This window comes from Rhipicephalus sanguineus, unplaced genomic scaffold, assembly GCF_013339695.2.
Source record: "Rhipicephalus sanguineus isolate Rsan-2018 unplaced genomic scaffold, BIME_Rsan_1.4 Seq1934, whole genome shotgun sequence".
Classification (NCBI taxonomy): domain Eukaryota; kingdom Metazoa; phylum Arthropoda; class Arachnida; order Ixodida; family Ixodidae; genus Rhipicephalus; species Rhipicephalus sanguineus.
The window spans coordinates 1-72089 of NW_023614732.1; the positions used below are offsets into that span (position 1 = coordinate 1).

The 72089-nt window shown below is 45.7% G+C and overlaps 1 non-coding gene and 1 pseudogene across 1 annotated transcript; one reads left to right on the forward strand and one right to left on the reverse strand.

Moving 5' to 3' along the window:
• Positions 1–664: 664 nt before the first annotated feature.
• On the forward strand, positions 665–19254 carry LOC119376687 (proteasome activator complex subunit 4-like; annotated as a pseudogene).
• Positions 19255–31869: 12615 nt separating this feature from the next.
• Positions 31870–31974, reverse strand: LOC119376688 (U6 spliceosomal RNA). Its single transcript, XR_005180633.1, has one exon. It is a non-coding gene; the product is annotated as a U6 spliceosomal RNA (small nuclear RNA).
• Between the last annotated feature and the right edge of the window lie 40115 nt (positions 31975–72089).

Genomic DNA, 72089 nt, shown 5'->3' on the forward strand with positions numbered 1-72089 from the left:
AGCCTATAACTTCCACCCTATACTATTCAACTCCTGTCACTATTGGATGTGCTTTCACTTTGAAACAAGAAAGTGACATTCGCACACACCTAGTTACAATTAATAAAAATTTTGTGCAAGTTAGTTCGGTCATGACAAAAATGCTCATTTTTTTAAAATATGGACATATACTATTCGCACTATTCAAATCGAAATTATTCGACAAGGTCATATTTGCTTCGAATTCGCTTCGAACCTTAAATTTACTATTTGCCCAGCCCTAGAATGACTAATAAATTGAAGCCCGTAAATGTTAAGGTTTGAGATTAGGCTTTTTTTTATGAGAAAGGACATCACTGAACTTGCTGTGGGCAAGGGTGCCATGTACTGTGCAAACAGTATTTTGTCCCCTGTGCATGAACCCAGGCCCGTAGCGAGGAATTTTTTTTTTGGGGGGGGGGGGGGGGGGGGGGGGGGGGGGCACCGGCCTGAAAACCTTGACTTTTGAGGAAAACACCTATTTTTATTATTTATTTTTGGTAAAACAGATACTTAACCCCCCCCCCTGGCTACGGGCCTGCATGAACCAATAGAATTGCTTTGCGTTACTGCAGCAGCTGTTGGAAGAAGCTCAAGACAGTTTGTGGCAGAGTTCTTAACAAGTTGCAACTGCGGTCCTTTGCAGGTGACATTCCAGTTTTATCTCGACGTTTGCCACCCTCGTTCCACTGTGGACTGCTCTACTAAGTGTGTGAACATTCGCACGGACCTCACTGAAATCGAACAGGAGGTTTGCCTGGCCACTGCTGGCTTTGAAGACTTTGTGTTACAGCTGATGGAAAGGTGCTTTTCGCTGATTGAGAACAGCAGCCTGGAGAATCCGACGAGGCTGGACCGGGACACAGACAAGATGAACACCGAGGAGAACATTCTGGAAGTGGGCCTGTCCTCCACCTTCACAGCATCCTCACCCAGTGCTCGCCCGACATATTCAAGGTTGAGGCTGGAAACTCGCGTGGCTTGGTTGCATCTCGGCTGCAACTAGTAAGGGGGACGTGGGTCTTGAAATTTTTTTTAAAGTCTTTATCAATTGAGATGAAGCTTGCCGAGTTTATGTATATTTGTACAAAGATTTCAAATACGCAATTATTTTTCATGTATAATATGTAGTTTTTAAAATATAAACCATTTTATATGCTTTTCTGGAGCAAGGGTTTACCTAAACTAAGAGAGTTACAAAAATAAGCAGATCAGAGTGACCTGGTATGAGTACTGAATACAAGAAAACAAGAATGGATGCTCTAAACCCATTTGAACAAAAGTTACGATATGTTGAACATTCGCGAGTGAGTCTACATCAAGCTGGGATTTTAGTGACGAATGTTCAGCATACCATAACTGTTGTTATGGTATGTTGAAAAAGCACTTCGGAGGAAAGTGGAGACTTGAAGTGATCGCTGTAGTCAAATTAGAAAAACCGCAGCCTGGGGCAAGCATACGAAAGGGAACTTGCCTAATGCACCTAAAGAGTTCTCTTTGTCGAATTCTTAGCTCCTGATTCAGATTTGTTTATATGTTCACAAATGCCATTTAAGCTGCGCTAATTGGAATGCGAATGATGCCGTGATGTGTTCTTTTGCAGGCTGCCCTGCAGAAACTGCATTCCTTCGTCTCCAACCGAATCCTCGAGACTCGTGTGTCTGGCCGCTACGTTGCCAACTTGTGCCGTTGCATGGCTCGGGTGAGCTTTTCTTGCTGTGACTATGGCTGTGGATTGTTTCGGCCCTCAGCATGTCTGTAGGTCTATCCATAAGTTGCCTAAACATTTCCGCGACACTCTTAACAACTGTAAGTCAGAAATTTGAAAAGTTCTAGCATAAGGGAATAAGGTAATATCCTGCAGACAAGGCCTTAGCAATCTTGTAAGCAATTTCATTGCAAAAGTTGTTCTTAACAAGCATTAGTGGGCAACACTACTCTCTAAATGTGACAAAGGAGCAAGAAGCTACATCAGCGTGTGTCATGACCTCGAGCAATTTTTCTTTTTTTCTTTGAACATGCCGGCTCTCTTTCACTGTGATTACGAGTGCACTACGGAAATTCTATTGTGTGTAATTCTAGCACTATAGAGCGTGGCGCCAGTACATGGCAAGCACCCTGTGGCGGCCACAGTAACTATGCAGTGCACGAATGCTACGACGTAGTCGGGCCCATCTATCATGGAATTTGTTGTAAGAAGAATGAATGATTTATAGCTGTCTTCGAAATGTAATTGTAAACTCCTTGCCAGTGCACTTACTACAGTATTGGCTCGCATGTTCACAGGAGCCTCGGACTACTGATTGGCAGCGTTTTTTGACCGTGTTCGAAAAGTGTACAGGTCCCCTTTAGTATCAAGCACTGTTTCCTCATGAGCTGCATGTTTTTTTCTGCTGCGCTTGATTCAGGTCAATCCCAACCTGGCACTGGGCACATTCGTGCCACACTTTCACCAAGCTGGTCATGGCGCTGACTGGATCTGATGAAGTGGCCACAGAGGACTGCTTGACGACGAGTTCTCTTTGACCTGCTATTGCTTTCCGAGGTAAGGTTGATGGAACATGTTAACCATTGCAAATGTTTAACTTCACGGTAAAAAAAAAAGAGAGTGTCAGAAAAGGAAAGAAAGGAAAAATCCATAGTGTGTTTTAACAATCCATGCCTGAGTGCACTTCTTTGCAATCAGTACTGCTCATCATGTGGGGGCTTACATATCTATCAGAGTGAACAGCTAAATGTTTAAACTCCAAAATTGTGTGCAGTCTCGCATAGTACTCCTCTGTCATTGACAGTCATGAGTAGTCATGTGCCTCATGAGAAGCCTCTGCTGTAAGAAACAGTTCTTTGCAGCAGTGTCCTTTTCTAAAACAGTTGTACGCAGTCAAGAGTAATCATGAGCAATCCTCCGCATTCGTGTATAAAAATCTGCCTGATTTATTAATACAAAGCCACCATTGCTGCCCAGCCTTTCTAATGCCTTTGTGAAGATTTTTGTAAGCGATTAATAGTTATGAACTTGTTAGCATTCACGTTTTTGCCCAAGAATATCCACACCCAGTCCCAGAACATAACACATTCCTGTAACCTTGATACCTTTCTATCCGGTCCGGCGCAGATGGTGCGCTGTAATGGAAAGGAGCTGATTCCACACCTGCCCTCACTGCGAGATGTGCTCCGTCGCACGCTGCACTTGTCATCTCGGCGGGGCTACCTGCTGGCCAGCAGCCTGCTCCGAAACGTCCTGCGGGCTTGCAGCTTGGTCTTCCCCCTCGACTACCGCATGACAGCAGTGCCGTGGGAGCAGTGCCTCAACTTCGCAGAGTACCTGCCTATCAGGGTGCGTGCTGCTTCTCTTCTTTTGTTTCTGTGCTGCTTGTGGATGATTCAGCTACTAAGCAATGCGGGGTACAGGTTTGTCGGGCATCGGCAGCTGACAGTTTGACCACTAAAGAGATTGCAGTACGCTGACTTGAACCAGCAATAAATGAAATTTCACTGATGTAAAAGAAAAATAAAAAATTCACTTTGTGAGCACAACCACAGGGTGCGTTGCTTTTGATGCAATAATTGAGGAGTAAGGCTAGCCAAATATTTGGGATACTTGGTTCAGATTATCTTTTCTCAACCCTAGATAAATGGAAGCTATGCAACCTTAATAATATAATAATATCTGGGGATTAACGTCCCAAAACCACAATATTATTATGAGAGACGCCGTAGTGGAGGGCTCCGGAAATTTCGACCACCTGGGGTTCTTTAACGTGCACCTAAATCTAAGTACACGGGCCTCAAACATTTTTGCCTCCATCGAAAATGCAGCCGCCGCTGCCGGGATTCGATCCTGCGAAGCTATGCAACCTGAAACTGGACCCATCAAATGTTAATAGACAGGTTCCCTCTTTTGTCAACAGGGCATCGGTTTCCTTGTTGAACTAGCCCACCTGGAAACACTTGTGTAGGCAGATGTGAATACTAATACTGGCCTACAGCACTAGTTCAAGCATATTGTGTAACCTTATCAGTAGGCTTGTGCGAATAGTAAATTTTAGGTTCGAAGCGAATGCTTCAGCTACATCGGCCAGACTGGTAGGTGTCTGAACACAAGAGGAAGGTGGGGAACTATCGTGATGGCAATCTTTCGGTGCATTGTCATGAGTGTGGGGTTGAAGAATGGAAGGCCTTGTAAACCATTGTATGATATGTGTAGGGTGGTAGCTAGAAATTAGGGGTGTGCGAATAGTGAAATTTCACCTCGAATCGAATTCGAATCGAATAGTGCCGAATAGTGGCCAGAAATATCGAATATCGAATCGAATATCGAATAGTGTAATTACACGAAATGTGTACCTCAAGTTACGGCAAGACAACGAACAAATCAGGGACGCTACGGCGTGCCGATAGTTTTATTACGCACATGTTCAAGAGTGGCTTTTGTTTCAGTTTTTATGGGCGCGCAAGCATGTTGATAGAAGAGCCGCCATTCCAGTCAGCAGCGCCACTCCTAACCTCCTCACAGAGGGGGGTACGGTGGCTAGTTTTCTTTACCCATGGTCGCACAATACAGCTCATCTGACAACGGTAATGTTGTGCTTCATTGCTACGAGTGCTCCGGGCCCAAAAATCTTCGGGCGCCCGTTCACAGCAGCGTTTTACCTGCGTCTCGAAACGATGGAACTTTCTGAACAAGTGTTTCGGTGCGGCAGTGGCGACTGCCCAGCGCGAACAAATCTTTACATGCAAAGCCAATGACCGAGGGTTTCGCAGGCCAACGTCAGGACGTTTTACGGCGCTTGCGGCATACGCGACCGAACTACGCAAGAAGACCGTGCCTTCGTTTCGCGAACGAAGTTGTGAAGGGCTTTACAGTTTTCTCATATGTTTTTCTACGTGCGGAAATGTCATAAGCTCCTTTAAGATCAGCATGAGCTCGCTTTTGAACCAGGATGTCAGTGAAAGTTTTAACGAAAGGCCTACTGTAACGACGTTAGCGTGAGTTTTTGCCACCCCACCCTCACCAAGTTGCACCGTTGGCATTTGTCACGTTTTAGATATTCGTAGTGTCGAATTATTCGAAACTTCGAATACTAGCTATTCGAAAGTCGAATCGAATTATTCGATTAGGTACTATTCGATTCGAATTCGAAACTCGAATATTCGCACACCCCTACTAGAAATAGAAGCCAAGATGTGAGGGAGATAATAGGGGCGGATTTGATTGCAAAGGTGGGTCAGTCATGCGTAAGCCCACCTTCCATTATCTTGTTGTCTAAAGAAACAGTTTCTCAGCATGTTCATACGATTTTGTGACGTCATGGAAAAAAGAAGTTTATATTATGCATTTTCGTAAATAAATGTCAGTTGGAAGTAAGCGCTTGTGTTGTCGTCACCTCCCTTTGGCCTTGTTTGCGCGCGCTTAAGTGATCAATGAAGGTAATATGTTCATTTAACCTGAAATGGGGCTTCACGGCAGTGCAAGATTCCCCTGGCTAGGGTATTCACGGTAATATCACCCCTGCACTGCAGTGAAACAACCTTTACAGGGGGTTACATGTGGTGTAGTATATGTTTATTGGTTCATTTCGAATACTTCGAAATTTAGAATAATTTAAATTCGTTTCGAAGCGAACTTGAATACTGTAATATTCGTTCGAATATTCGCACATGCCTACTTATCAGCATAAATGTCCTAGCATAAATGTTTTGCTATTTTATTATGGTGAAAAAGCAATCACAGAGACAGTGTTGAGCAGAAAACATAAGGCGATTGTATTAAATTCATCCGTAACAGTGTGATGCGTGAAAAACATCGAGATAAGAGCATTTCGGGGAGGTTTGCTTTCAGGAGTGGGGCCGAGCAGGAGACCTAGACCATCTGGACATCAAGTGGCACGTTCCATCCAGTGAAGAGCTGGCATGCGTGCAAGACCTGCTTGAAACCTTTCTGCAGCCAGAACTGCAGGCATTGCTCCTTTGGAGTAGGGGAGAACGCACCCTGTCCAGGTTGGTATAGAAGCACCTTTATGCTCTTCGGCAACAGTGTGGAAAGGAAACAATGTGTTATATTCATGAATCACTGTCAGGGTTTATCGGGGTTGCATTTCTTAGTCGCCATCAACAATGGTCGCTGCTTCCAGACTAATCTGGATTGAGTTTGATGCTGATGTCAGCCAAATCGTGATCTGGGTACCAGATCGTGATGTGCAGATTATGACCTTGATCCAAATTGATTATAAGTGGCTGTGTAGCAGCAACTGATTTGGTGAGCCTAATCCAGATCAACCCTGATCGCGATCAAAAGAGCCCATGCAACAGCAGTACATATTGCGGTTTTGATTGGTTTGATCTTTTTTTCCCATGATGGGCCAGTGCAAACAGACAATTGACAAATGTTTTCTTTTTTCATTTGACTGGTTGTTTTCAACTTCTTTCAGTTTTCTTGTGGGGTTAAAATGACTCGGGGAACAAATGAAGTGACAGCACATTAGTAAAAGCATGCAAAAATGGCATCTATTGTGCCTTTTATTCTAGCAAATTTCTCAACAGAGATGGTCCAAATAATCAAAGTTCATCTCACCGAACAGTGATAGTTAGTGAATGTTTATCCGTGCCCAATCTAGCAGGCAGAGCCGCCTTGCCCAGCATTGGTGAAGTGAATGATAATAACATTGATGCATTGGGCCTGGCTTTAGTTTCATAGGCTCTAAACCTATTCACTAGTGACAACCTCTTTGTGTTCTTGACTTGTACAGAAGCGTTCTTAAAGGGATACTAAAGGTAAATAACAACTTACGTCATAGTTAAAGGTCAGTGCTTGAGAACGTCTGAAATGGCAATATTACACACAGCAGCACTTTAGTAATCGAGAAATTAAGGTAAACGTAGACATGATTTGCACCACCAGTGGGACATTCTGGGACCGCAAGCCCGATGATGTAGTTGGGCCTGAGTACTATAATCACAAGTACTCAAACTACCCGTGACAGAAAAGAACATTTGGATGAATTACAAGATGGAATAAAATTCAGCTACCGTGTTTCAGTCCGATGCATACAAAAAATGAACTTCTTGACAACCCTTAAGTACAAATGGAAGTTCCGTTTCGTGTGGCTGTGCTGGGCTAAATCCCCTTGCTCTGTTGCCCCAAGCGCCGGCTGTCACGCAGTAAAGCGAGTAAAAGGGGGCATGGTTACGTCAGAAGGCCGTTCTCGGAGACGTGTGGTTTGAATTGTGCTAATGGATCGGGCAACTAAACACTTGATTTCCTTGACACACATTTCCTTGGCACGAAACAAGCACTACGAGGTTTCTGGAACCCTATTTCAACAATACATCTAGACTTATTATTTGCCTTTAGTGTTCCTTTATGTCCTCTACATTTGCTTTCAGCTGAAATTCCTTGAATTATTTTATTTTTTTACAGGGAAGAGGTTCAGCGTAGCCTCAACCTGGTCCTAGACTGCATTCTGGGAGCGGGCCCTGGCACTACCCCTGTGGCCTGGGGAGCCCATCAACTTGTGAGCCTTTCGTTGTCCTTTTGTGATGTATGCATGTGTGCGGTATGTGTGTGTGTCTAGGGGGTGGGGGCAGAGCTATGCCAGTGGCGTTGACTTCACTAAATTATGTTGCACATCTTCAGCTGCATGGAATTTGCTGAGGGTAATTCCTATGGCCCTAAAATAACCGTCAGGGCCTAACTTCACACCTGTAGGCCTCTAGTGAAGCAAACGTAACCACTGTGCCACCACGGCAGGATGGTCCATTGGGTTACAGTGCGTGGGTGCAATAGAAAGGGTGATCAAAATCACCCGGTCCCAGATGTGGTATCCGCGCCCAAAACCGTCGAAATCCCGGGTGGTTTTTCGTCCACTTTAGGTTAATTTTCAATTTGTTTCATAATTGACCATACTACAGTTAAAGGACACCAATAAGGTCCCCTATGCTTTACATGGCCTGATGTCCTGTTGCTTTCATTTGGTTGTGTCCAACGACGACCCGAGCCCCTCGAAAAAAATTTCCCTTTTTACGAGCACTTGAGTGACGAGAGCATGCTCTCCTCACCCAAGTGCTCTGCAAGCTATTTCACTGCAAAGCTTAGCTCATATATTTATTCCAAACAAGTGAAGCAAATACTAGATGACAAGACAGTATGAGCAAGCCCGTACGGTGTATACCGCCAAAGCAAGCCAACAGCAGCAAACATAGCTTTGTCTACAATGCACGCCTAGCAGCATCTTCTCTCCATGCAGCAAACTTGGCCAGAAGGCTTTAAGCATTAAAAATGAAGTATGAAGGACACTGGTAACTTATTTTATGCTAAATATTGAATATCTGTGTGCCTTCTTCCATCCCGGCAGGCTTGGCTCAAAAGTTCCTGCCCACTTTGAGTACAAGGTCTTCCTAGGAGTACCATGTAAGTTCTTAATCTATTTTCTTGAGTCCTCGTTTTAGCCATTCTTTGCCTATCGTAGAGTTCAGTGGCATAGAGCAACTGCTTTTAAGTGGAAATGTAGCAATGTTGCATTCATGTTATGAATATGCTTTATTATTTTTGTATTGGATCAGTGGCCTTTTGTCACTAAGAAATCGGACACCTAGGCAGCTACCTATGTGCTTTTTTTATGATACTTTTTCCTTTGTGTGATGGCCATGCACCCCAAATAGCCTTAAACCTTTGTTTCTGTAAATTGCTTACTAGGGAATTTGAATTTTCTGTCTATTTAACAATTTTCACACACAACAATTTCAGATAATAAAGTACTGTTTTCAGATGCAAAGAAGCTCTGCATAAATTGTGCATGTCTTTTTACAGTTTCCATTGAATGTAGCCTTGTATGAATCTAGCATTATGCTACTATAATTTTGACTGTTGAGTGTGTTTTTTTACACTGCTGATGTACTTATTTTTCTCATGTATTAGGCCTCATGCACACTCAAGCTGTACATTGTTCATTTTAGTTTGTGCCGGTCTTTCCTAATTTGGTTGTATGTCAAAAGATAAAGGCAATTCTCTGTTCTTACAGCACATTTTCTCAAAGTGCAACAGGTAGTGATCTTGAAACACATTGCAGTTCCTTTGAAAGTTTTTACTGTATTCATTTTACTAGATATGCATTAGCAATGGTGCTCATCTAGAAATTGAACAGAAGATTGTTGTGAATTAATAATTTCAGTAACTGCAATTTCCAAAAATATTTTCACAGCTAGAAATTGTAAAGAAAAAAAATTGGAGGCAGTGTTGTAAGAATGCTGCTTGCAGTCGCATGGTAATTTAACAAACATATCGATGTGTTCTCGCATCGCCTGGGGCTTCATTCAAATGAGGTCTGATTGTGCTGTAAAGAAGACATTGCTGCACAATAGGGCGCATGAAAATTTTTCAACGCTTGGGTTGTCTTTTTTTACTCGTATTTGATTACTGACTTGGACATGTCACGTGTGCTCGTTTTCGAAGCATTTCATTATTTCCGCTTTGCAGCTGTGAACTTCAAGTCCGGAGGAAAATGTGCGACAAAGTCATAGCCACCATATGCGGAAGGTTTTAGGTACGTGGTGTTGTTACCTCTAGCAATTCACAGAAATGTTGACTTTACAGGGACATCTCTAGAGGACTCACGAAGACGACATCAAGTCTCTTTGCCTGATCATCAAGGTAAAGCGTAGCTAAGCGTCACGTGTTATGCATTTAAGCTGCAGCGTCTTCGCTCTCATTGCAGATCTACCATGAGCTCATGTTCTTTTGGGGAATCCCCAAGGATGACTTTGATACTCGATGGAAAGGGTTCAACATTGTCAAAAAAGGCTTGGAGAACCGGGTATGTTTGAAGTCCTTGTTCGATGTAGCTCGTTTTATTGTGGGGAACCATCAGGTTGATAGCTCATCTTTCATTGCACCAGAAGTGTATTGTGGGGGTGGGGGGGGGGGGCGTAGCAAAGCCAGACAACTGTGCATTGAGTGAGGTGGACAAAAATAAATCTATCATTGTTTTGTTATCATAATTTGGAAGTTTGTTTATGCAAGGTCCATTCCTTCCAACAGTATACTACTTGTCTCAAACAATGCTAAGGTATGTTGCCTGTGGGGTACAACACCCCATCCTCTCCAGTAAGCAAGATTTGGGGGGGGGGGGCCTCACCCTTAACTGATGTCTCTATATTGCATTATCACAAATGTGATTGTACTGCCAATTTAAAATTTAGTGAAGTTCTGTACAGACAGCAACAAAGTGCATCTTGCAATAGAGGCTTGTCACATCGGTTATCCCAGTATAACAAGCTGGTCTTTGTTAAGAATTGTTACGCCTGAAACCATAATAAGGGACTCGGATAAGGGCTTATTTTTTTTTGCTTCTTTTTTCTCTCTTTGCTGTAGTGCTACCTTTTAGTTGTCAGTCACTGTCTACATTATTGTTTTTGTTCTTGTGTACATGCATTTTATGCCTGCATTTTCAAACTATGAATGGAGGTTGCCAGTAGAATGTGGTAGTCCACAGAAAGGAGAGACGTGCTATCAAATTCGTGCTACTAAACACAAATTTATGAAAGGCTGCGCATCTCTTCATTAATGAGGCTGTGTATCTCTTTATTAATGGAGCAAGTGCATACAAATCATCATGGTTTTGCCATCTTTCTCATTGCAGCTAGCCAAACACAAGCAACACATTCGGGCTCTGCTTGTGGACAGGGCACAGCTGCAACAAGAGGCGAGTTCACCAGTCATATTTACTTGCTCTATTTCAGCATCACAATACTAATGCTGAGGCCCACGATGCTCTTATCTTTACGCGATCTATCATGGCATGGGTCATGAGTACGGGTGAGGATGGGTCATGACACTGTCAGCTCCTTCATGAATTACTTGAGAACAGCGATAGCTTCTGCAGTCATGCACTGCTTCTGCAAATACGTTTTCACTGCTCTGGCTGGATCCTGTGGCTTTAGAAAGGATTACAAAATAATGTGTACTGGATTTCCTCATGAATCAGTGGCAGTGTCCTGCCTTACAAGGAGTGCATGTGTTCTGCAGGCCGTGTTTACTTATGGTAAGATATAGGCAAGCGTCGTACTGTTTTACCTGATTTCTCGTGAATAAATCTAGATACTAAATATAGTGCTAGCTTAATACAATGTACCTAGCTTTAAGATTACCAAGGACTTGATGAAGGCACATCGAAATGAGCCTTTGTCATTAAGCCCAGAGCCTGACGTTCAGCCTATGAGCCACAGCAGCCAGTTGTGACCAATTTTAGCATGTGTAATAATAACTGATTCAATTGCTTTGGGGGGAGACTACAATACGTTTGATGCACATTTCTGATACACAGTTTCATGCAGCTGTTACTTCGGTACTTTTATGTGCTGCTGTATAAGTTCTGATGAATATTAGAGGTGTTTAACGTATTTGCGTATTTGTTTGTTTTAATGATTTTCTACCAAACACAAAAAGTTGAATATCACCCATTGTTCATTTTGTGCCGCTGTTAGATTGACCCATTACTTGCGTAACAGAAGTGGTGAAGTCTTGTTGGGAGATTTTTCTCCAAGCTTATTTGCACTCCCGCTTTGTGACATCCCACTATCTTCATGCAGATGCGCATTCTGAGCCGCCACCTGAGCTATTTCACGGAGTTACATCGGGACCTGATGCTCGACCTGTCGCGCCTCGCCACCAGCCACTACAGTGAGGTTAGTCACTTGAATGAAATGTCCAAGTTTTGGTTTTTGTACAATGTGTGCTCCACCTTTTTGTGTCGCAGGTGCGAATTCAAGCGCAGGAGGTGCTGGGCAACTGTGTGCACAGTTACCCAGGCTCGCACACCCTCCTTCTGGGAGGACTGATGGAGCTGCTGACGCCAGAGCGGCCCGAAGTGACGCACGAACAGTTCAAGGGCGCTCTGTACACCCTGCTCGGCAAGAAGCAGCGAACGATGCTTGTCCTGTGCGACTGGCCCTTCCTGGATTCCCTGTGGCCCGCACTGGTCGGTGCACGACACTCCGAGAAGCCGTCCATCATCTGGCTCCTGGAGCACATCCTCGAGACGCTGCAGAAACACCTCGAGACCATCCAGATTGCAATTAAGGTACGCCACAAGTTGAATTGAACTGTATTGAATTTATTTTGTTCTTTTTTTACACGAAGTTTGCAAGCACTGCATGGACCCATAGCCATAGGTTAGTTTTGTTCAAAAAACTTTTTTCATAATGGCATTTCAGACAAGTAAAACTAAACAGAGTTATATAATGTTGAATATTTAATACATTTTAATCATTCAACAAGCAACGGAGCGCATGAAATAACCACACAAAAAAAACCATTATTGCACAGGAAAGAACAAAAACGCCGATATGTGTACTAAAGAGGCCAATTAGTTGTAAGACTAAACATGACATTACATTCAGAGGTCCATTAATTCTTCTAAATAGTGTTTTTTTAGTGCTTTAGTAAAATTGGATGACATTTCTGTTTCGAAAAAAATAACATTTCGGATCTTAATACCAGTGTGATGACACGCTGCCAATAAGGCCATTAGATTTTTATGACACTTGTGCCATAAGATTTTTATTTAGACCTAGAGTTACCATTTGAAACTGACCGTGTGTGCTGGCAATGTAATCCTTGTTCGAAGAAAGCTATCCCACCCTTCACATGTGCACACACTAAACTTGTAGAAAAGGGGTAATGCAGTCTCCTGCCTAAAAGCAGCTCTGACCTACTTGTGCCACCACCAGGTAACTGGTAGCTCCAAGCACCAGTAGCAATGGCTCACCCAGGCTGGTTACCCACCACAGTGGTCTTCCGGTTACGGTGCTCGACTTCCGACCAGAAGGTCACGGGATCAAATCCCAGCTGCAGCGGCCGCATTTCTATGGAGGCGAAATGCCGGAGGCCCGGGTACTTAGATTAAGGTGCACGTTAAAGAACACCCGACGGTCAATATTTCTGGATCCCTCCACTACGGTGTCCCTCATAATCAAATTGCAGTTTTGAGATGTAAAAGCCAGTTATACCCAGGCTGGTTATCCCCGGCCCTTGCTCGTGTCTGTTTCTGAAAGACTCCTGGTGACCTTGGCGAGAGGAGGGCCGGTACACCACAAAGACCACAAAAGGCCTCATTTAAGTACAGCCATTATATTTCAATGTCCACGATGTTTCGCACAGATTAGAAAAGGTTGCTAGAAGGATTGGAGTATGCATTTTGTTCAGTGCAAGAAACAGGCTCTCAGCGCTCTGCCGCAAGGTGAACAAGGAGGGCAACAAGACAGAACAATCTGAGAAAAAAAAAACACAGAAAGCACTTTGTTGACTGCACTCATGCTAAAGTATATAAGATTCCTTTCGTGTATGGCCGCTGCTGCATCAGCCAAACAGGCCAATGCTTGAATGGTGGGCTAAGAGAGCACACGGACTTGCTTAAAAGTTCTGTGGCCAGTCACTTAGCCCAGCACTGCAAAACATGTGGTTGTTAGCCAATCCTTAAGCAGTGCACCGTTTTGGAAACATGCAGAGAACAAAGAGCATGCGAGATAAGCAAAGCTCACCATATTCGTACGCACGGGAACGCTTGCATCAGTGCGTCCTTGGTTTCCCTGCATATCTGTGAAATCGGTTAGTTAGTTGTTGAAAATGTGACAACCTGTTTTTGCCGACGCTTGTGACAGGATGACTTCTTCTCTATCTCTGCACGGATACTGTGTTTTTGGTGGTCTTCTGCCCAAAGCTTCTGTGTATATCGCACTTCCCAGCAATAAACCAGTGGTTGCTAGTTCAGTGCCTTGTCGGTCATTCTGTCACCATCCCGTGTCTAGCGCTGTGTGTTCCCATCTTAAAGTACGTTGAGGATCGACTGCATTTTCAAACTTCTAAGCAAAGGTAAACACAAAGTGTCTGTAATAAGTGTTCAGTATACACAAGCTATCATTTTATGCATGTGACGACATTGTCAAATGGGCAGCATGCCGAGTGAACATATTGTAAACATGGAACAACTAAAGGGTGATGATGTTGAGGTGATACTGATACGGTGATTATGATGTAATCTCAGTATGGCTTTCTCAGCGTTGACTTTGTTCACTGCATGTCGTTCCTTCCATCAGGTGCCAGCACCCTGTTTGGAGCGTGCCCAACAACTGGCGCTTGCCGCATCTGCCGAAGAAATGTCTGCAGCAGTGGAAGCTGAGGAGCAGTGTAACAACCGTGCAAAAAAGTAATTATTGCGCTAGGTTTGGTTGAAGGCCAACCTCAACATAATTACACTTGGCTAAATTCATTACGAGTTGATAGTATGTAGTACTAGTACCACTGAAGCAAACTTGGCAGGGCTGGCAGTGACATCGTTTTCTTGAGAAGCCTTCACATCTGCCTGGTGGTTGTCTATATCACTTGGGTCCAGGCGAGTTTCAGCGCCGCCTATCTTGGAGGCCGTGTCGAGGATGCATGCATTCTAGGTCATATGTCCTTGTCATATGCCATTACCCGCGAGCTGTAATGACAGTATCCTCTTCAGTTTTGGTGTTAAAACGCCCATTTTGTTAGGGTTTTCATGACACTTCTGCTCATACTTCAGATGCAAGATTTTTGCATGGAGACTCTTCTGTTTGTACTTTATTTGAAACTAAGATTTTTTAGTCGAAAAATTAGTTGTAGTTTAACATTAAGGGAGTATGATGAGAGTGTATTTCAGTGCAAATGTTCCAACTGTGTGCTTTCCCATAATCGTTAGGAGTCAGCTGTGCTTTCTTGCTTCCAACTGATGTCTGCATTGTTGTTTTCTGCGTAATGGAATTTTTTGTTTTCTTTGAACTTTGCTTACCAGCGGAGGGAACTTTGAACTTTGCTCTTTGAACTTTGCTTACCAGATTGAGAGATGAGAGCCCATATCTGTGGCCACTGCACTTGAGGGACGTTTAGTATGTTTTTGTGGTAAAATAAGTGTGATTAAAAGACAGGTGGAAGAATACTGACATTGCACCCTTGTCAGCATGTGCCTTTTTTCACCTTTGTTAGCCATGCAGGTTTTTTAACAACCCATACCAACTGGCTTAGTCTGCCGTACTTTGAAATTAAATTTTTTTCAATCAACTACGACTGCTACTAGAATGGGTTTACCTGGGGCTATTTTGCTGTGGGGCTTACATTTATTGTTAACCAACTTTATTATTAAAGCCAGTTACAAGTTAGCTTTTAAGATATTACAGAGATTTCAGGCAAGATATTTTGGAGACTCAAACACACACTCGTGGGCTTTCTTGACTGGTTTAGACATTCTTGTTGAGTTTTATGAACCATCAAATTTTTGCACCCTTTCCACAGGGAGTACGAAGACCTCGTCTGCAAGCTGGTTTCTCAGGTGGAGAGTGGTAGCCTGTGAGTATCCACTTATGGCCTTCTGCGTAATATGTTTGCCAGAGAGATTCAGCATTAGTGGAGACGCACTAGCATAGACATCTAACCAAACGCTTGGTGTGTGAACAGCAGTGCTGGTAGTGATGCTGTTGCCAATTAGTAGCAACCTAGTTTGTCCAAGGAAAGCATGGGGTCAATTGTGTCGTACTAGTAATAAGAAATAAAGTAAGGCACTGCTGCAGCTTTTTGCGAAGTTGTGCTGCTCGAAATTTTCAGCGTCACGTTACCAAGACCGTTGAGTAAAAGGGTTGATGCAAACTCTTCATGTACATTTTTTTGGTAGCTAGTAAACTGGTTTTGGTAAATTAATGAATGGTTGCTTCAGTTTTGTTTTAAGCCATTCTAAACAAGCACGAGTAACTTTTCCACTTTAATGTCGTTTTTGCAAAATGGTGCAAGACACACCTGGTGTTCTAAGCAGCAGAGTAGAGAAAAAATGTAGCATTCTAAGCAATCATGCAGTGCTGTTTCAGAGTCACATAAATGCGCAGTAAGAACGGGCTTTTTTGTTGTTGTTTTTTTCAGTGCATTAAGCTTACTGTGCATTGTTTCTCTTGTAATTACAACGGTTGATGTATGTTAATTTCTTTCAGCTGGTATGTAAGTAAGGAATTCTAGCCTCAGTGGCTAGTAATGGCATTATTATAATGAGATACAGGTAATGATTTTCAGTTTGATACGTTGCCTTATATTTATTCAGTTATCCTATTTATTTGGTTTCCTTACTTTTGCGTGCTCATTTCAAGCCATATTTGAATAGACGAGCAGGAGTGGCCATTGAAACTGAGAAACATTATTTCCTTCAGTCTTACATTTTTTGTGGAATTGCAGTTTACATCAGCTTTTTGTCTATTCCAAGACTTCCCCCTAGAACTAGTACACATGTGAGACATATCATGAATTTCTAATGCTTGAAAGAAAGTAGGGTGAAAAAAACGAGAGAAAAAAACACTAAAAAATAGGTAGCGCTCGCTTTTTTTTTTGCAAGCATTGGAAGTGCATAAAATGTTGAAATGCCAACTATCCCAGCTGTCACCTATAGGTACAATTGTTAGAGCTTGTCGGCAAAAAGAAGTTTGCATTTTGCAATAATGAACGCAATAATCAATGAACTGTGAAAATTGTATAGCAGGTTCAGCATTCACATGCATAACTAACCAAATCGGAGGCATTTATTCAATTTAAGCGCCAATTTCATGTAAGCAACTTTTTCTTTACCAAGACCTTACTGTACAAGTACCAGTACTACTACTGGTAGTAATGATACTAGTGGTACCAGTACCACTGCTGTAACTGGCACTGGTGCTCCAACACTTATACTGCAGTACTCTTAACCAGTGGTGCTGGTAATAGCAATACTAGCAGTACTGGTACTAGTAGTGCTAATACTAGTGGCACAAGTACCACTAGCGTTTCTCCTGTATCCAGTACAAACATGACGACTCGTATTGCTAGTACTAACACTGGCACTAATGCACAGTAGCATTGGTGCTAGTAGTTGCAGTGCCTAACATACATAATCATGATTGTGCAATGGCAATGTTATGCGTAGCCACTGGCGTCACTACCACATGGCCCTGGTGATGGTGAAACTGCTCATCAGGAATGATGTGCCCCTGCCCACGCCCGCTGTTAGCATGCTGGTCCATCACCTGGTGCACGACACGCTCAACGTGCGCAAGGTTGGTGTATACACTTTGCACCGTATGGTCTTTTCGGTCTGTACGGACGAAGCCTCAAAGAAATTCATACAAATTTGTCAGAAAGGGAAGCTTCTAGTGGGAGAAAAATTCATCCTGGTCCAGGGATCAAACCCGAAACCAACACCCTTCTGGGGCGGTCGCTCTACCAATTGAGCTAAGTAGGATGCTAGTGATTAGAAGTGCAAGGGCGAATTAGTCAACTCATTTGCAATATTCTTTGTACATGTTTCAAGTTGTCCATTAATTTGTGCTTGCACTGCCACTCGCTAGCATTCTGGCTAGCTCAATTGGTAGAGTGGCTACCCCAGAAGGGCGTTGGTCCCAGGCTCGATCCCCGAATCGGAGTGAATTTCTCAACTAGAAGTTTTTCTTTCTGAGAAATCCGTATGGATTTCTTTGACGCTTCAGCTACAGTGAGGTGGTTGTCAATTATGCCTTTCATAAAATAAATATTTTGCATGACAAGTGAGTGCAGTGGACACGTCAAGTGTCGCATGTGTTAACATATGCAGGATGTTTTTTTAGACAATACAGATTTTTTAATAAAAAATCTATGACAGTTAGGCTCCTGTCGTTTCCTCACATGAACTCTGTCAAGGCGGAAATACTTTCCCGCAGCTAAAATGACGTTGATGCAGCTAATTAACAAAAACTCATAAATTAACCTTTTAATTATTGATCTGAGGGCAGTTGTTTATATTAGAAAGTTGTAGTGCATGATAATTCATGGCATTCCCATTTTCAGAAATCACAAAAGTTGCACATAGTCCAAGATATTCAGCATCGAATTTCAGCTATTCAGCTAAAGATATTCAGCTTGAAATTTTGGGTGGTAGGCAAGGCTAAAGCTGAATTTCACCTGCGGAGCGAGATGAATTAAAGCATAAAATTAAATCAAAGTCTTTGTTATTAAATCAAGTTCATTTTTAAATTTATATGCTAAAGTGTTGCTGGGGTGGGCCCAGAGGTGGCAGGGTATCTTTTGTAGACAGAATAACAGGAATGAATGCATCCAGGCAGCATTTCCAAGAAAAGCTGTGCTGAGTACAACTTTTTCTTGGCTTAAATGATGCACAGGTGGCCATACTGGGAGTTGGCACAGTACTCAAGCAGCTCAAAAAGAAACACGTCAAGCAGGAGCTTGCCGAGATCGACCAACAGTCGATTGAGCTTAGTCCGACATTGGCCACCCTGGTGGACCGAGCAGGCAAGCGGCCCGCCAACCTGTGGCTTCAGTACAACAGTGCTCTGCGTCCCGACACTAAGGAGCGGTGGCAGAAGCACCACTTTGTGCACAAGACTCACATTGGCTTCTACCGGCTACCCAAGCCTTTCCTTGTCTACGCGCCTGACGAGCAGCAGCCCTCGCTGGATCGCACCATTGAGGAGATGTCGCCAGTGAGTACTGCTCCAGATGGAACACACTCTTAACTGTTCCTCTATTGCGAACAGGCATAGCCGTCACTTGAATCTGTATGGGCATAGCCAATGATGAACATAGTGGTCATAGAGGTACCACCACCTGTTACATGTGGAGGACAGAGCTTAGATTCGAGTAACTATGGTATTCAGACAGTCCGATTTGTCTGCATTATTCTTTATGTGATTTGCTTATGTTTCTGCCAATTTAAGCAGTGTGCTTGATTGGGCTGGTTGGCGCATAGTAGTTAATAGTAGTAGTTAAGAATGAAAGAGCGCCTAAGACAGGATGAGATCCTATCGCCAACAAGACAGCACCATGTCTGTGTCTTCATCTCATCCCATCTCAAGCGCTGGTTTATTCTTCATGTATTATGCCAATTGTTCTTGAACATACTGCAAGGACAGACTGTTGAGCTAGTGAGTGTATATATTACGTTCCAAAGGCAATCACTGACACTTGTGGTTGTGCGTTTGATTTATTTTACTTCTTTATAGTCTGAAGCAGCCATCTTTGAAGCCTTCACTTCCGAATCATTTGTGGAGCAACTCTCAAAGTACCTGTCACTGGAAGAGCGCAAGGGCCACGACCGATTCGATGCCAAGAGGTTCTACATGTTCAAGGCAAGTCGTCTATCCTGGGAATGCTTGATGCGTGTTGTGCCTGTCGAACACTGTAGAAGACAAGTGGCAGTATAACTTGGTTGCAGCATGTGAAGCAGGCTAGAAAATAAGTGCAGTTCCTGTGTAAAAAAATAACATTCTGTAGAAATATCCAGCACAATAAAGCACTCTTCCTTTCTTAAAGGTCATGAGGCATTGTTGAACAGGGAATGCCGCTGGAGCCAATGTTTCGACATGACGACTTGTCTTTGTTTGAGAGCAACTGCTTTCCTTAGCGGCGTCTTTATGTGCGCCTTGTTCACTCTCGCTCAACCTCAAAGATGGAGGAGGTTGTGTGCACAGGAGAAAAAAATAGGACCAGGGGCTATTGTTGGAGATACAAAGGTTGGCGTGTAGGTGTGTGCAAATTTTCTCTCTTGGTTCAAAGCGGTGAAGCAAATGGTAATTAGTAGGGGTGTGCGAATATTCGAAATTTCGAATATTTTTCGAATAGTGTTTGCTATTCGATTCGATTCGCACTGAAATTTTACTATTCGAACTATTCGAACTTCCCAAAGACAAATGCAGTCAACGTCCGGTTAAAAGTGACCCCTTCAGATTTTTAATATGCTTCACCTCATTACACTCTCGTATTGCGGCAAAGCTGCCTTTCAAGCTCCGTTACGGTCGAACTTAGCCAAGAGACAAAGTCCAGTTGGAAATGGTCCCTAGATTTTTAATATGCTTCACCTCATCACACTCCCATATTGCGGCAAAGCTGCCTTTCAAGCTCCGTTACGGTCGAACTTAGGCAAGAGACAGTCAACGTCCGATTCGAAGTGGTCCCTAGATTTTCAATATGCTTCACCTCCTCACACCCCCGTATTGCGGCAAAGCTGCCTTTCAAGGTCCGTTACGGTCGAACTTAGCCAAAAGACAATCAACGTCGGTTTGGAAGTGGTCCCTAGATTTTCAATATGCTTCACCTCATCACACCCCCGTATTGCGGCAAAGCTACCTTTAGAGACCTTTAGAGCTCCGCTACGGTCGCAAATGTATTAACTCAAGAAAACGCTGCTTCCAACATGGAGATGAAAGATGTGGCAGAGTTGGGGGCTCAATTAATGCTGTTTTGGACCTGAAATTTGGGCAGGAAGTCCGAAAAATCGGACGCCGAAGTCTTTTAGCATCCAAAATTTCAGATGTTCTTATATATCGACGTCTACAAGGCAGATTTGGAACTCCGGACTTGAAGGGAGCACACCCTTGTCCACCACATCAGTTGGACTTCCACAGCAGTTGAAAGAGGAGGAGAGGCTGAGGAAACGGCATCTCTGCCTATCACGTGTGAAGTGTTGTCGGCAACACTTTGGTTGCACCAAATCATGTACATAGATACAATTCGGCCTCTACATTGCCTCACTCTTGATAAGAACGACAACTATGAAGTATGATCCCACCACCACTTCATCAACCTAGCGAAAAGAAACACTTTCATGTTGCGATCTCACAAGAACATGCTTAGAGATTCTCTGCAACTTTTTCTGTAATTTCACTTCGAATTATTCGAAAAATGTTTGAGAAATATTCGAAAATTATTCGAAATTATTCGATTCGATTCACACTCAATCTTAATTATTCGAATTCGCTTCGCACCCAAAATTTTGCTATTCGCACAGCTCTAGTAATTAGTATTGAATAATTTTGAAGAAAATTCTTATAGTAGCAGGATTTCAGTAGTATAGGTGCAAGTTACAAGTGGCAAAATACGTTAAGTTTAGAATTTGTGGTACTTAGCCTGTCTGAGCACGTAAACCACGATTTTAAGCTTTAAAGGGGCCCTGCAACACTTTTTCAGCATGGTCAGAAAACAATGCCAATCGGTAGCCTAAACTCCTGAGAACACGCGAGCCAAACATTATAACGTAGCACGTGGCCTGGGATTTACAGTAAATTCTCGGTCAGCTAAAAAGCGCTTCCTCTTCTCTCGACAAAAGTGACGCTTACGGCGTCACTGCCACTGGCCACGCCATTGGCTGATTTGAACATGGCACACTCAGTAGTTACTGTGGCTGCCGTGGCAGGGCGTCACTTGCCCGCACGCACACGCGATTGCACTGAAAGTACGTCGCGCTTTCTAAGGGAAAAAAAAAAAGAAAAAGTGCTCAAGTTCACGAGGTGCGCGTGACATACGTTTTTCTCCCGTGCCACCCCTCCCTTCTTAGCTTCCAGCGCTTTCGTCTGGACGAGAGAAGAAAGCAAGCAATTAAAGCAAGCGACAAATCTTTGTAACTCTGCTCGTACTGGATGGATTCTAAAAATTTTTGCGGTGGTAGATTCATGAGGAAACAAGCTCCTTTAATGAAGCTATTTCATGGCTAGCTGGAAAAGTGTTGCAGGACCCCTTTAAAAATTATCTGGGTGCAGGTATAATATGTGCGCATAACCTCAGTGTCTCTCTTTGCTGCAGTGTGTATTTGACCTGTGTAGGCGATTTCACAGCATAACAGTCCCACTCTGCTGTGACACCACCTTTTCAGGCTGGTTACATGCTATGAAATACGTTGTAAGGTGTCGGGTTCGGCGGGTCTCGTTACGGTAGCTGGCTCCCGCCGTCCGTCCCCATAGCCGAAGGTTCCCAGTGAGGAGGCGCGTTCTTTCAAGAAGGAACGTAGATTTATTTACATGGTTAAGAGATTGGAGTGAAAAGAGAGCAGAGAAATAACGTCAAAAGTCTTCGGCTTTTATAGCCCCGAGACCGTCACTGCAGAAGCACAGGCAAACCGGTGTCAACATCTCCCGCCAATCCGGTGACCTGTCGTCCTGGCGTCCGGCCTCCCGTAAGGAGGCAAAGAGTCACACAATACACTCGCCACGCCCCGAAGACTCGTAGGTGAGAAGGTCGGCGAGGAGTTTCAGTCCAAAGGGGAAAGGGCCGATGACCTCCGCTTCCACTGCCGGGAATACTCGGAAGAAACGATGAATGAAGGCTGCCTCGGGTGAAGGCCCCACCTGGGTTCCGCTCCCTCTGGCACAGGTTAACTCTCCCTGCTGCGGTAGGGTAGAGTGCAGGTGTGGCCAGGTGAGAAGCTCTCCCGCGATGCTATCTCCCGCAGAGAACAACAAGGCAAAAAGGGGTCTCCGAATTCCGACGTCCTTTTTCTGGGAAATCCGTTGACAGCGACTTGCTCGTTCGCTCGACATAGGCTCCTCCTGGAAGAATCGGCATTCCTGCCTCCGTCTAAGCGCCGATACGGGGGAGAAGACAGCATTTCGGTAGACAGCTGTACGCTCAATGGCGTCGGCCTCGATGAATTGTTAGGCCAAACGTAACAGCTCCTCCGCCGCCCGGAAAATCTCGGCTGGCCAGCGCTCACAACCGCTGGGCACGAAGAGAATGGTTGGTGACGAGGCCGACGTCCTGTCTTGGAACCGCAACTGCGAACTCGCAACAAACTCCCAAACCACCTCACAATGATCGACAGCAGCAAAGCGAACCACACAACACAATGCCACGCCGCGATCAAGCGCCTTGGACTCGCTAAAAACTCTCCAGGCTTCTCAAGACACACAAAGAAATGAAAAACCCGCTACTCTAAAATTTTGGCAAAATTTCGTGCCGCCAAAGCTACAACACTCATGGATGAGGAGATGCCTACAAGATGGATCATTTTGGCCGTCCAAGCAAAACAACACCAAAAGCAGGTATAATCTGGCTCTAGATCCCTGAAACAACCAATTTTAAAACAAGTCTGCTCCTACCATCCGCACTGCTATGTAGCGTTACCTTCTCATATCTAACTACACGAAAAACAACCAACAACACAGCTTTCACAAGAAGGCTGCCTAAAACCTACACAAGATATCTGTGCGTATTCTCTACGCTCACTCAAAACAAACTCAAAACGTAGCCGCTATTACCTACTTGAGACACAACCTGACGTACTCGCACTCTTTCACAGCAGATTCAGCTGCGTCATACAACTGTCTGAAACGTGTCCCTATCCCTAATGTTCGGTAAAGCGTAACGCTCAGCTTACGTGATCACACGACGTGTAAGCCGTCAATGAAAGTAAACAAAATAGAGGGAATAAAAATATCGCGTACTAACATGCACTTGTGGTCAATGCTACCCGTCCCTGAGAGCCGCTCTGATAAAGAACGCACTGCGCTCTGCTGTGCTCTTTAGCTCTACACTGCTCGTATTCATAGAGCGCTGAAACATTAAACCACCCAATTAGCCATACGCCACATCCCTAGAAACTCAACTTCTCTTAACGCGCGACAGAACCTAAATGTCAACGAAAAACAACACGCAAAGAAAATAACTCTTGATGCCGTACACCTCGGGAGCACCTGACGTAATCTGCGTTGGATTCGTGCTGAATATCCGGCCCCAAATGCTTGTCAATACTGACAGTGGTCCACTAAAATAGCCACATTCAGCGCCAAACCTGAGCATTTCAAAAACCGCTTTGGTTTTACTCTTAAAACATTCCTCAAAATTGCTCATTTGCTCCCTTAAAATGGGTGACAGTATACTACTTCGCGCTATACATAAAAAACACAAAGTGAAATTCGGTTCCGCTCGACAAACGCTACGACTGCCTCACAATTAGCGGTCGTACCAATTTTCACACATGACTACCGTGACTCATCTTACGCGGTCAGCTCACTTCCGTGCGGGTCACTGCTTCCGCACAAGTTACTCATAATATTGCGCCCACAACTATTTCGCACAATGCTTATAGGCTCAATAAAAGAAACACATACATCGCTTAAAAATACAAAAAGTAAGAAACTGCTTAGCTAAACAAACTAGCCGCGGAGATAACAAAAGAACACTACATCAAACTAAAATAACCTTACAAAAAAATCCTTTCAACCAACTGTTACATTCTCCGACAAGCTGACAGCTTTCTTCCCCTTTTTAGTCGTACTCGTGGCGGTCGCGGTCTTGGCGGCATTTCATTTCGCCAGAGACTACTATGAGCGCGCGCCATTAGCTGTACTTCTCCGTCACGCCTCATTCGGGAATTCCGACGGTTTCCTTCACAAAGGCGAAGGGGATACGAGAAACGTGGGGGAAAGAGTGGCAATCCTCTCCTATTGTTTGCTCTCGCCCGGCGCTCTACTCCTCCTGCCTTGCGCCTAGGAACACCTTGACATGGTTGTCCCCGCAAACTTGTAGCTGTCGAAGGCGCCCTCCGTCGTGGGGATGCGCATTGTTCTCCCCCGCTTCCCCTCTTTCGCCGCTTGCACCTTACTGCGCGCCCCGAAGGACGTTTCCCTGAACTGCCCGATGACCTGTCCTTTTTCTTTCTGCGCTGCGGCGGTCGCTTGCACCCGACTGTCCGCCTCAAAGGACGTTTCCCTGAACTGCCCGCTCGCCTGTCCTGTGTTTCGCTCTGCCCTGTGCCACCTGTCTCAACACTTCGCGGTGCCGCACGAGTCCGCTTTTTTCTTTTGCGGCGACGTTTGCGAACATTTCCCCGATTACGGTGGACTTCACTCTGGGTTGCGACATCGGCGTTTTCACAGCTCATGGGTGCTTGTGCGCCACTTTCTCTCTTGCGTAAGTCATTCGACTTCTCCGCTCCGTTGCACTGTCGGGCGAATTGATCTGTGCTCTCATTTGCAAAAACTACAGCTGGGCCCTTCTCGACAGTATGGCTCTCTACCCTCTCACACTCTGGGGTATTTCCTCCGCTATCAAAAGAAACCTTTTTTGAGAGGCCCTCTCCGATAGTGCTGTCTATCTGGAGCGTTGCGTCACCGCTACGTTTAGGACTAGCGTTGTCCTCTTCTCCTTCAATTTCCGGAAGGCCATTCACGTGTTGGGGTGCGAGGGAAGTCTCCAACTCCTCGATGACCCTATTAGGGCGGCTGGAACCAGCCTCGGTCCCACACGGAATGCCTTTCGGAATCCTTTCCGTCTCCCTACCAGCCGCGGTCTCGTCTTCTATTTGCTCGGCCTTCGCACAATCAGAGAAACGCGTACATTTATCAGGCGCGATTTCACTATCCGCGACCTGTCTCTCGGTTTTCTCCGCAGAAGGCTCCGTGCGCATGTCGCACTCGTAGAGACGCGTACCTTTCATTTGTGGTACCTCACAAAAAGCGGCTTTCTCTGTGGCTTTAAAGTGCATCGCACTCGCCACTTCTTCGCACCGTTCGTGCGCAACCTCTGCGGACGTCTGAGTTCTCCGCCGCATTGCCTCGACTTTGCGCTCCAACCTTTCAATCTCTTCGCGTTCTCTTTCTAGCCTCTCCTTCCGTTCCTGTCTTCTTTTTCGCTCTTCAAACCTTTTGAAAGCTATTAACGCGCAGTTAATGTCCTCCTCACTGGATTCCCTAATAATCAGCTTCCACATATTTGTCCTTGCCATCTTATTATCTACCCTGATGCCGAGATGCTCGCACACAAACAAAAGCTCATCTTTCAGCATCGTCCTCAAATCCATGACTGCCGCTTTGCTTTGGTCCTGCTCACACATAATTAGGTGATCCCTCAAACTCACTCGTTACGCATAACTAGGTGATCTACCTAACCCACAAAAACACAATCCAGCTTCTACACTACTCAAGTGTAAACGCAAAATGAAGCCTGGAAAGTCATAGCAAAAACCAAGCACTCACCACAAACGCAGCACCATGTCGCAAGGTCCATCTCACCGCTGCCAACCAGTTGTAAGGTGTCGGGTTCGGCGGGTCTCGTTACGGTAGCTGGCTCCCGCCGTCCGTCCCCATAGCCGAAGGTTCCCAGTGAGGAGGCGCGTTCTTTCAAGAAGGAACGTAGATTTATTTACATGGTTAAGAGATTGGAGTGAAAAGAGAGCAGAGAAATAACGTCAAAAGTCTTCGGCTTTTATAGCCCCGAGACCGTCACTGCAGAAGCACAGGCAAACCGGTGTCAACATCTCCCGCCAATCCGGTGACCTGTCGTCCTGGCGTCCGGCCTCCCGTAAGGAGGCAAAGAGTCACACAATACACTCGCCACGCCCCGAAGACTCGTAGGTGAGAAGGTCGGCGAGGAGTTTCAGTCCAAAGGGGAAAGGGCCGATGACCTCCGCTTCCACTGCCGGGAATACTCGGAAGAAACGATGAATGAAGGCTGCCTCGGGTGAAGGCCCCACCTGGGTTCCGCTCCCTCTGGCACAGGTTAACTCTCCCTGCTGCGGTAGGGTAGAGTGCAGGTGTGGCCAGGTGAGAAGCTCTCCCGCGATGCTATCTCCCGCAGAGAACAACAAGGCAAAAAGGGGTCTCCGAATTCCGACGTCCTTTTTCTGGGAAATCCGTTGACAGCGACTTGCTCGTTCGCTCGACATAGGCTCCTCCTGGAAGAATCGGCATTCCTGCCTCCGTCTAAGCGCCGATACGGGGGGAGAAGACAGCATTTCGGTAGACAGCTGTACGCTCAATGGCGTCGGCCTCGATGAATTGTTAGGCCAAACGTAACAAAAGGCTCTGCGCGCGTGCGTAATCAAGCGTATTGTTGCGTTCATAATGCTATGTTTCCTCGAACAATATCAGTTCGCTAAGTCATAAGTTCGTTTGAAGCCGGAAAGACAAAGTCCAGACGAATCCACAGAATGACTGAATATCCATCCACTGATGACCGAGTCGCTATCTCTGCAGCTCCCATAGACACTAGCACCAGCGTCTCCTCTACATCTACCTGGAGTAGCATGTCAGGCGAATAGCGAGGCAAACATCTCCAGCTTCTCATTAAGACATTTCTCTCTATTTCTTTTTCTCTCTCTCCTTTACAGTGCCTTCATTTTCTAGGAAATTTAACGGCACACATACGAACTAGACATGCGTGCAACAGCGGAAAATGGTGTACAAGAGTAACTGTTTGTTACAGCGAACAAATAGTGGCGCACCGCGAGTGTCTATTGCGAGACCTCTTGTTTACCATTCATGACATGAACGGCACTCGACTTGGAGGTGAATCACAAGTAAAAGCGAGTGCGATGGGGACGGAGAAACGATGTGCTTAACGGCCACTTCGTATCACGAAACCATCTAGCCAAATTGCGCGTGACAGGACACATGGCGTGGCTGAGACTATTCGTCGAACGCACTACAGGGACACATACACAGTATTATTAGCGTTCCCTGCGTGTTGTTTCGCTCCACAGATGTGTTTCGTGAAACGCTCGACGCTTGTGGCCGTAGGTGTGCTCGAAGTTCAAAAGAAACGAAAGTAGGAAAGCAGTATGCATAGATTTGTCGAAACGTACCAGGTTACGTCTGTCCAGAAATTGCAATTGGCGTTTGTCGCTCGTGGTTTCCCTTCTTCATTTCTAGTGAACCAGTGGCGAGTGGTGGGGCTTGCCCGATTTTTGTGTCACATACGCGCTAGGAGCTTTTGCTCACACAGGACGGACGAATTTTGGTTTCGTCTAGCCATATGCAGATTCGCTATAAAAATCTTAGGCGAAAAGCAGCGCAAGCCGTTACAATACTACCGACGCCGTTCAAACTCGAAGGTACGATGTACTTTTAAATACTCGGGTATGGCTTCAGACCCCTTATGCCTGTCCTCTCTTGAGAGTTGCAGATTGCATAATTGGATGTGTCAGCGATAAATTAACTCCACTCATGGCGCCGAAGAAGCAGCTAGCCACCGCGCATCTGCTGATCCTAAGTGGATCAATTAGCGCTCGAAACTGAGAGTAACGCCTCCCCGAACTAATGATAAACAAATTAGGGCACTCGCTAAGCGCGTAGCTCCGTGTTCAGATTAGCGACGATTCGAGAACATTCGTGAGTAGGGGTCTTGGCAATATGAGGCCCTCTCTTGGTCATGATTAAAATTGATTTCAATTAGAACTGGCCTGAAGTGAAAAAAAAAAACACCATTTGATTGTCGCTTGTATGTTTGATGTCGCGTAATCAATGCCCAGTTGAAGGCTGGAAATGTGCCTCATATACTGTCAAGTGGCCAAAGGTAAGGATGCATGCACGTAGGAGTTACGCTCCGGCGTCTCAGAATAGAATCAATCAATCAATCAATCAATCAATCAATCAATCAATCAATCAATCAATCAATCAATCAATCAATCAATCAATCAATCAATCAATCAATCAATCAATCAATCAATCAATCAATCAATCTGATAGGAAAGATATTGAGATTTTGATAGGAGAGACATATATAGAGATTAACTTTGCAAAAGGTTCTCTGTTCGAGGCTTTGCCGCTAGTAAAGCACGATGTTCCCTCCCTCCCTTTTTTTCTGCTTCTTGCCTTCCCCACTCGTAGCTGAGCTGCACCACTTCGCTGTAACTCATCCACCCTTTTATTCTGGCGACTTCCCATGAGTCACGTCATAGGAGTACACATTCAGGAAGTCGCCGAGCCTCAAGGGACGTTGAAAAGAGATAAAAACGCTATGCATCCACGATTAGTTCCCTCAGGATACATGGAAAGCCAATCTCCCGCTTTGTTATCAAAAACCCAACATATTCCTGCATGCCACACTTTACCATTGTCCCACGCCCTCCTTCGCTGTGGGCCAGTCTTCTCGCGTTCTGTATTATATGCGCAGGTAACTTGTCCGCCAACAGACGCGGCTCTGGAAGGAAGGAGCTTCTTCGGCCTCCTTGCGAAAGAGAACGAGATTGAGGCGCGCTTTGTTTCCGTCCGTCGCTGCGACTGCATCTGTCCCTCGAACGGCACAGCGCGGAGACGAAATCTGTCCACGCGATCCAGTGTGCGTGCGCGGGACGCCGCACGCACACTGCGTCGTATCTGGGCTCGCCCCTTTCTGACAGCCGGTGACAGCCTCTCGGCAGACGGGCCAATATCGTGGGAGTGGATGATAAGGGGAAAGCGGGGATGGAAGGGCGGTGAGGCTTTTGCTCGTGTGCGCCCTGTCCGGACTCCAGACGGCGGCGGCACCCTTTCGCGTGTCTGGCCGCCGCCGCGTCAGCTGGCCTCTCGGCTGGACGCGGCCGTGGGCCTCTCCGTATATTAATGCGCGCGATGAAAAGCGGCCCGAGACCGACGGTATGCGCCGACAAGAAGCCTTTCAATGGCACCGCGACGCGCTCCTCGAAAGCAGAGATACGAGGGAGGCTTTTATGTGGCCGCGCTTTGGCTTATATTATTTATTCCTTGTCCGTCATAAGGAGATGTAGCGCTAACATCTTCGAGGCCCTCGACGTTTGCACGCAGATCTAGAGTGGGATGGGCAGTTCACTTTCGTTGTGCAGAGGGTCGGCGTTTCTGATACGATAATAAGCTACGCATGCGCTTTCTTTCTGTCGAATTAGTCAGCTTCCGGAACACGGAACTACAGGTGCAGTGGCGGCATCAACTTCGGTGACGCACACGAATAACGCAGGCGTGCTTGAGGCATGTAGTTATGGCTTGGAGATAGTATAATAACTTAGCTGATGAAGTGTATTCAAGGAGGAAGACAAAAGCACGGAGAAATACATGGTCGTCCAACAGAGCGGTTTGCTGGATCCCTGCATGCACTCTGGAACGGAAAACTCAAAAGTAGAGAAAGAGAGAGATGGCGAGAACACGGTCGCAGTTCGCCACGATCATCGCCACAAACTCTACGTGGGATCAAATGCAACGCAATGAATATCAGCCCAAAGCACTGATTCAAACCAAATGTAGTTATACAGGCCTCTTGTGTTTAAACACTGTATAGCGAGAGTAACGGCACAGCGAGCAATCTACAGGTTAAAGAACGCGCCATAGTGGCAGTATTCGTAATAATTACGACCACATGGGACTACACTACCTTGTTTTCGCGATAATCATAAACATTCGAATACGATGCTGTCTTTTCATCTTGTGCTGCATGGCAGTGTCACTGTACACAAAGCTATGAAATTACTTGTATAAAATACTACATCAAGGTATGGCAGAATGCTATGGACTGTAGTAGAAACATATCCAATGTAACTCAATTAACTCGCAGAGGAAGAACCCGCCACTGTGGTCTAGTAGTTATGGTGCGCGACTGCTGAGCCGCAGGTCGCGGGATCGAATCCCGGTGCGGCGGCTGTATTTTCGATGGAGGCGAAACTGCTTGAGTCCCGTGTGCTTAGATTTAGGTGCACGTTAAAGAACCCCAAGTGGTAGAAATTTCCGGAGCCCTCCACTACGGCGTTTCTCATAATCATAACGTGGTTTTGGGACGTAAAACTCGAACAATTATTATTATCACAGAGGAAGAAGAGAGAGGAGACGTGCTGCCTCAGTTAAAATGACGAAACGGCTAATTAGATGCGCTTCATTTTCTGTAAAACGACGAAGTTTGCTTGTCGGGGCTTTTCTTTATTCAGCCAAGGGGCGTGCTGATAGTGTTTCGCGACAAAAGAAAATGCGAAAAAGAAAGTCTTGTAAGCCTATCTTCGATCTGCGTCGGTCAACAATGGCCCCCCACCTTCAGGAGTAGAAACCAGCAGCGTGTATCGACTGTAACTCGCTGGTTCAATAACGCCCCGCGGCGCTTCATACGATAAGGGGCTAGCTAGAGAGAACTCATCTGCTCACAAGTGCCTTCGAATCGACTTTTGCAGATGTGTGCTCCGTGAACTTATGTTTCAGAAAGAGTTACCGAAGCAAAGTGACAACTGCGTCATTCGAGAGGTCGTTCCACCGTTGACCTAGCTGAGACGAAGAACGGCTTCTACTTGAAACGCGTTCGTTTGTGTACGCGCAGCTTAGACACAACAGAAGCCCGTGTTGGGAAGAGCGAATTATAAGGTACAGTGGATGAAGAAACAAAAACCGGGCAACGACACACGGCGTAAGAAATGGCGCATGTTAGGAGGCACGCCAGCCGTATATGGGATGCAAGAGGGTTGGTGAACGAGGCAGGAAAGGAGGGTAGCTCGTAATTACGGCCATGTTGCAAACAACGTTGGCCGCGCTCATCCACGGCGTAGTACATCGACCGGGGGGTCCTCAGCGCGCACTCGTCTCCTCCGCCGAGATGCGCACGGACACCACCCGGCGCTGCCACCGTTAATCAAGGGTTGTAGGCATGGCAGAGGGGGGGGGGTGAGGGGGGAGTAAAATATGGATCTCAAGAACGCCCTACCAACGGGCAAACCATTGAGCGAGGCATGGTCACAAACGTCCAGCGCGCAGATAGGGAGACCGCTTCACGACGAACTCAGGCATCACAGGCAAGGGAACGGAAAAAGCAAATAAGGAAGGGTAAGGGCAGGGGCGACCCGGCAAAGGCGGTATGGGACGCCTCCCATTAGCGAGACGATGGCCGCCAGAACGCGTGGTGGCAGTGTCCTATCCGGGGCGGTCCTCAGAGCGGGCCTCCCATTAGCCGCTAGGCCCCAGTCGCTCGGGGAAACGATCCTCATCGAGCGGACAGACAAGCCCGAGGCGTGCGAAAGAAACTGTGCGTCTGACGTACTGGTACGAAGGACGTAGAGAGTGCGAGATGGAGCTTCCCGACTGTCGAAGACATCATCAAATGAACCAGTTCGGAATTCGAGAGAGACGTTGGAGTTTCAGTGATCTTTTTTTTTATCTTATCTGCGCAGGAAACACCGCGCATGACTACGTGTCGCCATCGATGTCCAGTCAAAATCTGACGAAGCATTCGTTCCCGCTGTCGAGGTACCTTGATTTCGTCAGGGCAGTGATAATACGCACGTATGCGGAGGCGGCCGGCCAATGGATGGCAGTACCTACGAACAAAAATGTTTGAGAATTGTGTAAAAAATTATTTTGATAAAATGACTTCGAAACGCATGTCCCGTGAAGCATCCTTTGGCAGAGGCCATGTCGATCGCCTCTGTATTGTTTCAGTTTTACCAGGGGCATACCTTAAGAGGCGCATACCTTGTCGAAAAACAGATCGACAGGCCTTCACGTAACTTAAACATAAATATTTATACACCACACGATTTGTATCTCGCCTCATCGTCACGGAATCATAAAGACTGTCGGATGAGGACACTTACCAAATGTGCCTTCCTAGAAATCAATATAGGACGCATCGCCACTAAATGGTATGTCCTGGAGCCGACTTTAGAAGATCCGGCAGTCAACACAAAACACCTTTCTACAAAACTTCCGGCATACTGTCAGCTTCCTACAGGCTCAAAGTTTATAGAAGAAAGTACAAGACCTTAAATGGGAAGTCATGCAAGTCATTAGCACCGGCACGTTAGTTTACGAATAAGTCATGCAGCGCAGTATACGCGCTTCGCAAGATATATGAGGAGTTCGTAAGGCGCACTTTTAACAGCCGAACTGTTTAGACTAGCGTAAGTCCGTACCGAGCGAACAGAAAGCTATCATCATCATGGACCAGCACGTGCTCTCTTCGTCCTCTTCTTCATCTTCTGCTTCGCTCCCAGAAAACGTGCGCTGATTGGTCCGGCGTGGGATGCAATAACTTTGATGGGCGAGAGAACGAGTACAGAGAGAGAGAGAGAGAAAGGGAGAGATTGAAGGAAAGAGAAATAGAGAGAAAGAATGGGAAGAAAGGCGAAAAAGAGAGAAAGACTGAGAGCAAAATAGACACAGAAAAATATAAAAAGAAAGCAAACACAAAAACGAGATAGAAAAAAGAGAGAGCAAGACAGAAATCGAGAGAAAGAGGAAATCAAAGACAGAGATAGAAAGAAAGAGGAAGCGAGAAATAGAGAGAGAGGGAAAAGGAAGAAAGAGAAATAGATATGGAAAGAACGAGAAAGAGAAAAAATAAAGAAAAAGACAGAAATAAACAGAGACAAAAAAGAGATAGGAAAAACAGAGAAAGAGAAAAAGAAGGAAGGGATGAAGAAAGAGAAAAATAAAGACAAACAAGGCAGGCTGCCCAACTACGCACTTCCTTCACGCTTGGCACCATTAGTGCGAAGCTGCCGTGACGTTTTGTATTACTAACACGCTGGGGCTCTTTATTGAGTCTTTTTTCCTCGTACGCACGCCGTTTCTTGCCTTGCGAACAAAACTGATATCTCGATTGCCTTCCTAGGGGACGGCAGAGTCATTCAACAAAGCATTGAATAAATCTGGTGTATAAAAAATTGTGATGCAAAGAGCGCATAACGTGTGCACTGCCACGCTATTACCACAGGTGCCTCCGAGTAAGCGGCTCCTTCGTACAAGAAGACCCTGGTGCGTGTCTTCTCCTCTCGTCTTCTTTTGCGGCGGCAAGAAAACCGTAACCGGCAGGAGGCGGAGCCTCATTAACCCGCCCGAGACTCAACAGCGCGCCGCGAGCACGCGCGCCGAGTCAAAACATTGCCGGGTCGAGCGCAGCAAACACTGCCTGGCGGCCGCTAGCGGGACCAGATAAAGAAGAAAAGCGCCAAGTATATAAAGGAGCTTGGTAGACTCTTGGAAGGCGCGTGCAAGTAGTGGAGGCGACGGAGGATGCAATGAAGGAGCAGCGGCCAGGCCAGCTTCAGAAAGGGCTCTTCGCTTTTTTTTTGTTGTTGTTTGTTTCTGTTGCTCACTGAGTTTCATTCTCCCGCGACTTGCTTAGCTCGTGGAGTGCTTGACTTGTGTCCGGAATTGGTTGCTGTTTGAGAGCGACCCCCGCACTCGACGAGTCCGCCGTCGTTTTCCTTCATTTCCTTTTACTGCACTTACTTATTTATTATTATTTTTTTGTTTCGATTCAAGTCTCTTCCCTTTCGCCACCAAAGAGGCCGCTGTGGCACGAGTAGTCAGAACTGTTTCTCACGAAAACCGTGCAGCGAAGAGAAAGCTTAAATGCATCGACTGTTGCGTTCACAGCGCACGTAGTCGGCAGTGAATAACGGTGGCGGAATGAGCACTACTTACGAAATGCATTCATCGCTCTTGAAGGTGCAGGATAGTTAATGCGACGACAGGAGTGCTTAGCGCGCTGACAATAGCTCGTTAATGGGGCGACACGAGCTCCTAACTACACACTTCCATCTAGCTTTGGTAATACTTCAAAGGCAATCTCGCGTTTCATAGAAGACCGTCGCTTTTTTTGACGTAAAGGATACTGATATTCTCCGATATAGTAGCACTCGTTACAGGGACACCCGTCAGCAAAAGTACACGGACCACGGAAGCGCGAGCCGAAATGGCTGTCTACGCCGTCAAGTCCCGAACCGTCTGCTGTCGAGAGCATTACTCTGACATAATTTGTCAGAGGAATGCTCTCGGCAGTAGACGGCTCGCCGCAACACGGCGCAGACGGCAAAGGCATACGGACGTCATTGGTCCGCATACTTTTGCTCACAGCTGTACATATCATCGTTCACGTTCGATGGATGAACCAATGCGAGCTCCGCGTGAGCAACACCGCGTGAAGCGATTGTCCCCGCACCCTTCCCTTGTTCTCATACGTTGTAGAAAGTGGCCTATTTTAAGCCCGACAACAACATCGCGTGGCAAAGTTTTTCCTACAAAAAAATTGATAGCTAACCTTCACGTAGGCTAAATATTTATCTCATAACTATTTCTGCAGAAAATGTGTTTCATTGACAAGCCTTATCCACTAGCCACCGCTTCTGAGAGCTTGTCGTTCGAGTGTCCTGCTGTTCGAATCTGCATGATGAGCCTTGAACACAATAGTGTGTGTACATATATGCGCCAGAGAAGCATATAGTATGCTGTAAGTTGGTAACATGTCCGTCTGAACACAGTCAGCGCCATTTCTTTCGTTGTAGTTACTCCGACACTGTCTTTTTTTGTTTTTTTTTTTGTTACTATATAAATTAGTATTCGCCCAAACGACAAACAAAAAGCAACCAGATACATACACCATCAAGGGCGAACCCTCTGCAGTGGTCATTGGCGCCAACTTCGGAAATGTGCTCTAGATTCAAGAGTTTTCCCAACGCAGCACGCTCCTGCGGAGCCGGAACGTATATATCCTGGAATTCCTTCGAGGGAGAGAGAGTGAGAGAGCGGAGAAGTTAACGGCTTCTCTACCGCAGCGCGCCGTTTCTTCGGGGCGAGATGCGCACGCGCCTTTATAAATCGCTTCCGGTCGTGCCGAGCTGAACTCTCACCCCCTTTCGACCAGCCCCATACGCGCCACTCTCAAGCCCTCATACCACAGCCCCGCAATTCCGGCCGCAAGCGAGGTGCCCTCCAAGCCTACAGCGCTTCGCGGGAGGAACAAACTTGGGCATTAGCGAACAGAGGCAAAGTTTTGCTCAGGCAAAAGAGAAAACCAGCACGCGCGTGTAGCAAAGAGATACAGAACTGGCAGGGCCCGGTGCCCGGCGTGGAGTTTGTTATACGTGCGCGGCATGCGTACGACCGCTAATTGCGACGTCACCCCCGTGAACCGAGGTCTTTGACATGCGAGAGGAAAGCAGTGAAATAGAATGAAACACGAGGACTCCTGGCTACTTGCAAAGCTGATAATCCTTCGCCGTTCCTTGTTCCGTCATTTTTATGTAAGTGTTCAGCCATGGATAACTTGGATAGGTCGTATGCTTCCACTGTAATGGCTGTCAGTGGTGGGTTGTCATTTGTCGTTCCATCGTCGCTTCGAAAAAAAAAGAAAAAGAAAAGAAAAAGAACCGTTTCGTCTGGTGGTACATAGGCTTCTTGCCATACAGAAGTCAATGCTACCAGTCTACACGTTATGGAGGTTTATTCATGTCACTGCACATTTGATTGCCTCTTATCTTCGCTTCTCCATCTGCATGGTCTGTTTCTTAATGAATTCACGCAAAGTCTCTCGGCCTTCAGTTATCACAGGTTCTATCTTTCAATGAACACCTCGTGTTTGTTTTTCTTCGCATATACTTTAAACGAGACTTACATATTGACAACTCACTTTGTGATCGGCTTATTGCCTTGTTTTGAGACTAAGACAACTAAACCGACCCATACGAAGCGGTCGTCCATTAAAGTCGGCAATAAATATAAGAACCCCTTTGAATGATGCGAAGGCAGTTCCCATTCGAGACACGTTATTCAAAACAGCAAGAAAGAGCGACAACGTTGTTAACCAGTAAAACGTCACACGAATACTTCAGGTAATCTTATATGTGCTCGCGCGAATTTTTGATGTTTATTCGAGAAGCCACGAGAAACTGCGAATATATCCACGGTGGGACTGGAGATCCTGTAGGGAAAACACAAGCCCCCGCAGAAGAAGACTCTGACGAGAGAGAAGGCCACAATGCTGCTCATATTTGTGTACATGTACGAGAAGAGGCAAATGATTCACACGTGCTAGGTACTTCATTGTTTCCGTGCGCAACAAAACGATCACAGTATCTGGGATACATCCTTACCTTTAGACCCGCATTTATCCTCTTGCAGTATTCGGCCCCCAGGTGTAACTGGCATAACGACGTCGACTTCAAGCGAGACTGCGATCGTGGCGCGTGCAGAACTATTAACATATAACTGGCAGAGCATGCTTCTTGTGGCAGGCGCATCCCATAATTACGAATTGATTCTCGAATCTTAGTCAAAGGTGAAAAGACAAAGGTAATCGGCAGGAAACCATACGCGCGACGTTAATGGGCAGTTTGCTCCGGAGAGAAGTCTCCCGCTCGATTTATATCTAAATTTTTCTTTTTGTCTACAATGCGGTTGGTTTTCATTCGGATTCATTAAATGATCTAACGCTACATGCATTTCTTGCGAAACATGGGACGTTACAGCGAGCCTGGCTGTCTGACTGTCAATGCAATACTGCAGTGATAGCACACGCTTTTTTTCTTTTCATTCACCATGCTTCTCCCTTTCTGCTCGCTACAAGCCTTTTATAGCCGAGCCTTTACCTCTATATATTCGCCCGTGTACACACACGGTACATCGCCGAACCGCAACAAGCTCTCCGCTGGGCTTGACAAGCAATTAGTGGGTAAGCGGTTCCTCGTGATTCTCTTGCTTTGTTAGCTGCTTCGCTCTCTTTCTGTATACTCGCTACACGCCGCCTGCGTAGAAGCGAAGGGCCGGCGATGCAGCCGAGAGATCGTTCCATATTTCTGGCCGTGGGTGGTTGTATATACGATGCTGACAGCGCGAACTGCTTCTTGCTTGCTTCGCTGTACAACCAGGCTACGCACAGTATGCGTGTATACATCGTTTGGTATCTGCAACGCGATTTCCGAAAGCAGTAGCGTTCGGGTGAGTGAAGAAAGAGTCTGTAGTAAACAGCTCCCGATGGTAGCGGAAAAAGTCAATCGGAAAGCAATTCAAGGAAAGTTACAGAAAAGAGGTGTATAGGAAAACATGGTCGACGTTGTCTTGTATCAGAATAACACAGTAAGAAAAACAACAGTGTCCATTTAACTAACGCTAAGGCGAGCACAGGCGGAAGCCTACGCTTTCACGGGACAATCTTTAAAATATTCTGATGTTCTCAATCGACTGCATCGTCAATTCTTATTGTTCTCGTTCGGTCGCCTAGAAATCACTAGTGGTTCTATACATGCTGAGAATTAATCACCAAGCTGTTAATTTATAATTGCTCCGCACATTATTAACTTTATCTCGCATTAACGTTTGAGTCACTGTTGATTCACATGTATTTTTCCTTAACTCACCATTAATTCCGTTTGTTTCACCTTAATTCACATTTGATTTACCTTATGTACTATACTTATCGCTTAAATATCTAAGAACAGACTTGCGCGAGTGACTGTAGACTCATAATGATGCTGTATACCGCTCAAAGACTGCCGGACTGTGACGTTGTGTGTGTGTGTGTGTGCTCCCCCTCTCCTTCTCTCTTTCTTTACTATTCTTTCAATCTCCCCGTCTCTTTCCCCTGTGCAGGGTAGCATGCCGGTTATGCTAAACTGGTTACCATCCCTGCCTTTCCTCTCTCTCTCTCTCCTGTTTTTCTTTCCTTCTGTTCACTTGGCATAACCTTAATACATTTAATCTCGCCCCCCCCCCCCCCCCTTTTTTTTTTCTTTTTTAGCGTTCTGTTGCTCACCCGCGGTCGCACTACATCCGGAACCGGGCCACCCTGACCTTTGGTGGCATTCCTACTCGCGCCGCCGTGCCTCCAAGTTGAACAGCGAAGCCGTTTAAGCTAGGCGTAATTTGTGCGGCCTACAGGCAACCTATCATCATCGTAAACGAGTATGTGCCACAGAAATTAATAATAATAATAATATCTGGGGTTTAACGTCCCAAAACCACGATATGATTATGAGAGACGCCGTAGTGGAGGGCTCCGGAAATTTCGACCACCTGGGGTTCTTTAACGTGCACCTACTATATACTTAAGTACACGGGCCTCAAAGATTTTCGCCTCCATCGATGATGCAGCCGCCGCGGCCGGGATTCGATCCCGCGACCTTCGGGTCAGCGGTCGAGTGCCATAACCACTAGACCATCGCGGCGGGGCTGTGCCACAGAAATTGGGCAAATCCCACTACTCACCACTGATTTACTAAGAGAGAGAGAGAAAGGTATAGAAAGAAAGAGAGAAAAATTGTGAGAAATAATGGGAATAAAGGCATAAAAAGAGAAAGAAAGAGAAACACAGAAAGGGAGAGAAAGAAGCAGAAAGAGAAACAGACAGAAAAAAATACAAAGGTGAAGACAGAAATAAAGAGAAATAAAGAGAGAGAAAAAAGCATAGATAAAGAAAGGGTCGTTCTACGAGAGATGCGAACGCTCGGTCCTGGAGTTTGGACATCCGTGTCGTGACTAACCTAGCTAAGCCTAGCAACAACCCAGAAGCAACCAGATTAGGCTTCAGAATCGTCCAGCTTCGCTATTTCAAGCCTTGCGCGACTTAGTGCAAGCTTCGCCAATTTTCTTTTTTTTAATCGGGAGCCATATGAGGCTTTCGCTTTAGTAAGTGGACGCTGCCTTGCCGATCGGAAGCAGCGATGTCGAAATTAGATGAAGGGCTCAACGCAAGCAGTGAACATGGAATGAAAATGTTATAGGGCAATGAAAGTTGATACAAGTAACATAAATCAAGCATCGCTCGGTCGCGAACATCTAGACAAATCAAATAAGTCCGCGCATGATCCCATTCCGCGGGTGTTAGCAAAAGTATTCTTCGCGTTATTTTCTTCGATCTCTCACCTCTCTCTTCCGATGTATTTTGCCGCGGAACTAGTGTGTAAGTAAAGGCAAACGCACCGCCTTCACTCGTTTTACAATAGAAAAAAAATAGGAGCAGGAAAACGGACGAAAGGCGCGCTCTCGGCCTATTGTGTGGCTTCATCTTCTTAAAAGCTCTAAGGCGCACTTTGTCAGTATCCAGACCCGGAAACGTAATAATCCTAATTCCTCACGTTTCTTTTTTTCGACATTGCGCTTGAGCAGGTTAGCTCGCGGAGCCTCAGTTCTTTTTTTTTTTAATTTGTAAGGTTTCCTCGCTATTAACAGGAGAGTGAAGTACACTTTACCGGCAAAAACAAAAAATAAAGAAAGAAAAACGAACAAAAAAAACGTCGTGACATGAAAAGATTCTTTAAAAAAAGAACAACATTGGTGCAGGTTCGGTCCCTGCCGGCGGCAAGTCATCTTTTCGTCCACTTTACTTTCTTCACATTTTCTAAATACTACAGATCACACCCCCTATACTTTTCTTGGCGTTATTGTCTGTTAGTTCTCATTAATAGTGTCTAGCAAAGATAAAACGAGCCCTTAGAAATAATCTCCTTTCCTTCATTCATAGCAAGGGTCTCGTCCTGGCAGACTTAATGCCTTCAGGTAGTATGCGAGGGATTATTGGTCAGCTGCCAGCTCGTAAAAAGATCACGTGCTACGTGACGCCAATAGGCAAAAAAAGAGTGTTCCACACTCGCCGCCATGGCTGCGATTGGCGCTGACTAACACTCCTAGGTTTAAATCAACATATATACCCCACAAAGTGGACGGGAGGATGACCGCCGCCGTAGCTCAGTGGTAGAGCATCGGACGCGTTATTCGAAGGTCGCAGGTTCGGTCCCTGCCGGCGGCAAGTCATCTTTTCGTCCACTTTACTTTCTTCACATTTTCTAAATAGTACAGATCACACCCCCTATACTTTTCTTGGCGTTATTGTCTGTTAGTTCTCATTAATAGTGTCTAGCAAAGATAAAACGAGCCCTTAGAAATAATCTCCTTTCCTACATTGGTGTCATGTGACAGAAGAAAAGTGTAAGGAAGAAACGACGGGAAGAACAATAAAAAAAATAGGAGGGTTCGAATTGCGAGATCCTTTTCGCTAGTAAGCACAATTTGTCATCGGCCAATTTGATCCGCTAACTTTGTAGTCATAAACTGCTGATGACCGTTCCCATCGCTTCCGCTCTAACATGAGAGCTGCTCGTCGTCACAAAGACCCTGCATTTTTTTTTGGTTATGAGGTTAAAATATTGCATATGAATATTTTTTTGTATTTTCTAAAGAAATAGACATTGTTCGAATTTTCCGTTGGCTAGCTAGAATGCTGATCTTGAACTTGCTTACAACTTGCCGTTTTCTACCCGTCGTGGTATAGCTTGTGGTATTGTGTTGGTTGCTTATTTGCTTTCATTGCCTTTTTGTTGTTAATCGGCCTTTACCAACCCCCCGGCGCGAACGGCCTCGCTATATACTCTTATCCGTACGCGCCGAACACCACCGCGGGTTCGAGCACTGCGAGCTCCATGCAGGGCGCCGCGTCCTCGTGCGTCCCGCGCCGTGTACTTTTCGCGCTGCTGCGCACGAGAACTCGGCCCATCACCGCGAAGGGACGGCGAGCCCTCGCTCGCAGCGAGGGAGACCCTAGGCGACACTCTCCAAATGGGTGGTTTATTACCCGGATTTTAGTACAATGCGATCAATAATTGGATATAACCAATAGTATGTGACATAATTATACAGGGCACCAATTAGCTAATACGAGTTACAAAGTACATCGAATAGTGGCTGCGAAAGGCACACCAATAAATCAAAAAGACAAAGAATCAAGTCTGAAGAGGCGACCTATACCTTTAGCCAGCGCTCCCGCGATCTCGCACCCCAAAGCAGAAGAAACAGAATAGACATATGGACAGTTAAGAGAAACACAAGGTGCACGATCGCTGCCTCGGGCTGCGAGACCGCGGAAGGGCGCGTGCGCCCGCCGAAGCCGGGTCCCCGACGAGACAACGCAACCTCCGGCCGGCGACGAAGAACAAAGATCGCCGCCAGCCGGAGAGGCCAAAACGCATACGCACCCTCCGAGTTCCCGAAGTGGTCTCCCCGAACCCCGTCTCGCGCCCCCGCTTCTCGGGCGAGCGCGAGCAAGATTCGAATCCCGCCAAAATTAGGCGAATGGGACATCGTGTTTAACATTTTAGTGGTGGGGTGGCAGCGAAGTGATGGCGATTTATGAACAGCTGCCACCCGTCCGGTCGGGAGGAGAGAGACACGAGAATTTTCCAAGGGAAGATGGTGTCGAGCAACTGGTATGGACGCCTGAATTCCCGCAAGCTTAGCAGGTTGGATGTCGAGCTGCTAAGCTGGAGGGTGCGGGTTGGAGCCCCTGCCACGGCGGCTGCATATAGATTGGGGCGAAATGAAAAAGAACACCCGTGTGCTTAGATTTAGGAGTACGTTAAGAACCTCAGGTGGTAAAAATTAAACCGAAGTCCCCCACTGCGGCGTGCCTTATTATCATATCGTGGTTTTCGCACGTAAAACTCCATACATTACTCTTGTTGTTAGAACTATGCTTTCTACATTGCTGTATGAAATAATATTAAAAATTGTAAGACGAATCCATTATTATACTGAGTCTGGATGACGACAACGTTCTTTTTGAAGTTGCAGAGTCGTATTTATAATTACGGGGTCAAAACTGCGACACTAGAAGTGAAAAAAAATTACCGAAGTTGATACCGGAAGTAAACGTAAGACCGGAATTGCATAAACCTTTACTTTTTTTTGTTTTCTCGGTCTAGCTTTTTTTTCTGTCTTTATTGCTGTTTATTTCAGTCAGAAATCGGACACCATAAATCACACACTGGGCATCGCACTATATTATAAAATGCGTGTTGAAAAAGCCGGGGAAGATATCGTCTTAAAAAAGGAAAAAAAAGTACTATTGCCGCAGTTGCAGTCAACTTATTGCGTAGAATCCCATGGGATGCTGGAACACTGGGCTATTTTTACCAACAAATCACGCCGCAAGGGCGAAGCAATGAATGCTATAGCAAGAAATTGGAATGTCACACGTAGAAAGAGAAGCAGCTCGATACTTGCAGCGCGCCGCCGAAGCACAAAGAAGGACGCCCAAAAATAACGCACAGGCATGCACAGGGCGAGCGGGAACTAACAACTGTCGCAGTTGTTACGGCTTTGTGCTTGAGCAACGCACTGCAAGTGTCGACAATGGAGATTCAGACGCTGTGAGATATTTCTTTTTCTTTTAAACTGCTGCGCGTGGAGTGACTCCCTGCGTCTCCTGCCACACGGGGGTGTCTGATGTAAGGTGTGCCCTGTGTTCTTTGTTTTTCCTTACTTCCACATCACGAGTGGGTACAGAAAAGAGTCGCTTTGTCGTGCGCGTCTCAAGGGCAATTTTCAAATCGAAAGAAAATTAGGAGCGTTGCGTGATAGAAAACACACTCAAGCTTCTCCGAGATTTGCTTACTACCAGCGGTAAATGGATCATATAAATAGCTCGCCGTTATTTCGCCGGCGCATGCATGGGCATGGTTGAGTTGTCTAATGCAGCGGGCTGCGGAGCGAGGGGTCGATGGTTGGTTCGAATATCCGGTCGGTTTCTTCGGAATCTTTTTCTTCTGCTTTATTTTTCTCTGGGCTTTTTTTATATATGTACATATACATATCCGGGACATGACGGCGACGGCAGAAAATCAGCCGAGTGTGTCCATATAATTGCTATCGCAATAAAAAAAAGAATGGAGAACGATATTGCATGATGCTTCGAATACCATGCGAATAGCGATGGTGGAGAATAAACGTGCACATAAAGAATGAAAGTGCTTTGGCTACGTAGTTGAACACCATAAATTGCTCTCTGAAATGCATGCACGTGTGATGGAGTCTTTTAATATTTTTTATGTCTGGTACATTTAATTAATACAGTCGGTACGACTAAACCTCGCGACAGTTCCATGGCAATCTGACCTCAATCATACATCATCAGGGATTGAAAGTGACATTAGCAGGAAAAACTTTATAGAAAAAAAAGGGGGGGGGGGACCTCGGTTTTTGAAGCAGCAGCCTTCGCTTTAACAGGTTCGAAACTAACGTTGAAACAAATAGGAAGTTATCGGTCACGTGCACCGAGAGAAAGCAAAAAAAAAAGGGGGGGGGGGAATAATAGCGAACAGCGGTAGCAGCAGGCAGGGTCTCAGCTTCACTCTAGAGCTCGAAGAAACGCTGCGGGAGAAATATATATATACCAGGCGAAACAACGCAATCGAAGGCAAAAAGCCGGACCTCGCCCCGTAGTTATCGCGAAGCATGGGAAGGAACCTTGGTCAGAACGCTGGGATAAGGAGGGTTGAGAAAAGGAAAGGGGGGGAACTGGGGGAGTGCACGCAGAAGAAAATCGCACGAGAGGTGCGTAGCTATGGCAGGGCGAAAAGAAACGTCATGAGCGCCTGAAAAATGGCGGACACAAAGGTTCTCAATTGCCGGGCCATCGCGAAGCCCGGCCTGGCTCCCCCACCTCCCTTTGCTTCACCTTAGTGCGGGCAACCTCCGCAAGCATTGGTCACCTATATGCGCCGCCGTATTAAATCCGTGCAGCAGTGAAGTATTCTATAGCACTACAGCCCGCGCTGGACTGTACAAGAGGACTATAACTAAAGAATAGAGGGCCGTTTCAGGGTCGGAAAACGCTTTTCTGCATGCAATAATATATCGTGTCTGGTGCCGAAGGCAGAAATCATCTCAGCTCGTTTGTCGTTTCCGCACCAGTTTGTGCGAGATACTTCGTGCCACTGCATATGAGACATATGCTCCCGCCACTACCGGCCTTCATTTTTTATTGTAACGTTCCGAAACACGGGCATACAAGGGTTGATTAAATTATGAACCCAGGATTATACCAGACCGAGATATGATTGCCGGTTTACCAGGCAATCGCAGGTCGTCCATGTTTTTGGGAAGCATACTCGTCGCTGAATGTAATGGACGTGGCCGTACCTATATCTGCGCTGCACGCTTTACGGACAAGGGTAGGGCCCGATGTTCGCTAGCCTTTGCTTTATAGGGGGGGGGGGTCTCCGTGCCTACGGTTCCCGCCCATATGCGTGGACGGCCCAATTCGGACTGCGAAAGGAACCGAGGAACAAACGAAAGAAACGTGTTTCTGTCGAAACCTCGGTTCCTACGCTCTTGGACGGACGTCGGCTGATGCGAGTTGGAGAGATGAATTATTCTTATGTATTCGGGTATGGAGAGATAGAAAAGAAAAAAGGAAAGATATATCCGAGGCTCCTGTCGGCAAGCGCATCTAGAACAGTACCGATCGATTCCTTCGTGCATTGCGAAACGCGAATACCTTATGAGGCAACGACTTCAAGAGAAAAATACCGCGGTGATTCTGGAAGGAAGGCTCGCAGTTTCTTCGGACGCATGTGTAAGCTTGAGATGACGAAACAGCTTCTGAGCACAGAGGTATTCAGAGCAACCATGAAATGGTAAATATAACACAACCTGTTGCCACGGTGGAGCGTTAGAATTTTAAGATGACAGCAATGCAGGTACGTGGTTACGTAAGGGTTAAGGTTTGTAACAACGAAGCACTTATTCAGAAAGCTGAAATTGTTCTCTTTTAGGTATTAAATCATTCGCAGGGTTTAGTGTATCAGAGTAGCGCAGTGAATTATGATGGACCTATAATGGGCTCTTTCGTTATTTTCTCTGCAATGGCGGGCATTGCGTCGACAGCATTAAGGTTCCCTTTTGCGCTGGAACAAACAAGAATACTTAAGCGGGCTCCAAGTACCACAGCTGAAGGTGATGCGGTTTATCGGAAACCTCTCTATATGTATACCAAAGATAGCGCCACCGCCTTTCTTTCAAGCAGTTAGCTCTATCGGTTGCGAGCATAACATCGCAGGTCTTGCACGTCTTCTTATTATATATATATATATATATTATATATATATATATATAATATATATATCTATATATATACTATAATATATAATATATATATATATATATATTATATATATATGATATATATATATATTAATATATATAATAATATATACGGCGGTAATAAAATTAGGTGACACAACAGTTATCGAAACTGCGCATCGTCCTTGTGTAGCCAGGTATTATTAAAATTATGCTCTGATATCATGTGTATCCGATATGACCCTTAACTTGAACGAGAACCATCGATTTCGTACCAGTTTTATATTTTAGAACAATTTTTCTGAATATTCAGAAAACCGGAAGTAGGCACTCGACCGGAAGTGCCTGGAAGAGAAGCAAGAGCGCCACTCGGTGCTCGTGCCATTAAACAGAGCGCCAACATTGTATTGATCTCCTTAATCCTAAATAGCTGATGTCTCATGGAAGTGCTTTATCGTGCTGTCTAGTGAGGTTGCTGCCGAAACCAAAACCACCGAACTGTTCAGTGCACGCAAACTAACTTTTCCCAGCGTGTTTACTCTAACCTAATTGCGGTAAAGAGACAAACAAAGGAGTCAGCCGCCACTCACGAAACTCTGCTGTCACCTACAACTTCGGGCCGCGACACAGCGGTATAGGTCAACTCGCTGGCACCAGCCAACCACGTGAAAGAAGCGCCGGTTGAAGCCGACGGGGCCCGCGTAGCTCACCGCCAACGCTCTGTCACTTATGTCTGCACACCGGTCGAGATCGTGCAAGCCCGCGACGAGACAGTAAAACAGCAAGATCTTCCATTCTCGTCGTCCACGCAAGCGCGACGTTTAGGGTACTTCCCGCACGCGGGCCTCTCTTTCGGAGGCCCTATTAGAACTTCGGCGTCGAGTTCGCTGCTGAGTATCGGCGGGCTCCCGGCGCGTCGTTCATTAGCCGTGGAACGTGAGCTGGCATCGACGCGAGTACAGGAACATGTTCACCACTAAAGCGGCACGCGGTGGCACGATCTCTCCGTCCGCGCTATCAACACTTGCCTCTTCCTATCTTTCTCGTGTTCCCTGTCGTGCGGCATTCTCCCTGTACACACTCTCGCGCCATTCTACGAGTTTTCGCGCACGCAGTAACGTGTTGAGGCAAGCATGCATGAAGCGAACAACGGACGCGCGGCTCAACCGACCCGTGTGGGTTATACACACGTATAAGCCGCACTGCGTTTCACTAGTACAATGCAGCATACGTGGAGCTACATTTAGGCATACTCTAATCGGTGCCCCATATAAGGTAACGGAAGCTCACGTGCGCTGACCAATCGCAATAGGTGATACTAGAGTGAGCTGTTCGACGATCGTGAACGGTTGCTGCTGCTTGATGTAAGTTAGTCGTAGAGGTTCTCGTGGCTGTGACCCGAAAATTTGGGCTCGATTTCGCTTACAATAGTGATTATCTTTATATTATTGCGATAGCAATTATATGGACAGTCTCGGCTGGATTTTACCGTCGCCGCCGTCATGCACCGTATATGTATAAGTATGGATATATATATATAAAAGTCCCAAAGAAAAATAATTCAGAAAAAATGCTTCCGAAGCGCGGAATCGAACCAGCGACCTCTCGTTCTGCAGCGCGTGACGCTAACCACTACGCCAGAAAGCACAGATCCTTCAGGTAGCTAACGGCGAGCGTTATATACACACTCTTTACCGCTGGCAGGACTAAGAGATGGCAGGCGCTTATAAGCGTTTCTTCATTACCAGCGAGATGGCGCGAGGAGCTCGACGGGCTGATTTAAAAGTCGTCGGCGAGTTCGCTCGCTTCTTCTTATATTTTCGCAGGGAGAACCTTGCCCTTCCGCTGTCTGCTCGCACGGTTTTCTCGTGGTGAGGGGAAGAGGGATGTTTCGAGCTTGCACCGTGATGTCCGCGCTCATGTTACGGAGCGTACGAAAGTCACTCGAGCTGAAGGGACGCCGCTAAACGAACAAACAGAAGATGAGCGCGAACTATCAAGTGTCACAGCTCGACACTTGAAGCACGCTAGTTTCCTTCGCTGCTTCGGCCGCCTTTGCAACAGGAGCGCTGTTCAAACTGAGGGTATCTATTGGCGAGCCTCACTTCGTATAGCATTAGTTTCTTGCTATCGCATTCATTGCTTCACCCTTGCGGCGAAACTATGACTTTTTTTTCTATCAACACCCAGTGTTGAACTAAGACCTTAAATTAGCACTTTAACTAAGAACTATAAGACCTTAAATCCGTGGACAATAATAATAATAATAATAATATCTGTGGTTTAACGTCCCAAAACCACGATATGATTATGAGAGACGCCGTAGTGGAGGGCTCCGGAAATTTCGACCACCTGGGGTTCTTTAACGTGCACCTAAATCTAGGTACACGGGCCTCAAACATTTTCGCCTTCACCGAAAATGCAGCCGTGGACAATCAAGACAGCACAATCATGAGACGTACTCCAGGCTGTTGAGCTAACACCGGTCGCAGCGAGCTTGTGAACTTCCTAATGTTATTTGTTTCGGAGTTTATAAAGCGCTTTCTGAGATTATACGTAACTTTACAAGGTGTATTTTTGCAAAACACAAATGTTCAGTTTGAGCACGAGGAACCGTATGATGAAGATCTCTAACATAAAATTTGATATTTTATGACTTTATCTTTGACTGGCCGAAATATGTTCCTACACAAATCGGCACCGTACAACGAGCTTCTGATTCCTTGCAACAACTTCCGATTCGATGACGCCATCGGATAGCCTCTACAAAACTGTACGATTTTCGTGAAGTGATAGAACGCTTCTTCGCGTGCTCAAGAGGAAAAAGAAGAGGACAATAAACAAAAGTACAGGAGCGATGTATTGCCAATGGGTGGGCGCGTGACGGCGCTAATCTTGTGGACGAGGCAACCCCGGGCAACAGGCAAGGTGTCTGCCAAAGTTTTGTCGGGTGCGTGTGTTCTTGTTCTTAAATAACTAGCCTTTCGAAAGTTGGAAGAGTGTACAGGAGATGCGACTGCTCTGTCAGAGTTCGGCATTTCCTGCTCCTATACTGGCCGCATTTGTTCGAACAAATGCGTGGCTGCGCATAACCACCGGAATTCCGGGCTTGCTTATAATTGCTTAGCCAGGTCGACACGATCGGATGTTTTATCTTTCGCATTGTGTCGAGTTAAGCCGAACTATGACTAGACTTCTGTGTAGGTGTTAATGTTTTGTTCGGGAGATGTTGCAGTGCATCAAACGTAGTCACACCTTAATGGCAGGCGGCAGATTATGCGGCCTCAGGCATATAGGGTGGCAGGGATTGCTGCGTATTGCAGTATAGCAGTCGAAAGTTCGGTGGGCGTACGGGTAGCCGGGAGGATAAAAGCCAACGTAGCCTACTAGGGCAAAGATAAGCTTCGCAGACATCAGCTTAAATCGACATAGTTGCCGTTCTCTGAATAGTGTTGAGGAATGCACGGAAATATGATTTATACTGGCGTTCACATTTACTGTGAGAGGAAGCGTGAAGGTGCGTAGATTTTTGTTAATTTCTATCTGCAACACAAAACATTTATTGCTTGAGCGCTCATCGATAAATCATGAACAGAAAGGAAGGCCGTGATTTCAAAAAAAGTAGAGTGATAAAAAAAAATTACTCTTTTTTTTTTGCAACTACAACTAGCAGAGGAAACGCAGGGGCGAGAAAATCATAAAGAGAATAGCAAAATTAGCTATTGTTCTTAGAGCTTCACTTATAAAGAGAATTTCAAGAATAAGCGCCGACGAATATTGGTAGCTGATATGGAGTACGCCCGTAGCAATGGTTTCTTGAGGGCACTTCGTAAAATTAGCGCGACAGCGTCACTGCGAAACTTCACGTGCATGACTCTGTTGCACTTTGCATTGCAAGTCAGCGCTGCTAGTCAACACTGCAAGAAAAATGTTTTAAATACAAGGTAATATAGCACTGTTTCACTGATCAGAGCAAAACGGGAGCGCGTTACTATGCCACAGCAACATTTCCTGGAAGATCTGAAACATTTTGTTGCGTAATTATGGCACGGAAGTGTTATTGCTCCACAACTTGAGGCCCAGTCGTCGCATGTACTTACTCTAATGCCGAACTTTTTACAAGGATTCCATATTTACAGCGCGTATGAGGTCACAGAGAAAACCTTATTGATAACCAACAGGAAATAAAGCCAACGAAATTATAGGGGACGTTATTTGTAGTAGTTGTAAATGTGAAGAAATCAAAGTGGACGAAAAGACAACTTGCCCCCGGCAGGAACCGAACCTGTAACCTTCGAATAAAGCGTCCGATGCCATACGATTGAGTTACGGCGGCGGTCGTCCTCCCGTTCTCTTTATCTGGTATACCTGTGAACTTCAAGGGACCGGCAACTGGTCACAACGTGCGATTAGATCCTGGTAAAATTGAAAAGACAGTAAAATATAGTGACAGATTCCAGCATCCTTTTTGCGTTTTCAGTAGGATTTATATTTCTAAATCGTGTTTAAAAGTAACAAAAACTGGTATGTCGCGCAGCCTAGCTGAAGAGCCTTGAAGCTGCAAGGATTATGAAGTCGATCACATTTTTCTGTACGTAGTCACGTAGTGCCATGCTGTCATGCGCGCCATAATAAGTCCTGAAAATTAGAGCATGTATATTATTATCTATCCCCGCTCTATTTTGTGCTGCTTACGAGGTAAAAGGAGTTGCACGGTGAGAAGCGGCGCTGCCTTCGCGGTAGCCAGTGGAACATGTCGAGCCGCGGCGAATGCGCGCGGAGTGCACGCATGCGCAGCAAACCGCCACGCTCGAACAAGAACCGCTCTCGCGCTCACTGCTTGCAGCATAGGTTGTCACTTGTTGTGCTTACGACTTCATATTCACCGCAGATTGAAAAATTGTGATCACAAATGTTTCACGGCGTTTCCCACATTACCGTTCCGTGATTAGACACTCTCACTGGTAAGCTTTCCGTTGCGCTAATAAAAAATGGGCACCGTTAAAATTGGTTCTCGGTCCCTTTAAACCTGGGAGTGTTAGTCAGCGCCGCTCGTAGGCATCACGGCAAGTGTGGCGCACACATTTTTTTTTCTTTTTCGTGCCCTTATTTCGTTAAGTCGTAGCGAGGGTCTCGTTCTTTCAGGTTTGATGCCCTCCAGGTAGTATGCGAGGGATTATTGGTCAGCTGCCAGCTCGTAAAAAGATCACGCGCTACGTGACGCCAGCAGGCAGAAAAACCAGCTCCGCTTCGCGGACACCGATGAAACAGAGAATCTGGTGGCGTTCCCTTCGTCAGGCTAACGCATTTCTATGTTTTGCAAGTCTTTCGGATATGTTGTATCAATGCTCTCTATTAAACACAAATTGTTAAGCTTTGACGTGGTAGTATAGATTTATTGGATCTTGACCATACCACTCTTATACACAGCTTTACAGAGAAGCCTTCGCTTATGATGCCCCGATATGTCGCATCACCGCTCTTTATTAAACACTCTTTGTTAATTAAGCTTTGAGGTGGTAGCACGGCCACCACCTTTTATAACCACAAAGCATCACGGGGCAGTGGTGTGACTGCGGCAACGCGCACGTCATCTGTTGGGCTAACCGTTGCCTTCTTCCTTCTTAGTGGAAGTTGTGTCGCGAAATTCCCCCAATTTCTCTGGCACATACGCGTTTATGATTATGATAGTTTTATGATAGGCCGCACAGATTTCGGTGGAACATACCCGTTTGTTGGGCTAACTGTTGCCTTCATTTTTTAGTAGACCAGTGGTGGTTAGTGGGATTTGCCCAATGTCTGTAGCGCATACCCGTTTATGATGCCCACAAGCGGGCATGAAAGGCTCGACCAAGAACAGCTTTGCTATTAAAAAAAAGTGTTCAGCACTCGCCGTCATGGCTACTAGCGGTGTTGACTAACGCTCCCAGGTTTAAATTCACAGGTGTGCCCAATAAAGTGGATGGGATGACGACCGCCGCCGTAGCTGAATTGGTAGAGCATCGGGCGTATTGTTCGAAGGTTGCAGGTACGGCCCCTGCCGGCGGCAAGTTGTCTTTTCGTCCACTTTGATTTCTTCACATTTGTAACATAATTACTGCAAATACGCCCCCTTTACTGATTACAGAGAAAAGGAACGCGAAATACACAGACCTCTGCAGTGTGTCTCCTGTGCCTTTTTCTCTGTGGTGTAGTACGCCCTGTAAATATGGAAGCCAAAAAGAAACGGGACCAACGTATTGTATTCTTACAAGGAGAAAGCCACGTATGATCGAATATATGCGAACCAGCAAGCCTTCATGTCGCAGAGCCTCGTTCAAGTTTGAGCTCTTGCGTGAGTACGAAATACAGGCTGAACATTTTGCGAGCGTTTTGCGCGCTCCAGAACGTGCCTCGCCTCAACAAGGGATGGTAATGGCTCGGCAAATCTTATCTGTTTTCAGTGATGCATTAAGACAAGGTGGCGTGCAAGGTAGGAATGATGCATGGCGTAAACCGAGTCGCGAAACGTGCATTGTTTCGTCAACAATCATGTAGCGGCAGTCGCATGCAGTGTTTTAAAGGTAAAAAAAAATAACTGTGTGAGGTCTCACTGAGTTTGCTTTCGAGACTTGAGATACTTCATACGGCAAAGTTGTGCGCTATGTTACGAAAGTGAAAAGCGCCGCAAGAGATGGTAGGCGATACTTTATCGAAACAGCGAATTCTGCCCTGGCTATCGTGACGTGTAAAGTGCTTGCAGCAGACACGTCTGCACTGAGTGTATCCTTCTCTTTGACTTTATATTCGATCTGGACTCTCTCGACTCGAGATGGTAGTATACATTGTCCTTTGCAACTTGATGTCGCTTTTACGAAATCTCTTGCCTTCGGTATTGGGGTGGAGTAATGCAGTGACGCTTCCAGTCACTGCGGCAACGAGGGAATTATTGCACTTGTTTTTGTTATTGCACACACACACACACACACACACACACACACCACTACGCACACGCACACGCACTACGCACACACACACACACACACACACACACCACACACCACACACACCACACACACACACCACAACACCACACACACACACACACACACACTATATTTGCTTGTTTAAGCTATATATACAAATATTTCAAGTGACAAGGTAATACGGGAGCATTCGGTTTCTTGCCGACCTGTTTTTGCATATTCCTTTTAAGTGAAATGGAACGTTTCTTCACGTTGACTGTGTTCTTTGGTCCTTTTTTTATATATATATGATGTGAAGGAGATGTTGGCGCGCAAATAAGGCGCCGGCGATTCCTGTTTCAATTTCTCTAGCTTCGCTATCCGAAAGGAACGCTGTTCAGCAAATTGAAATTGCGTAACAGGATGCAGCCACCCCTTTGAGTGGTTACGTATGGTCTCTTCAAGTAATGAAGGGCCGTTTTAAAGAGCCATATTTCACTTTGAGCAAAACACCTTCGCTTACAAAGTTCACGAAAAGCGTCCTGCACGCTTACTCTCGCCGACACGACGGCGGCCGAAAGTCAAGAGAAACAAAGCTGAAAGCGCCTTAACTGCGCCCTCTGAAGAGACTCTGCAGAGCCCGTCCTTACAGCCTTTCAGCGACGACCGAGTCGCGTGGGGCTCCTCGGCAAGAGGCCGACGCATGAAAGGTCCACCGTTGAAAAGAAAACCGGCAGTATAATTGGCTATTACGCGTCGTTGATTTATGCTTCCCCTTGTTTCTTCGCCTGGTCCTCTTGACGACGTGCCTCCTTTCCTTTTTCGGTCATCCGGGACTCCTTCAGCTCACGGTGCCCACAGGGGGCTCGTAAAAGTATATTGCGAGCAATTTACGCAGTGCCCATGAAGACTTGGTCGCGCTCCCGCAAGCGCCTCCTAAAAACTATAGAAGGGGGACGCTTCACGGCTAACGCGTTCGCCCCGTCCAGTCTTCGGGTTCTGCTCCGCGTCGCACTATATTGCGGTGAAGTTATATAGGCCGGCGGTACTGTATGTGCTTGACTGAGTACGACGGGTTACCGACCCTGCCAAGCTGCGAGCGTCACTTTAATATACGTTGTCTTCGTGTATGTTTAGTAATTGCCTCATCGCGAAGGCTCAGTGACAGAACAACGTCGCCTGCAGCGTTTGAGATAGCAGCCATGATGATTTGTGTACTCAGCCTTGTAGATTCTTTAGAATATGCAGGGCTGGACTGATAGACCTCGCGCCACCAGAAGTAACGTACCGAGGCCATAACGTTTAGCTCTGAAGGTCAAAAAGAACTTTTCATTTTTCAGTTTTCGTTTTGGAAGGTGAGCGTTGAGCTTTTCAGAATACGCGCAAGTCATACATGGAGACTGTAAATTGCCACAGACAACCCCGGAAAAGCCTAGCAGACGACAGCTGCGCAGGACTGCTTGTAGTGTCCATGCACGTATCCTCGTTCATTTCGCCGCCGCGCTCCGTTGTGCGGCGCTTGTCAACTCGGCGGTCGATGCTCGCGTGTTCAGGTTAAAAAAATTGACGGCTGTACCTCAGCACTTTCGTGCTCTATAGGGTAGTGAACCTGGCGTGCGCCTGACTGACGTTTCTCTTATTTCTTCTGTATCTCTCTCTCCAATTGTACTCTTCAGTTTTCAACATAAAAAAGAACAAAATGACGTATAAGGAGGAGGAGGAAGAAACTTTATTCAGAAAAAAAAATTAAATGCAGGCAGTTTGGTCCGCCCCTCAGTCCAGGGCTTCGCTGGCACGAGCGGCTCGCCGGACCTGGTCAAGCAAAGCTTATAAATACTTAGTACATTCGAAGAAACTTACCATCCATACAGCCGTTGTAAGGAAGTGTATCAAGAAGACCCGACTCGCAACGAGCAAAGTTAACTGGTCTTCTCCGTAAGGCAGCAACTCTTTAACCTCGTTTCACGAGAACTGCACCTTATTAAGCTGTTCAGCTTTAAAACTTGGTTAAGAATTTTGCGGAGCGAAGCCACTTTAAACTTAGCCGAGTGCTTCAAAAGTGCGCGGTTATGGCTGAAACAGCAACATGTGCTCGGGAAAACGTGAGTGCGCCTCAGCGTCTGCGAAATTCCAAAATGACTTCAAGCGGGACCGCCCGAGGCTCGCTGGGACCCTTAGTAAATTACCGCCGCGGGTCTGTACATGACAGGCGTTCATAATAATTCATAATTCGCTGTTCTTTGTTTCAAAGTTATGAACAACCACGGTATATCTTTCGTCACTCGACTTGAAGGCATCACACTTCCGCGCTGGAAACGTTCAAAAATAGAACACCCGAGTACAAGAGAAAAGCAATATTATTTGCCTTAAGCGCTCGTGTATTGTGTTCAAAGAAAAAGGCCAGTGTCTCGCATACCTTATTACTTCGAAAAAAAAAAAAATGAACGTTTCTGATTTGCGAAGTTTGATGTTTCGTCAGTAATCTTCACCAGACGAAATGCGGCGCTTATTTTTCTTGAAAGAGGATCTGTTCGCTGTGTTCGAGGGCAGTATTTGTTGGCATTACTGAAGGAAAAGCATACGGTTGGCCGGCGTCGGCTTCGGGTTCTTCTAAGCTTTTGCCTGAATAATGTGGTATGGTGTCTACAGTTTCTTAATTTGAGAACATAACGTGAACGACTGTGTGAGGCTTTGTTGTAAATGTACCTTGTGTGATGTTCCGAAAGAGAATTAAATTAAGCTTTGAGCGCTGAAAAAAAAACACACACACACACAAGGAAGGTAACTTGCTTCGGGAGCGGTACTCACTCTGTAGGTGCATCGCAAAGGCTGAGTGATATCACCGTAATATCCCGAAAGCATTAAAGGAATACTAAAGAGAAGGAAAATTGGCGAAGCTTGCACTAAGTCGCGCAAGACTTGAAACAGCGAAACTGGACGATTCTGAAGTCTAATCTGGCTGCCTCTAGGTTGTTGCTAGGCTTTAGCTAGGTTAGTCACGTCACGGATGTCCAAAACTCCTGAACCGAGCGTTCGCACCTCTCATAGATCTACAGGCATGTCGTCGTTGGCGTAGGGCTTCCATCGCTTCGGGCTCTACTCGCAGCCGCCGTTGCCTTTCCCGTTCCCTAGCATGGCAGTCATGCCAAGCCTGAAGGAACAGCGCAGCTGGGTGACCTTCTGTGTATCTCATTCTTTCTTTCTTTCTCCTTTCTTTTTCTGTCTCTTTGTTTCATGTATCTCTATTTTGTATCTGTTTCTTTCTATTTCTTCATTTCTGTTTCTTTCTCTTCCTCGCTTTTTTTATCTTTATTTCTCTTTCTTCCCTTTCTCTTACTCTGCCTTTTTTCTCTCTCTTTCTTTCTTTCTCTTTATTTCTTTCTTGATCTCTCTATTTTTCTCTATCTCTTTCTATCTCTCTTATTTCTCTTTCTTTCTGCGTTTCTCTTTCTATATCTCTCTCTGTCTTTCTATCTTTTTATGTCTTTATTCTCATTATTTCTCTCAAGTATTTTCTTTCGCTTTCTTTCTATAGCTTTCTCTCTCTCTCTCTTTAGTGAACCAGTGGTGAGTAGTGGGAGTCGCCCAATTTCTGTTGCACGTACTCTTTCGTGATGATGATAGTTTTCTGGTAGGCCGTACAAATTACGGCCAGCTTAAACAGCGTTGCTGTTAAAAGGTTTTTCTCGTGTTCGTAAATTGCTACTTCACAATGCCGAAAGCACAACTCTTAGCGCGAGAACACGCGTGGTAAGCGAGAAAACGCGCGACAAGACAGTACTGTTGGCGACGCCACCTTGATGTTTACGGACCAGCCCGCCGTGGCGTCAAAGAAATTGACAACGTCTGCTACGGCCTACGTAATCGATTGTGGCTCAAAATATTTCACATTTCATTTTAATTGACGCGGAGTCTTAATATAGCTAGTTTCTGAAGGTTTAATTGATCCGATGTGGCCAAAACACGCAAGGCTTTTCAATTTCCTGATTTCACACTCCGGTTTTACGTGCCGAAGTTTCTGCGCGAAATTTAGATGTGACATCGGTAGTCATTTTCTTCTTTAATAATTAACCTAATACGGCGAAATTAATCACAATAGAGTCCCGAAGACACAATTTATCTGCATAAACTTATTTAACATTTCACTTTAGTGCATCTTTAAAAGAAGGAAACAAAGTAAACGTGTTTCCTCGTCGGCGTTGTCGCAGCTACATAAGAACACTTGCGGTTGGCCGCGCATCTACGAAGCATTCGCCTCGTTCAATATTTAGAAGTGACAAAAGTGTTGAAGTGTCCGGGTGCCCTTCATTGTGCTGAGCCACTCTAAATGAGGCATACACAGCTGCCACACGCACGGCTTGCCGGGAATAAGATCCCGCTGCGAATATGGTGGGAGCCCAGCGTTGTTCAGGCATTCACTGAAACGCACCAACGCAAACGAATTCAAACACACTAAGTTTGGTGCTGGCTTTTGGGCACAAACATATGGCATCCCTCACCAATCCACTAGTAAAACTTTCTCAGCCGTGAGCTCTCTAAAAACGAGGCAAAATATGAAAGCCTCGCACGCAAGAAGGGCACCATTGAATGGCGAACGTTACAAGTGTTTACACAGTCAGCGGCGCGGCGCAGTTTGTTTCAAGAACTCGGGACTGTAGGCGTTGTGGAGGCGAACGGGCATTGTCTCGCTATGTTGCCCAGTGTCTAGTTATCACTGTGTTTTGTCTGGCACGAGAACGCGTAACGAGTGAACAGGCATGTTGGCTGTATTAGGTACGGTAGCACAATGGAAGCAAAGGAAGTTGTCTAATTATATTGTCAGGTCTAGTGATTTCACAAGAATAAGTTTTAGAACAGAGCACGAAGCCAGTGCGTTATGAATAACTTGCGAATATACTCGCTCAGAATTCTATGAGTATACGTATGAGGAAGAGCGTCAACAGAACTGTTTCTATAGCCCAATGCTCCTGAATGAATTCGCGAACTGTACTGAACTTTCGCCAGAGCCGCAATGTTCTTTTTTTATTGGTTTTTTTTTTCGCTTGCTGTGATGCACGTGTGCTGAATTCGGAATGGAACGCATGCAAAAAAAAAAATAATGTACGTAGTACGTTGAAACTTGATGGACGCCCACTACCAGGGTTAAACTGCCGACGGGCGCGGGTGGGGCAGGTCATAAAAGACACTGTTTTCCCCAGGAATTTCTAAACCACACCACGTTCCACAGTCATTCATTTCGCAGCAATGCGCAATCCGAATTCATGCGACGAGCACGTTTCAGCGGCAAGGTCGATAGGTGGGGGTCACGTATGCAGCCTTACAGTGCTGGCGAGATAACAGAGTACGGGTGGCAATCAGGGGAAGGCTGTGGCCTGTTTTGCCATCCAGCGCAAAACGACGTTTGTATTCGTCTGATGAAGTTGCACAGGCTCTGTACATTGGATTTTTTTTCCAAGCGTGTTTACGGACACTAGCATAAAACTTGCCATAGAAGGCCAGTATAGATTCCAACCTAATACAATAATTCCTTAAGAGCAATTGACTTTTCACATCTGTAAAACGCCATTAAGAGAGTGCTGTTTTTATATAAAAAATTCATGAGCCATTCCATTTTGTGAAGGCAAATGACCAGGAAGCTGTGTAGCACAGGGCCCAAAGGATACACAGAATTTTTAATCCAGGGTACAGAAAGTCCCTCTTGAATTTAGCCTCCTTTTAAACACTTCCGCCTCAATTGGCATTGCCCGAAGTGCAGCGAACAGTTAATTAGTTAATTAATCAGTTAACTTTTTCTCGTTTATTTGTTGTTTGTTTTAGTGAGCCAGTGGTGAGTAGTCGGGTTTGTCCAATTTCTGTGGAACATGCCAACTAGGGTTTTTTTGTTGGCAGGGTAGCTTGCTGTTGGCGGAGTTACGAATGGCCTAGTTACATACAGCTTCTCCGTGAAAGCTCACGTTCGCCCAACGCTCGAAAGAATTGTCAGGATTTTTGAAGCGTGCGCCAAACTTACAGAATGAATATAAAGAAAGTTACGCTTTACACATGGTTATCATGTTGTTTTTATCGTGTTCTGCTTGTGACTATACGCTTTAGTAGTGAACACACACATTCTTCTTTTAGGCCGGGAAAAAACGAAAACGCCAAAGCGGGCGGAAGTTCGTTTCCGCGCTTTTTGAAGAGGTTCGCATTTGTTCTGCCTCCGCCTTCGCCACATCTTCCTAATGTTCATTAAGAAATGAAGCGAATACATGCCAATTTGCCTGTTTTCTGAGCCTTTTATTTCGTACCGAATTCAGGTTATTCAGGTTTCACCGTGCAGAACACGGTGAAAACATAGTTTTAACCTTTTCAAACTGTTGTTGCAAGAGAAGCAGAAGCAGAAGCTACATACACCTCGGTAGCGGCGGCGGCGGCGGATTCGGCCGGCTGTGCAAAAAGATACACGTTGGGGGCACGCCAACTCGCTGCTGTTGCACCTTATTCCATTTCTCGTCTTCTCTGCAATCTCCATCCAAATTAGGCTCTTGAGGAACACGTTCTTGTAGAGGCTGTGAGTTTCGTCGTGCAGCACAGGTAGTTCGCAAGTGCGTGGATGAGGGTCACCGCCGATTCCTCGGCCGCCATTTTGAATTTGCGGCCGGACGTTTCCATCACGTGACTTACAAGCTAGTGCATCCAAAGTACGGATTCCGGTGAAGCAGAAAGGCGTTCTGCTATCGCGTGGCAAAAAAATCGGCCCGCGAGACCGATCGGGCTCGCCTCCTGGTTTTCCGCCCGCGTAGACGGCGAAACGAGCGGATTTTTAGCGAGTTTTGCCGGTTTCTCCCCTTTCGGGACCGAGCGTGAATGTGTATTTAGTGTTGCTGCGTGCTTCCGTCCACTCGCAGTGATTAGCTTTGTGTTTGCGAGTGTTTCGCGTTTGAAAAGGAGCGCTGATGAGAGACCTTGTTTGCATATGCTCAGAAAACTTTCGTTTTTTGGAAAATTTCGACTTTAGTTTACTCTAAATTATTTGAACTTTTCACTCCAGCACTTGGGGCACTGTGTGCGCACCGTGCTTGAGAAGAACAGTATCCGGTGCCACGTTCAAGCGCCACCAGCTTCTTAAGCACGGCGAATTGAACCGGCACACACATTATGCAACTAAGTTAGTGCACTAAGAATACAGGAGCGTAGCAAGCATGGGAGTGGGGAGTTGGGTTCAACTCCAATTTTGCATGTGTATATATGCACGCATACACGTACAAACGCACGCACGAACGTACATATATGCTGCCAGAAAACTAAGCCAATGTACAAGTCAACGCAGAAAAACAACGTGTCGCAGAAGTACATCAGCAGTGTGTTCTTACCACTCTTGCATCAGCGTGCCCTTCCATTTGCCGCTGACAGAGAAGTCGCGGGCCATTTCCTGATGCTACACCACCCACTTCCTGTTCTTCGCCGGACCATTCAGTTCAGCGCGTAACTCACGTTAGTACCCGTTGGAATCGCCCAGCGTAGCCGCAGCCGCCACGCGCAGACCAACGAGCAAAGCTGGAGGTGATTAAGCCACAGATAAGGCCTCTCCTCGGACCACAGCCAGCTGCTGGCTTGCACTCTGGCGTGCCCGCGGTGTAGAGAGAGGGACTTTCGGGGGAACGCCTTCGCAGAGCGAAGAATGATCGTGGCGCCGCACGGTTCGGGCTATGAAACGCCTAGAGCCGTGATAAATTGCTGGCGAGAGCGCGGTGACTTCGTATCAGCCATAAATCACGGCCGGACGACGAAAGAAAGAACACACTCGGTCGTGCGTAGTGTGATCCGCAATTGTGCTAACAGGGTTGAATACTGGGCATGTATAGTTCAGCGCGCGGGAATAGCGCTGCAGTTATGCTGCGGCAGTAGCCTATCACGGTGGCCAGGAGGTCCAGCGGGACTCATACAGGGAGTTGGCACCGTATTTCAAGGCCCCAGTCCACTTTCAAATCATCGTTATCTGCTGTAGCACAAGGGCGAGCTTGAACGACCTGAAGATATGTAAGACGCGTGCCAAAATTGACGTGCGTACACCCCTCCTTTGCTGGGCCAGGCGGAACTTACTAGCACGGCACAAGTTCTGTCATGAGCTGCTTTTCTTTCGACATCTCTCTCCTCTCTGTTCATGTGTGTGTGTGTGTATGTGTGTGAGAGAGAGAGAGAGAGAAATAGAGATCGAAACAGACATCAGCAATGAAATACGTTTGAGGAGCAGAAATGATCCGAGATCTCTGCTGGAGTAGCAGTTCCGCAACTCGCCTGAAAAGTCAGTCAGTCGGGTCGTCTCTGGGAAGTCGCATCACTGTCTCGCCGATTTCCGCAGCAGACAACAAACGAGGTTTCATGTTTCGAAGTATCGCGAGACGCTTTAGACACTCGGTTCTCACGGTGCAATGTGTGTGTCCCCTTCTGAGCACAACCTGGAAGCATTTGCGATCTATATCGATAAAAGCTCAATTCATGTCAGTCACAAGTAAGAAAGGCAGCGCTGTTTAGGTCCTCGTGTTCAAACGAATATATTTGTGGTATCAGAGACGTCCTGCTTGTCTAGCTTATTTAAATATAAAGCGGTGATAATTTTTGTTGTTTAATTGGTCCAATCGCTTACCAATTGTCACTGAGATAAGGGCGTTCACATCTGAAGAATAAAGATGCGAGAACAGGTGCCACAGATACTGATATATGAAGACGGGCATAGCACTCAATATACAGGGTGTTCTTCCTTTTTTTTTTTAGAAAACACAGATTTTCCATAAATTCCATGACAGTCAGGCTTCTTTCGTTTTCGCACACGAACGCTACGTCAAGACGGAACTACTTTGTCACAACTAAAGGAGATTGAGGTTACTAATTAGCAAAACAAGGCAGTGTTGCCATGTTCCATATCATCTAATACAGGCATCTTCTGGTGATCAGTTAAGGTGCAAACACACGCAAGACGGAAGCGCTGCTGATGTTTTTATGGAGAACACAACTGAAACGAAACATTATGAATTACTCGCGTATGTGTGCATATGTTTGTGCGTGAATGTAAGTGTTATTTTTGTGTATATGTGGTCGTTGTATAAGTCATAGTCGTCTCCCGTCACCTGAAGTAGCAAAGAAAACCAGGCGACAAACCAGGCTCACATCTCCTGGGTTATCATTAAAACATGGTTGATTCTTCGTCATAGAAATCGGTATAACAGGAAAGTGAAGCGTGACCATACAAAAGGTGTCTTGAAGGGAGAGTTGGTACAGGATATTGCGTGTGAAACGGCGCAAAAACGAGACTAAGTAGAGGGAACACACAACACAAGCGCTGAGGAACAACTGGCGCAAGTTTATTGCATCGGAAGATATATACCAAAAATAAAAAATAAAAAGAAACAAAAACATGAACTGCCACATGGTCACTGTGCTGAAATTACAACAAAAGTCCGCCACGAGTCAAGATATCACATTTAACTTGACAAAAGCTCTATCTCTTTCTCTAGAAGCGATCAAAGCAAAAAGGGGAACACGTACGTCAGTGAGCCATCAATCGCGCTTCTAGAGAAAGATGATAGTGTTTTTGTCAAGTTAAATGTGGTATCTTGACTCGAGGCGGAGTTTTATTGTAATTTCATCACTGTGACCATGTGACAATTCATGTTTTTGCCTCTTTTGAGCTCTTATATTTTGTATATATTTTACAATGCAATAAACTTGCGCCAGTTCGTCAGCGCTTATGTTGTGTGTTACCTCTACTTAGCTCCCGCTTTTGCGCTGTTTTCCCGCAGTGCCTTTGCAAAAGTAGTTCAATGTTCATTGTACATTGATAAATGAGAGCTTGCACAATGTCTGCTATGTTTGACGGCTATATCACCGTTTGATGTGAACGCACCTACGTTGACTCCTGGTGGCACATCTCCATCCCGACGACTAACGTCAATGATCAAGATTAAACCCATGTGCTTGCTGAAGTTGTCAACATAAACCCGGACACAACGTACGGTGAATCCCGCGCAAAGATGACATGCACATAATCGCTAGTACACGATATGCGCTCATGGAAAGCGTCGTCATTTGAAGAGAGAAACGGCAAGTTGTGCGCTCTCCAGTAATTGGGTAGCCTTAGTTCTCTTGCATACACTACCACACAGCGCTTCAGGAACGCGAAAGGCAGGATCTCGTAGCTTGAGCTGTGAGTGCACGAAGGCGTCCCCCTGCCCGCTGTTGTGTCTCACTGCAACAAGCACTCACTCAAACCTGTATTGAAACGAAATGGAGTGAAAATCGAGAAGCCAACCTCCAGCGGACGCTGAGTAAGACACCTTCATGCCAGCATTATTTCGTTCACTGTGGCGTAGCGCTGAGACTACCGAAGCAGCGTCCTGTCAGCTCTCGTTAGTGTCATGATACCGTACTTCACTTCACCTCTCCAAGACGGCGACACGCCCTACGCCAGCAAGGTCACTGTGAAAGAGAGATGTGAAATATATATGGCGCGTTTTTAAAGGCTCATGCATGAGCATTTGTGGCGCATTGTTTAAAGCGGCCAACTCCCATCGTCGCGGACAGAGAGTTCGTGGGTTCCACCACCAGGTCATCCAAATTAACAAACTTTTGCTTCTGTTTTTCTTTGTCATCTGTTAGTGTGCATTTGCCAGACGTCACATCCGTGAAAGAAATGCTGTCTGTGAAACCTTGGTGGACCCAGGCATAAAGCTTGTTCGTCCTAAAAATTTTATCTACCTAGATTATATTACGCTCAGTGCTACCCTAAAATTTTGTAACGAGTTCAGGATGAGACACTGTACTATAGAAGAAAATGATAACTGCTGGAATATGTTGTGGATACTCAAGAGCACAAAGGGAAAGGAACGCCGCACATGGCTTCGTCTCCTACCACTGTGCCTCCTGTGATTTGCATGAGCGGCTTGCAAAGCCGGCGCGCGTGTCACGGTTTCTGTCACTCCTCGCCCAAGTCCCTCCGGGCTCAAATGAGCCACTTTAAATTCGGCACCAGAGCATCGTAGGCGTGGTGCGAGCTTGACCCTCTTTGAATACGCCGGGAAGCTTCACTTTCAGCTGTCGGCTGCTGAATGGAGTCATCTGATCCGACCAACCAGGCTCCGTCAACAAGATGCCTTCCCAGGCTGGTTCGCGAATGTGCACGATAGAAGACCGCTGAAACGATTTTCTTTTATGAATTTAAGTTGACCATGCGTTTGTGTTATGACGGAGCTCAAGAAGAACTGCGCTTTGTGAACCTCAAGTACTATGTAATAAGTGAGTGAGTGAGTGAGTGAGTGAGTGAGTGAGTGAGTGAGTGAGTGAGTGAGTGAGTGAGTGAGTGAGTGAGTGAGTGAGTGAGTGAGTGAGTGAGTGAGTGAGTGAGTGAGTGAGTGAGTGAGTGAGTGAGTGAGTGAGTGAGTGAGTGAGTGAGTGAGTGAGTGAGTGAGTGAGTGAGTGAGTGAGTGAGTGAGTGAGTGAGTGAGATATGAGTGGCACAGCCACTCCTGTCAGCCTATTCATTCAATCTTATGACCAGAAACGCCTCAGGCTACGGCTTTGTTATCTGTCGTTATTGTTTCGTATATTCCTGCTCCCTTATTTTAAATATTCAGCAGCTTACCGTTTACTTTCTACAGCGCTTCTTGACAGGCCGCAATTGCTACTGCTACATCTTCCCGCTATACTTGCTGTCATAGCGGCAACGCAGCAGCGAGAATAACTCACTTCATTATTTCACTGTTTTCACATTACTTTCAATTCGCGCGTGTCGGACAATAATTGCGGCTGTTATCATTGTTATCGTGAGAGAGAGAAATAAACTTTATTTTTGACCAGCCTCTTTGTACTTCAGCCTTAAGTTGGGTGTCCTCCTCAGCCGTGCGCGAATATATCCGTAAAGCGCAAGTCATGATGTATAGCACACAGCAGAGCTATTTATCCACCCAAGGTAAAGCAGAAGCACGCTGCATATTTCTTTTTAATCTCTTACCGTGTTTTGACTTGTTCGAAAGTATTGAGAATTACTGCTAGGTCAATACATCCGTTTTAGATTTTCCATGCTATAGCAAGAAAATACGTGGAATTTCACCGTTGTCGGTAACTGACGACTTGCGTTTACGTTCTTGCATGCACTACATAGGGTTAACATCGTTCTACAGAATAACAGATACGCGTCATGTTAAGGCCGGGTGTACTCAACATTTTCCGTGTCAAAGTTCTCGTTGTGTGTGAGCGGCGCGCTTATGAAGCTAAGGCCGCAGCACTAGTGCCACCGTGACAATATCTAGGGACGGCGGGGAACGCTCGCCGGAGATTAGTGCTGTGCCGGAAGAACTTGAGGACCCAGCTGCATTGCTTCAGGGGACGATGTTAACGCTTCAGCATTACTTAAATACGGACACTTTTCAAACCATGTTGGTATAGATGGGTACTGACGCGATTTTGGAAAGCACGAGAAATCGCGGACAACTTTATCCAACGAGTGACATGCTCAGCTCAACTAAGGGGGAAGCAAATACAGACACGTTCAAACGCGCGCAGAATGCGATTAAAGCACTGCGCGCTTTGTTTTACGATCCACCACGAAAGTGCGACCGTCGTGATAGTACGCAGAAACGCTTATGCGTTGTGTGCTTGCGCACGCCTATAGACAAGCGTGGACGCCTTTCCTTCCTTTTCCTCCTCCTCCTCCTTCCTTCAACCGGCTTAATCTGATGATGTAGCGCCGCGAACTATACAGGCATTCTACTTGTTCTACGTGCGCTTTGGGCTCCATCAGTCGGCGAAGCCTTCGCGTCTGACCTCGATGCGCTCGAAAGAGACAAAGCGACAGCGGCTGCGCCTCTAAGAACCGCGTCCGCGCAGCACAAACAGAAATAGTCCCTCTCACTCTCTCTCTCTCTCTCGATATCCCACCGTACATCTCCGGAATGCGATAATCCCACGCCGTTCTGCCACGACCCATTAAACAGGACGCGATAGAAGGCTTTATGCCGAAAGAAAAAAAAAAACAGAGGGTAGAAAAAGGAGTGAGAAGGAGATTTTCCACACCGATGGAGGAAGGTCGAAGGGCAAAAGTGTCTGCTACATTTCTTTGAGACAGCTACGCGAGCGACGCCTTCATACGCTTCCGCGCGGAAGAAGAACGAAGCCAGAAGAGGCCTTCCGCAACAAGATGGAAAGGAGTACGAGCGCGGCCATTTGTAGCGGAGATTAGAACTTATCCACGGTAGCCATGCTGCTAGCTGCGCGCCTGTCTCTGAAGATTAAGCGGCGTGTCGGACGGCTGGAGTGTTTCTGACCGCGAAGGCGTTCGGAAGTAATAAATAAGTCGTCACAAAGGTCACCATAAACTTTGAAAGAAGACTGCAACACTTCCATTTGCTGCGTACGCCCGTATATAATTTTAGATGTTGTATTTATTTTTTTCGTGTCTGTGTGCGAAGGATGAGATGCCCCGCCATGTCATCCCACAAATCCTTTTTTTTTTACCTGATGTATTTCTGCACCACGAGACACGGATGAAAACCGAGAATAGGAGAAAGAAGCGAAACGGAAACATGTCTGACGTGTATTTTGACCAGAAATGAAGTAATATAAAATTTTTCGCTGTACGTGTGCTCTTGAATCAACTTAACGAATTACGCACAGACTGAGGATTGCTAAAAAAGGGAAGCGCGTTTTCGTATTTATCTTGATTTCTCTCTCTATTCTGTGACACACTCGCTCGTCGTAACGCTTTTGATCACCCTGTGTACGTTCACTGTCACCTTTGCGAATGCGTAATTATCTGATCAAATTCTGATAGCCTATCACCTGAGAAGAAAGCGTTACAGAAATAGCGAAATCTGAAACACGAGTTTTCTGCGAGAGATAGTGTTAGCTATTACTGCGTAATTGTTATTCATGAAGCACTTTTGAGTCGGAACAGCATTAAAAATAACCAAATAGGTTCTCCGTTTTTTTCCCCACAGCTTCTATTGTGACAAATTTAATGGCCGATCTCCGTACAGATGCTGTTGATTGAAGATGGCGCAGTTGGTGTTACGTTGTGCATAGAAGGACTGGGAAGAGCTGAATAATAAAGGAGGGTTCTTACATGTTCATATGTAGGGCGTACTGAAATATTACCAATGCTCCAGTAAACGCATACGACGTCCCGTCATTACCCATGTATGGCTGTCGTCAGCGGGTAAACATGATTTCGCTGTTGACATGAGACGCGCACACTCTTACTACGTGCGAGGTTGCGAAATCAACGTATACGAAATAGTGTTGAAAGTTCAAGTACCTCACGGTTTATAGTGTAAACTGTAAAATTGCGCTGTGAACTCATACCATGCACGACCGGACGGCTCTGGGTTGCAGCCAGGCACGTAGGCAAAGGAGGGCCCAGGTGGGCCCGCCCCCTCACCCCCCCCCCCCCCGAAAAATAATCCTGGCTACGTGCCTAGTTGCAGCCATGTCTGTCTGCGTGCTTCGAGTGCCTCTTTTTGCACAGCTCCATACTTATCCACGTCCTGCAGCTATACTACGAGTCGGCACTGTAAGTTCCTGTCGGCTGCGACCCGCAATATACAAAATGTCTAAATTGCGCAAGTTCACACGTGGAAGCCTGTGTGACTCGAAAAATGGTGATATACAACCCTATTTGCAAGCGTTATTATTATTATTTTTTGGCTACAACTTGGGGGGAAAACACACACACACGGGTACTCCCAACAAACGCACGAATAAAGTCAAATTAAGCGAATGAAAGTGCTTCCAGTGCGCCCTTAAAGTTGAAATGGCCCAGTCCCAGAAGTAGACTTTGAAAGTAATTATGTTTGCATAGTATAGTTGCGCGTGCCCTCGACATCGCATAAAGACTCCTCGTGACTCAACCTATATGTGTAGTGGAAAGCGTCGCTCCTACGCTGCCCTCATCAGCCTAATGGGCAAAGTCATGCCTGATATCTTTTTTCGCGAGCACAAGCGCATGTATTCTCACTTAGCACCGTTTCCACAGGGCACCACGCTGGTGCCCTGCGAGGCGCCGCGTTATGCATGCGGACTGTCATTTAGTGCCCCCTTCCTTGATTTTCTTGTCAAATGGAAAATAAAATAAAACGAGACCATGTACTCTTGAATATTAGATGCCCTTCGCAGGGATGCTTTCAGTCTCGGGAGATTTTTTTTTTTTTCAAATGGCTTTCGTAATTTTTTCTCTTCGTACGTGTCTGAGTAGGTGGCAGGTCCTGCGTAGTATGTGCTTATTAACTTACATAATGTTAATGCTAAAGACGCTCGCGCTAACTCCGTCGAGCTAACCAGAGGTCTGGAAAACGTTGTGCTAGCCTCATGGGCGTCGGCAGCATTTTGTCTTGGGATGTGCAAACCCCTGTTGCATCACGGTGGGGGAGGGGCAAGCACTGGTGTGGCTTGGGTGGTGGGGGGGGGTGGGGGGGGCAAGTGCACTTTATGCACCCCCCTGCGGCCGCCCATGGCTAGCCTTATTGTTCCGAAATTCAGGTTGTGTTTTTTACGCAATTAGTGTGACATGTGCATTGCGCACTGCTTGTTGCAGATACTACAAGTGGTACTCGAGGTATTACATGCGTTATACCACTGGACATCTTGAAGCGCGTGGTCGCAGACGCTGATAAATACGCCAATATGCAGAGGTGCATTTGGGCAAAAATGAAGAACAAACGATGGCAAGACAGTTTGAACAGAATACAGGACACTTGAGATCAAATGCGCTTCAGAAGACACTAAAGATTTTGGGTTACAGATTCTTTAAACTTATTCCAATCATTTATTGTGCGAGGAAAGAAATAATACTTAAGAGAATTGACTATTTGGATTAAAGGCGTGATTGTCCGTGAATGGTGGTTTCTAGTTGCGTAACCCGTAGATGGAATCAAGTTATGCGATGTGTTAGTTTTGTAATTAACATTTACCAACTGATAAGAGAACTTAAGTGTACGAAACACGATTTCTTTCAGTAAATGATGGGAAAAGAGCTTTTTTATCGCATCGCTAATAGAGCTGCGACCATTGGAGTCTTAAATGAATCTTAGAGCCTTTTTTTCTGTATTCTTTCTATAATTTCCCGATGTTTGATTTTGTGAAGGGGTCCGAAATTGTCACAGCATATTCTAACATAGGACGGATAATTGATCTGTATACGCGAGCAAACGCACCTGAGCTTGAGTGTACGCCTTAAAAAGAATAACTGCTTAATTAAGGCATTGGCTATGTACATTATCTACGGGGGTGTTCCAGGAGACTTTGTTAGTATTTAGCAACCCGAAGTATTTATAGTGTGCAACCTCGGAAAGAATTTGGTCCCCATTATAATAAGCAGCTGTCCCCATTATATATAACAGCTGCATCTTACCGGTACTTGCCTACGGAGCAGAAACCTGGAGACTTACAAAGAGGTTCAACTTAAATTGAGGACGACGCAGCGAGCGATGGAAAGGCAAATGATAGGTGTAACCTTAAGAGACAGGAAGAGAGCAGAGTGGGTCAGGGAACAAACGGGGGTTGAGGATATCATAGCTGAAATCAAGAAGAAGAAATGGATATGGGCCGGGCACGTAGCACGTCGGCAGGATAACCGGTGGTCATTAAGGGTAACTGACTGGATTCCAAGAGAGGGCAAACGCGTGAGGGGAAGACAGAAAATTAGGTGGGTAGATGAGATTAAGAAGTTTGTAGGCATAACGTGGCAGCAGAAAGCACAGGACCGGGTTGATTGGCGGAACATGGGAGAGGCCTTTGCCCTGCTGTTGGCGTAGATAGGATGATGATGATGATGATCAAATGGCAGTGGTTTCTTTTGTTAGTGATTCTAACGAAAACAGTTTTTTTTTTCAACACTGATAGGCATTTGCCACTGCTCACGCCATAAAATAATCTTCGCAACATCATCATTTAACCTTGCCTGACCTTATACGGAACTCAGTTTGACACAAAACGCAATCATCTGCATACAACCTAATCCTCGTTGAAATGTTTTTCACACTGCCATTTATAAACACTAGAAAAGGCAAAGGCCCGAAAACGGACCACTGGGGAACGCCAGAATCAACTGAAGAAACCCGATTGAACGACACACTGACAACGATTTGAAAGGTAGGCCCTGATCCAATTTAATATTTCTTCGTTGTTTATTACATACATTTCAGTATAACGATCAATTTTTTATGCGACACTTTATCAAAAGCTTTGAACAGCGAAGCTGTTTATGTTCGAGCCTTTCATGTCCGGGATCCGTGGTAACGCTTGTGGGCATCAAAAACGGGTATGTGCCACAAAGATTGGGTAAATTCCACTACTCACCACTGGTCCACTAAAAATGAAGGTAACAGTTAGCCCAACAAACGGATACGTGCCACAGAAATCTGTGCGGCCTTCAGACAACTATCATCATCATAAACGCGTATGTGGCACAGAAATCGGGTAAATCCCAATACACACAACTTCCACTAAAACGGAAGAAGGCAACAGTTAGCCCAACAAACGGCGTGCGCGTTACGACAGTCGTACCACTGTCACGTGATGCTTCGTGGTTATAAAAGGTGGTGGCTGTACTACCACCTCAAATCTTAACAAAGATTGTTTAATAAAGAGCAGTGATACAACTTATCGGAGGATCTTAAGCGATGGCTTCTTTCTAAACCTGTGTCATAAGAGTGGTATGGTCAAGATGCAATAAAACTACACTACCACCTCGAAGCTTAACAAAGAGTGGTTAATAAAGAGCAGTGATACAATATACCTGAAAGACTTGCAAAACTGACGAAGGGAACGCCACCGGCTTCGCTGTTTCGTCGGTGTCCGCGAAGCGGAGCTGGTTGAATTTTTAAAAGTCCATGATGATTATGTCAACTTGCCTCCCTTTTTAAACGCCTCTGCGAAATCATGTGAAATACCAACTACTTGGGTAGAGGTATAGAATATCCTCGTCGGAAACCGTGTTGGGCGTTTGCTAGCATGTCATGTTCTTCAAGAAAAGTGCTGATGTGTTTATGAACTATATGTTCTAGAATTTTGCATGCTGTTGAGGTTAGTGGATATTGGACGGTAACTTGAAATACATTATTTATCACCGGATTTATGAATGGGACTTGATTTGGCAGTTTCTCCAGTCGTCCGATAAGACACCTTCTTTCAATGACCTTGTGAAATGCATATGTAAATACTCAGAGAACCATTCCACGTACTGCTTCAACAAGACGTTAGGTACTCCGTCAGGTACCGTGACTTTTTAACACTCATGTGTAACAATAAATTTAGGATGCCCTGTTCAGAGATTTTTATATTAGGCATATGAGGTCCTGACATAACAAGTTCACCGAAAACATCCGTTGTCTTCGGTGAATACACTTTTGAAATGGCTATTGAAAGCAGAAGCAATGATCGTTTTCGTTGCTTTCACATCTTCCTTGTATGATTGTGTTGCGAGGATTAGAATGTTGTTTAGTTGTTCTTCAAAAATTTTCGGAAAATGATTTTATGAAAGCTGGGAGAGTTACCCTAAAACAGCTTTATTCATCTAGTATAATTTGTTCTTTTAACTGTTCCGATACCTTATCTATGGCACTTTTAGTTGCATGACAGTTTAGTTTTAAAAACTTTTTTCTTTTTTAATCTTTTAGGTTTACGCTTTAAATGTAGTGTCTTGATAATAATAATATCTGGGGTTTAACGTCCCAAAACCATCGATATGATTATGAGAGACGCCGTAGTGGAGGGCTCCGGAAATTTCGACCACCTGGGGTTCTTTTACGTGCACCTAAATCTAAGTACACGGGCCTCAAACGTTTTCGCCTCCATCGAAAATGCAGCCGCCGCGGCCGGGATTCGATCCCGCGACCTTCGGGTCAGCAGTCGAGCGCCATAACCACTAGACCACCGTGGCAGGGCAAATGTAGTGTCTCGAGTCATACAACGGCTTTTGTGCGCAGATTTTTTTAGTTAACTTAGGGGCAAAGCGCTCCATACAATCTTGTAAAATTTGTTTAAAAAAGAATCCAAGGGTCGTTAACACTACGCGTATTACTTCGAAAACATTCATAGAGAATATATAATAATTGTCGGGGTTTAACGTCCCAAAACCATGATATGAACTTTCATAGAGAAAGCTCAACTCATCAATTATAGATTCATTGTCTGCGCGAGCAAAATTAGGAAGCATTATAGTTTCATTATGGTGACGTAATGTTGTGCATTTTAAAGTTAAGAAGGTGGTCCGAGATGTCATCTTCACATGAACCAAAGTATCATTTGTTATGTTGCCGCTAACGTAACAAAGAAAAAGTCTAGTACTGTTTCAAAGTTAGAGTTATTGTATTCTCTTGATATAATATATATATATATATATATATATATATATATATATATATATATCTATATATATATATAATATATATATTATATACCACACACCTAAGCAACAAAACTAACATAGCAGATTCTAAAGGTGGCTTTCTTATGCCTTTGTGCTTTCTCGCATGTTACTTCTACCTACAAGGAAATAAATAAATAAATAAATAAATAAATAAATAAATAAATAAATAATAAATAAATAAATAAAATTTTGTAGCGGGGTCAAGTAAGATGCCATACTCGGCAGAAGTTCTACAGGAAATATCTGTATGCAGGACATATCTCGGACAGTCGAACAAGCTTCAAGGAGAACTTTCGAAGCACCAACACACATCAGCTGCGGTATAATAGGCCGTGCAGTCTAATGTGGCTACGCACCCAAGTACATAACGAAAAGATTTTCCAACCCATAAAAGCGTGCCCGCGTAGCCACGCGGAACACCCGAATTTTATACGGAGAGTCGTAAAGCAACTTACGTAATTGATGCGCACAGACTACCACGCTTCTTCGTCCATACCAGCAGCGGTGGCAGCGCGACAGGTGTCAGGACCACCATTCAGACGAAGTCCATTAAGTCTTTAATTAGGCTGCAGCTGCAAGCAGGAACGCACACAAGCCGAGCTCGCCCG